Raw genomic sequence first — 70323 nt, forward strand, 5'->3', positions numbered from 1 at the left:
ATGATACAAATTAGTTGGCTATATTTATTTACCAATGGTTTATAACTACAATTATTTTAATAATGTTTCACTTGGTATCATATATAATGTTTGGATATAACAAGTACATATATGAAAACATTTGCATTACACAAAATATGTCCACTAACATAATAAAATTACAATAAATATTAATCATTCATCATCTGAACTATAATAACTTTCGTTATCGTTGCTATCATCACTTTCGGTCTCCCAATCCTCTTCCTCCTCCTCCTCCTCCGCCTCCTCTATAACTACATCATCGTCCTTTCTCGGGCCAACTGCAACATCATATCGCGGAAGATCACCGAGGTCAATTGTAATTGACTGAATCGGTATTTCGATTGAAACACTCCTTGTATTTGAAATGGCTCTTGTATAACATTAGTATCTCGAAGTGTTTCCGCATCATTTTCCATTGAAGATTCTAAACGTTGGTCAGCTACATTGTTGACGTTGTTGTCAGTTGGGTCTAGTTCTGTATAGCATACACGTTCCTGTGATCCATCTTTTGAACAACGTTCCAACCGCTTCCGGCTTTAGGGTCATCTAGATACACAATTTGTGTTGCCATGTTTGCCAAAATATAAGGGTCGTCATCATACCAAGTTCTGTTCATGTTCACAGATAGTAAGCCATGATCGATTTTAACACTTCCCGGCCTATTTGGGTTGGTGTCAAACCATCGACACTTAAACATGATCACTTGGTATCGATCTTTGTAAAGCAATTGCACGACAGTTGTGAGTTTGCCATAGAAATCAATGTCCGTACTTTCGCCTCCACCTAGGACATGGACACCGCTGTTTTGCGTACACAACTTGTCATCTCGTGCTTCGGCCAAAAATTTGACACCGTTGACATTACAACCCGAGAACAATTCAGCGCGAATCGGGCCAAACGCCAAGTTATATAACTCATCACTGTAAGTTGGGGAATTCGATGATTTCAACTTATTCACCTAATATTATACAAAACCATTCATATGTTAGTCTGACAAAATCTATTAACAAAATTTATATTTCTCAAATAACAAACACTGATAACTTACAGAATCCAAAAACCATTGTGGAAACAATTCACGGTGTTTTGGGCAACCAAATGTGATGGATGTTCTCGCTTCATCATCTCTTCATGCTCATATAAGTATCCCATGATCTCATCACAATTGTTCAGTACGAACCAATGCGCTACCTCCATGTCATTTCTAGAAAACGACTCTCCGCGTCCAGGATCTCCGAAGGGTCGTGCGCTTTGGGCAAAAGCAGAAAGTTTTCATTTCTCATACCTCCATCATGATTGCGCTGAGGACGATTGAAAACCGTCTCCACATCTTTTAAATACATTCCGCAGAAAGTAAGCGACTCATATTGAACCCAAGCCTCTACGATTGATCCTTCCATACTGTTGCGTACACTTTTTTTCAGCTCTCCGAGAAGCCTGCCAAAATAAAACGATATGATTGAAATTAGCAAGCATGTGATAATGATGCATACACAAATGATAATGATTATATACCTTTCTATTGGATAAATCCAGCGATAGTTGACAGGACCAGCAAGTAATGCCTCTTCTGGCAAGTGAACCATCACGTGCATCATACTTGTGAAGAAAGCTGGAGGAAATATCATCTCAAACTTGCATAGGACTTGGACAATGTCATGGCGCAACTGAAACATGTCCGTTTTTCTGCAAAGTTTTCGCCGTCAGTTGGGAAAAAATCTGGACAACAAAATGATTGGCTTCACTACATCTTCCGGCAATAGGTGTCGAATACCAACAGGAAGTAGGCGTTGCATAAACACATGGCAGTCATGGCTTTTAAGTCCAGTAAATTTACCCCCGTCAACATTCACACAACGTGCGATATTAGAAGCATACCAATCGGGAAACTTTACTGACGATACAAACTTTAGAAACTCTTTCTTGTCATTCGGTTTCATAGAAAAGAATGCAAGATCCCTTCTAGCTTTATCATTGTCCCTATTCATCCATAAACCCCTTCGTATGCCCATTCTTTCCAAATCAAGACGAGCTTTGATCGTGTCCTTTGTCTTCCCTCGATATCTAGAATCGTGCCCACCAATGTGTCGAATACATTTGTCTCAACATGCATCACATCTAGATTGTGCCTCAATTTTAGTTTCGACCAATATGGGAGCTCAAAAACATAGGTTTGTGCGTCCAGTTCATATGTGTAGAAGGTCCGATACGACTAACTTTTTTCCCGAAGAGCAAAATCAACGTTAAGCTGGTCCAATATCTCATCACCGGACCATTATCTGGTCTAAGGCGACGCCTTCAGTGTTCCGTCGAACTCTTTATCTTTTTCCCTCCACTCATGGTCCCATGGCAACCATCTCCGATGACCAAGGTAACAAACTTTTCCAGCATGCCAACTAGAAGTTACATCTTCCTTGCATACAGGACATGCCATATAACCTTTTGTGCTCCACCCAGAAACCATTGCATATCTGAAATCATTCACGATCCACATAATCGCTGCCCGCAAAGTGAACATCTTCCCGTTGATTTATCGTACGTGCGAACACCGTTTGTCCACAAATCCTTCACTCATCAACCAGCGGCCTTAAGTAAACATCGATTGACCTCCCAGGATCCTCGTTATCAAAACAGTCATCATCATGTATTCTTTTTTCATGCATTTCCAAGGCGGCAAATTATATGGGAATACGAAAATCGGCCAAGTGCTGTGTGTTGGTTTAGAACCCACCCCATACGGATTGAATCCGTCGTGGCAAGTCCCAATCTAACATTTCGGGGATCAGCAGCAAACTCGGGAACGTTCGATCGAACTCTTTCCATGCCTCCCCATCTGCAGGATGCCGCATCACATCATCGTCTACCCGTTTTCCTGATGCCATCTCATGTCTGTGGCGTATGCATCGACATATACAATCGCTGCAACCTAGGTTTCAGGGGCAAATAACGCATGACTTTTTGTGGGATCTTAGTCGTCCTATTCTGAGATGTCATCTTGAACCTCGACTCATTGCATATAGGACATGTATCCAACGATTCATGCTCTTTGTAGAATAACATGCAATTGTTTTTGCAAGCATGGATTTTTTCATAACCCAATCCAAGACCATTCAACACCTTCTGCGCCTGTTTATGATCTTTCGGCAAACAATTGTCCGTCGGAAGCATTCTCTTGAAAACCCCCAAAAAGTAATCGAAACACAGGTTCGACATACGATACTTTATTTTTCCGTGCATTAGCTCCACAATGGCCGTGAGAACGGAAAAGCTCTCGCACCGGGTATAACTCTTGGTTGGCATTTTTTAACAATTTCTCATATTGTTCAAACTCCGCACTGTCTATTGGTGTAGGCACATCATCTTGCTCTTCTTGATTCATGTTGGTCGATGCAAATGGAAAAACATCCTGTATAATATCCATGACTTCATCATTACCATCCACAATAGGTTGAACATTGTCTACTCTTGTGGCATTTGAAGACGAAGCATGCTCTAATTGTTCCCCGTGAAGGTTCCAAATGCTATATGTCTCAATCATTCCATTCCTTACTAAATGAAATCCAACATTTTCAATTGTCTCCCATAACGTGTTGTTGCACCTCCTACAAGGACAACGGATTCTAGTTGCACCCGGGTTGTGTCTACGTGCAAACTCAATAAAATCCTCGATTCCATCCAAGTATTCGTCTGCGCATCTGTTCGGGTTTTGTATCCACCTTCATCCATAATTCCTGAAACCAGAATCACAACACAACAATCACAACAACTTCATACGAAGTTATAATGTCACCTTATGCCTCCGGTAAGGGTCCTATCCCATTCGAATGCATACTCGCCACGTAACCTACGACTACATGAGATTAGATTTCGACGTGGATGAATTTCGCGACATCTCGCTCATGTTCTTGAGGTGGCCATAGGTATAAATACCTATGTACCACCCGAAGAACGTCCGAGATGACAACGAAAATATCCACAATCGAAACCTAATCCTGTAGCCATAGATTACGTGACAACACTATGCATTACCAAACTGTCCAAATAATGGGACAATTCAAGAATTAATTGGACCGCAGTCATGCATTACGCATCCATGCACGAAATCCAACTAATCTCGAACGGAAAACTAAGTGTTACTAAACATAAAAATAAAAGCACGAAGTTAATTTCAATTAACTTCGTACATCACAACAGATTGTACTACGTTACGCACAACATAATATAAATATAACTTCACAAGAACATTTTAAACATATATAAAACAAATAAAATACCTTCTCAATCGTTCTCCACCAATCGCTAATTCGAATATCCCTAACGAAAACAAATTAAAAAACCTTAGTACGAACTTAAATTAATACTTTTAAACTAATTCGAAAAATACTTACCCAATCAATGTATTGAAATCCCAGCAGCAGAGAGGTTGAGAGAGAGGCAGAGAATGCTTTGTTTTTGCATTCTGCCTCTGCAATGGCAGAATTCTAATATGAAGAAGAAGGACTTTGCGCGACGAACATACTTATTCGTCGCGCAAACTCCCATCAAATTATTCGTCGCGCAAACACATTTTTCGTGGCGCAAACACTGCCGACATCTAACTTTTTGCGCAACGCTGGTACTTTCCGTCGCGCAAACTTTCGTCGCGCAACATTGTCGCGCAAAAACAAAATTCCGTCGCGCAAAACAAGATATTCGTCGCGTAGAACGTTGAACTTTACGCGACAAAAATAATTACGTCGCGCAAAAAAATATCCCACCTAGGTCATTTTTGGCGCCAAAAAATAAAATATCTCTTGTTCTCTTACGTGACGAAACGTCTTTCCGTCCACGCTAAATCGGGATCGTCCTATTTGCGCGACGGAGTATGTGTTCGTCGCGCATTGTTCCTTCAATACGATATTTCTCGTCGCGCAAATGTTTCGCGCTAAAAAATTCCCCGCTTTTTAACTCTGTTTTCTTGCGACGAAAATTTCTTTTGTCGCGCATATACATTTTGCGTGACGAAAAAGTTTGGTGGCGCAAATTTTTAGTGGCTTGAGCGGCGAATATATGGTTTCGTCGCGCAAACAATACTTGCGCGACGAGTTGTTCTTAAATCGTCGCGCAATATTTCGTCGCGCAAATAGTGAAACGTAGTAGTGTTTGAATGCAGTTTTGAAAGGCCAAACGACTCCAGAATGCCAAAATCCATCGTACATCACAGCAAACCTGTGAGTTTGACTCGTGGCATCGTTCCCTTTCCGAAATGGTATTTTGCTCCCTAATCGGAGCTCGGACGACAATTCTGCAAATTCCCACCACGTCCCTTTTCTTGCTCAACCGCGATAAAATCTATCATATGTTCTACATCAGTCCTCTCCACCTCCGAAGAACTCGACCCCGAGTTATGATCTGGATAAAGAACCTCATCTTCACGGAACTCATATAAATCCGCAACATTAAAAATATTGGAAATTCCCATGGAATCCGGTAACTCAATAACATAGGCATTATCATTGATTCGTTTGAGCACTTTGTAAAGACCATATTTCTTCGGTTTAAGCTTGCTGTAAGTGCCAACTGGAAACCTCTCCTTCCTCAGAAATATCATCACAGAATCGCCTTCTTGAAACACTTTAACACGTCGATGCCTATCCGCAGCAGCTTTGTACTTAGCATTTGTTTGCTCAAGTTTCTGCTTGACCTCATCTCGAACGGCATTTGTTTGCTCAAGTTTTCGCTGCCATACTTGGTTTGCTGGCCTCTAGGCGTTTCACCAAATCTACAACATGGTTAGGTATAGCAAGATATAATGGAAAATGGAGACTTCCCAGTAGCGCTATGGACTGCACTGTTGTATGCAAACTCCACTTGCGGTAATGCATAATCCCATTGTTTCGGCTTCTCTCCACAGACGCTTCGCACCATATTGCCTAATGTCCGGTTTGTAACCTCAGTCTGCCATCGCTTTGGGGATGGGCAGGTGCTGCTACGATTCAAAGTAGTCCCAAACAGTCTCCACAAAGTGATCCAAAAATGACTCAAGAACTTGGTGTCACGATCAGATGTAATGGATGAAGGAACCCCATGCAAGCGAACAACCTCCCTAAAAACAGTTTGGCTATATTTGATGCATCGGCAGTCTTTTTGCAAGCTATGAAATGCGCCATTTTTGAGAACCGATCAACCACCACAAATACAGAGTCCTCCTCTTTGTGTTGGGGCAATCCGAGGACAAAATCCATAGCAAGATCCTGCCAAATATCGTTAGGAACTGGTAATGGCATATATAATCCAGTGTTTTGTACCTGCCCCTTCGAAGTTTGACAAATGTAGCACTTGCGCACAATAGTTCCAACATCACGTTTGAGCTGTGGCCAGTAAAATCTCTCCTCCAACAATGCAATTGTTTTGTCACGGCCTAGGTGGCCACTCAACCCTCCACCATGCAAGTCCCGAATGAGCTTCTCCCTCAAAGAAGAAACTGGAATACACAACTGGTTGCCTTTGAACACATAACCTTCATTGAGAAAGTAATCTGCCATTGGCTCTTGATTAGTGCACTTAATCCAAATTTCCCGAAATCATCGTCACCTGCATATAATTCCTTCGACATTCAAATCCACAACTTCTTGAGTCAGCATGACTAATAATGAAGCTCTCCTACTCAGCATCTGCCACACGATTGGTCTTGCGGAAGTATGCTTGATAACGAACGAAAATTTCTGCAAAAAAGTCATCCATCTAGCATGCATTTTATCAATATTTTTCTGGCTGTTAATATACTTCAACGCTTGATGATCTGTAAACAATACAAATTCCTTCTGGATAAGATAGTGCTCCCATTGCTTCAAAGCTCGAACAACCGCATAGAACTCTTGGTCATAAGTACTCCACTTTTGACGTGCATCGCTCAACTTTTCAGAAAAGAACGCAATTGGCCGCTTGTCTTGTGAGAGCACAGCTCCGACTCCCACACCGCTGGCATCACATTCAACTTCGAAAACTTTCTCAAAGTTTGGAAGAGCTAGAACCGGTGCGGTGCAAAGCTTTTCTTTTATTTCTGCAACGCTTCTCTCTTGCTCCTCTCCCCTGAACTGCCCTTCTTCAAACATTCATGTGATAGGTGCAGCAACGGTGCTAAAATGCTTCACAAATCTTCGTAAAAGGTGGCCAAGCCATGGAAGCTTCAACTTGAGCTGTCTTTGAGGTGGCCAGTCAAGGATTGCCTTGATCTTCTCGTCATCTACCTGGATACCATTCTCACCAACAACAAAACCCAAGAACAGTAGCTTATTTGTGCAGAAAGTACATTTTTTAAGGTTCACATACAGCTTATTTTCTCTCAACACATCTAAAACTTGTCTCAAATGCACAAGATGTTCTTCTTTGTGGTACTGTAAATTAAAATGTCATCGAAATAAACAACGACAAAAGAACCAATAAATGGTCGAAGAACCTGATTCATGAGTCGCATGAAAGTGCTAGGTGCATTTGACAATCCGAATGGCATCACCAACCATTCAAATAATCCGTCCTTGCTCTTGAACGCTGTTTTCCATTCATCTCCAGGTCATATGCGAATCTAGTGGTATCCGCTTCGCAAATCTATCTTGGAAAACACCCTTGAGCTGCCAAGAACGTCCAGCATATCTTCTAACCGTGGAATGGGAAACCTGTATTGATCGTTATCTTGTTGATTGCCCGGCTATCAACACACATTCGCCAAGTTTTATCTTTCTTTGGAACCAGCAAAACAGAACTGCGCAGGACTCAAACTCTCCCGGATAAATCCTTTCCGCAGTAATTCTTCAATCTGTTCTCTCAGGATGTCATTCTCCTTGGGGCTCATCCGATAATGGGGCAGATTCGGAAGGCTAGCTCCAGGCACCAAGTCAATTCGGTGCTGTATGTCCCGCATAGGAGGCAGCTCGTTTGGCAGATTTTCATAAAGTAGTTCCTGAAATTGATTCAAAATCTGCTGCACATCTTGTGGAATGTCACCTTCTCCTCCGCCAATTTTCAACAACCCCTTCAACACCAAGGGACAAAAACACTCCGCTTCTTTGACAGCCTCGTTCAACTCCCTCGCTGCGAATTAGGGTTAGGAAACTAGAACTCCTCGTCTTGGGCTCAAAAGATTGCTTTGCGGGCTGTGTGATTGCCATTGCAATTTTTCGGTTGTTCCAAGAGAACAGAATTACATTATCTCGTCCCTTGAAAGTTGCATCCACATCAAATTGCCAAGGTCGCCCTAACAAAATATGGCATGCATCCATGTCAATAACATCACATAATATTTCATCTCTGTAATGCTTACCAATTGACAGTGGCACTCGGCAAGTCTCAGCTACACGAACCGAAGGGCCTTTTTTAACCCAACCTAGTGAGTAAGGGCTGACATGAGGCTCCGTAGATAGCTGCAAATACTCCACCAATTTCTTTGACACGAAATTCTCGCAACTTCCATTGTCGATGATCACATCACACACCTTGTTTTTGATTGAGCAAAGGGAACGAAAAATACTATGACGCTGCCCTTCCTCCTTTGGTGCCAAAAGAAATCTCTGCAAAACCAAGGTAATCTTCTCCATTCCTTCCTCAACTGCAAATTCAGCCCCTGCATAATCATCTTTCCCGACTTCATCGCTTTTCCTCATCTTCATCGGCTTCTTCGATAAAGTTGGCTGCTTCCGCTCTGGACAAACATTAGAACGATGCCCTGGTTTTTGGCAACGGTAACATATGTCCGTCATGGGCTTAGCATACGGATTCGGGACTGGTTTCGGGGCTGCCCTCTGTTGTAATTCCGCTACCTTCGCTGAAATTTTTGTTTCGCCAATCTTTGGTTTTTCGATCCTCCAAGATTCTGCTGCTGTGCTTTTCCCTTATCTCCGAGCCACTAGAAGCACCAGCAGATATTCAGAGGCTTCCGTCGTGTTCTCGCGAAGTTGGGTTGGCGTTTCTCCTTCTCCAACAATTCAGCCTTCAATGCCATGTTAATCGCCTCCTGCAAAGTCCATATATTCTGCATACCAATTTTTTCCTGGATGGAAATCTTCAGCCCATTGTTGTACCTCGCGACCTTTTGGTTGTCGTCTCGGTGAAATGGTTTCGCTCGCCAAACGCATGAATTCTTCGGTATATTCAGAATCGAACGGGTGCCTTGCGCCTGCCTAGGTACATACGGTAGAGAATCTGCTCATAATCTGTGGGCAAGAATAGTTCCATCATAAGCGACTTCATCTTTCGCCATGTTCGAACCCGCTGCTTTCCTTGCCTCTGCCGTAAATTTTGCAATTGATCCCACCAAACAGCCGCTGTAGCTTTAAGACGGAAAGCTACCATCTTCACCATCTTATGCTCAGGAACCTCCATAATATCGAAAAACCTCTCCACTTCTACAAGCCAATCCAAGAAGTCTTCAATCTTCAGATTTCCCCAAAAGTTAGGAATTTCTGCTTTAATCCGATAGTCGCCAAAATTCTCATAATTACGATTACAATTACGAGGATTATTAGCCGGTGGTGGTGGTTCTTCAAGTTCTTCTTCTGACTCTGACTCACTATCCGGAATAAGTTGCCTCCTATTATCTCTTCTCTCGCCATCTCTACCTTCTCTTCGATTATCATCCCTGCCTTCTCTTCTTTCGTCATCCCTGCCTCCTCGCCTATGGTTGCCACCAAGAGCTTGCAACAACAATTCTCGCATCTCCCCAAATTGGGTGGTTAGGTTGTCGATCCGTTGGTTTTGAGCGTCCAGATCCGCTCGAGTAATTGGGGCTGGGACATCAGCTTCACGATCACCCATGATAAGACAAGAATACCAAGACGGGAGAGACCCGCTCTGATACCACTTGACGCAGCACAAGCAAATAAGGTTTCAAACGAAAACCTTGAGTAACAAGGAAACTGGAATCCACCAGAAATTAAGAGAAACTCTCTTTGATTAATTTGATTAAAATCTGAACTGCCAAAAAACGTTAGACGAACCCGTCTAAATACACAACTCTCAACCCTTCTAACTGCTAGGGGAGTTAGTACAATTAAAACTGAAAAACATAATTAATTCGGAGACTTAACTACGTAACTCCGAAACTGAAAAAAACAGAATTTATTTTGGGAATTAACTATGTAACTCCGAAACGGAAAAACTGAATTTATTTGGAATTAACTTCGAACTTTGAATGCAGTTTTGAAAGGCCAAACGACTCCAGAATGCCAAAATCCATCGTACATCACAGCAAAGCTGTGAGTTTGACTCGTGGCATCGTTCCCTTTCCGAAATGGTATTTTGCTCTCTAATCGGAGCTCGAACGACAATTCTGCAAATTCCCACCACGTCCCTTTTCTTGCTCAACCGCGATAAAATCTGCCATCTGTTCTACATCACTTCCAGACTAATAGTCTCAAGTTTTATGCCCCACACCTTGATAATGTGCGTTGTACTCAAACATTTCAGTCATTTTCCGCGTATGAGTTCCCACCACAATGACCAGCCTACACGATCACTCTATTACCACAATGACCAATAAACCACCACTTTTCTTCCCTCTACCTTATTTATTGAAATCTGTTAAGAGCCGTAGAGTCACAAAGAGATCATCACCATTCGAGTCTGTTCCACTTGCGGACCATTGAATTGTCGTTGTTGTCGTGTTGTCATCCTCCACTCTCCAACAGTCCAAACCAGAGTATTATTACTTATGCCGTGTGGGTCCCAAGAACCCACCTACACAATTTGAATTAATTAATGGTATTGACCAACGGTACTTGTTATAAACATAATATTATAAAAGTAAATCTTAACTCAACTTCTCAACAGACAAATCCATAGCTGCGGAACTTGCCTCAAATTTCAACTCAAGTCCAAATCCTTTGCAAAGAATCGAAACATGGCTTTGGTTGGAGAGGCTTTTCTCTCTGCTTCCGTGCAGGTGCTCTGCGAGAAGATTGGTTCTCGTGAGTTCAGGGACTTGTTCCGGGGAAAGAAACTGGACGAGTCGCTTGTAAAGAAACTGAAGATAACGCTGTTGAGCCTCAATTATGTGCTTAATGACGCGGAGGAGAAGCAGTTCACTAACGCTTACGTCAAAGAGTGGCTTGATGAGCTTCAAGATGCTGTCTTTGATGCGGATAACCTTCTGGATGAGATCAATGCTGAAGTTCTGCGATGCAAGGTGGAAGCTGAATATCGAACCGTCAAAACTCAGGTGTGGAACTTCTTCTCTACTTCTCTTAATCCTTTTTATCAAGGCATGAATGGTAGGATTCAAGAGTTGTTTGATAGATTAGAACACCTCGCAAAACAAAAGGATGTGCTTGGCCTGAGAGAAGGTGTTGTTGGGGGGAAGGTTTCTCAAAGAACTCCAACAACTTCCTTGGTGGATGAATCTTGTGTGTACGGTAGGGATGGAGATAAAGAAAAGCTGATGAACCTCTTGTTATCTGATGAAGCAAGCAACAAGGATGTATCTGTCATCACCATAGTGGGAATGGGTGGGGTTGGCAAGACAACCCTCGCTCAGCTCCTTTATAATGATGACAAAGTGAAAGAGCATTTTAATCTTAGAACTTGGGCTTATGTTTCGGAAGATTTCGATGTTACTAGGGTAACTAAAACTCTACTTGAGTCAGTCAGTTCAAAAGCTTACGATAATAAAGACCTGAGTTTTCTTCAAGTTGAGCTAGGACAACAAATAAAGGGCAAGAAATTTTTATTTGTGTTGGATGACCTTTGGAATGAGAACTATGGTGATTTGAGTGTCTTGCAACGTCCTTTTGCATTCGGGGCAAGTGGAAGTTGGGTCATTGTGACAACACGTAATGAAAGTGTGGCAGCTTGCATACGTACCATTCCGATTCACTTTTTGGAACAGCTGTCCGATGAGGATTGTTGGTTGTTACTTTCAAAACATGCCTTTGAAAATGGAAACTCGAGTGCGCGTCTGGACCTAGAAGAAGTTGGTAAGAAAATTGCTTCTAAGTGCAATGGTTTACCTTTAGCTGCAGAAACCCTTGGAGGCCTCTTGCGTTTCAACACAAATTATGAGGAATGGAATAGCATACTAAATAGCAATATTTGGGAGCTGCCTCCTGAAAAATGTAATACAATTCCAGCTCTAAGATTGAGTTACCATTATCTCCCAACTCATTTAAAACGATGTTTTGCTTATTGCTCAATTTTTCCAAAAGGTTATGAATTTCAAAAGGAAGATATTGTTCTACTGTGGGTGGCAGAAAGTTTAATTCCACGAGCTGAGAGTGAGAAAAGAATGGAAGAGCTCACTAAGAAATACTTTGATGACTTATTATCACGATCATTTTTTCAAAGATCAAGATATGAGAAATCAGAGTTCACAATGCATGATCTCATCAATGACTTAGCCATGTCTGTGGCTAGGGAATCCTGTTTGAGATGGGAAGGGGGTGAATCACATGAAGTTTTGAAAAGAGTTCGGCATTTGTCGTATGCTAGAGGGGAATTTGATTGTGCTGCGAAATTTGAACCATTATATGAGGTTAAGAATTTGCGAACCTTCGTACCTCTAAGTTCACACCTATATTCGCATAATGTAATTAATAAAAGGGTTTTACATGAGTTAGTGCCAAATTTAACATGTTTACGGGTGCTAAAATTGTCAGAATATGATAATATTGTTGAGTTACCCAATTCTATTGGTAACCTCATTCATCTGCGCTACTTGGATCTCTCTTATACTGCAATCAAAAGGTTGCCTGCCACAAGTTGCACTCTCTATAGTTTACAAACATTACTATTGGTAGGTTGTTGGTCTCTTTTTGAATTGCCTATAGATATGAGAAAATTGATTAACTTGAGGCATCTTGATTGTAGTGGAACTCAAATCAAAGAGATGCCGGTGCAAATGGGTAGACTAAAAAGTTTGAGAACATTGACTACTTTTGTTGTGGGGAAATTTACTGGGTCGACTATTGGCGAATTGGGGGAGTTGTCCCATCTTGGAGGAAAACTTTCAATTTTGAAGCTTAATAATGTGGTTGATGGTAGGGATGCCTTGCAAGCTAATTTGAAGAACAAAAAAGATCTCAAGGAGTTGGAGTTGGCATGGGGCTCCAAAGATGCCGATCATTCCGTGAAAGTGAGAGATGTACTTGAGAACCTCCAACCTTGCATGAATTTGGAGAAATTGACCGTCAAACTTTATGGCGGGACCAGCTTCCCAAACTGGTTGGGAGACTCTGCCTTCAATAAAATAAAAATTATGCGCCTCGAAAATTGTCATTATTGTTTTTCGTTGCCGCCGCTTGGACAGCTATCCGCTCTTAAGGAGCTCTTCATATGTGAGATGAAATTTCTTAGAACGTTAGGTCCTGAGTTGTATGGTCAGCCATTGCAGCCATTTCAATCGCTGGAGAGGTTGGAGTTTGAGGAGATGGCAGAGTGGGAAGAATGGGTATCAAGTGGAAGTGTTGGTCCAGACTTTCCTCGTCTCCAGAAGTTAATTCTAGAAAAGTGTCCGAAACTGAGAGGAAGCTTGCCTTGTGATCTACCTTGCTTGAAAAAGCTTCGCGTGAAAGGGTGTGGGGTTTTACAAGATCAAAGGGCCAGTGTTACTACTAGTACTAGTACTAGTCTCAACTACAATTGTCTTGAAGAATTGGAAATAGAAGATGGATGCCAAACAGGTCTGTTATCATTACTAGAGACAAAGCTCCTGTCCTACCTTCACATTCAACATTTTAATGACATACAGTGCTTGCCCAACATCAATCGTCTTGAAAGTTTGAGTCTCTCGAATTGTCCAACCCTATCGTCGTTCCCTGAAGATGGCCTACCCACTTCGTTGACTTCACTTGACATATACAGCTGTAGGAGATTAGAATTCCTACCTCATGAGATGTTGGCCAACCAATTAACATTGCTCAACTTTTTGCGGATAGAGAATAGCTGTGATTCAATGAGGTCCTTCCCCTTGGGCATTTTTCCCAAATTGACGACACTTATTTTTAGGAATTGTGAGAATCTGGAATCACTTTGCTTGATTGAAGACGAAGGAGCGGTTGAGAATCTCAGTCATCTCAATGAGTTAAATATCAAAGGCTGTCCAAATTTGGTGTGTTTTCCCCAGGGTGGATTGCCCACTCCCAACCTGATGTCACTTGAAGTTGAGATATGCGAGAAGTTGAAGTCATTACCTGAACGCATTCACACCTTCACAGCCCTTGAAAGATTGTGGATAAGGAATCTTCAAAATCTGGAGTCAATTGCAGAAGATGGGGGTTTGCCTCCCAACCTCCAACATTTTAGGATTGAGAATTGTGAGAGACTGAGGGCTTCATCTTCATCAGTGGGAGACTACTGTAATTGGGGTTTGCAAGCACTTGTCTCCCTTAAATACCTTAATATTAGTGGCAGGGGAAGTGATGAAATCTTGGAGACGTTGCTCAAGCAACAGCTGCTCCCTACCACTCTTCACACTCTCAGGATCTCTTCATTATCAACTCTGAAATCTTTGGATGGAAAGGGACTTGCACACCTTACTTTTCTTCGAAGTCTATCTATTACTGCGTGTAAAAGTTTGGAATTCCTACCAGGAGAGGCCCTTCAACACCTCACTTCTCTTCAAGAGCTATATATTTCCAGTTGTCCGATTCTCCAGTTCCTGCCAGAAGGTCTACCGCCATCTCTTTCTTTTCTGTACATCTCCAATTGTTCTGGCCTGGAGAAAAGGTATCAGAATAAAATGGGACAAGATCATTGGGACAACATATCTCACATTCCTTGCATCCGGATAAATGATGAAGTCATCATATGTTGATATGACCTCTCTCTCTCTCTCTCTCTCACATAGAAACAAACAAACTCAGGTTAGGTATGTACTTCAAATAACCGCTTTAACTGCTTTTCTTCTAATACAACACAAAAACTGAAATTCACTATCCAAATAAACCGAAATACACATTTTAAATAATTTTTATGTCAATTGCCCCAAATTTGCCATCAATTTTGCATCCAATTAACCTTTGCAGTTGCATCGAATGCTTCTTCCCAGATCATGCTCGCTCTCTGTTGTTCAGCACATTTTTATTTATTTAATTCATATTCATTTTGACTTATAACCATAGGCACACTCTGTTTAAATTTCGTTTATGTATTGTTAGGATGTTTAATCTCCGTACGTGTCAAATCGAAAGTCGCAATTAGATATTTTTGTGGAAGATCTGGAGGTGTACTTTCTAACACTTTTAAAAAAAAAATCTCAGAGAATCAATTTCGGAATAGTTCATGTATTTCATGGTGCAAATTTTATTTTTATTTTTCCGACAATCGAATATTTGAAGAGCTTTTGACGTTTGTAAGGCTGTTCTTCTATTTGTTGTACTTTCTAAGTATAAAAATCAGTACATACATACCAAATGGTTTTGTTCAACTGAAAAGATTGACATGGTAAATTTATTCAAGTAGAATAAAAACCTACATATGCCATCTTCTTTCATACAATTTTCTAAAAGTGTTCATTCATCCCATTCTTCTTCAAAAATTAATGGAGGAAGTTATACCAGTCGCATGGTTCAAAGGAGGCAACTTTCCTTTTCCCCATCTCCCTGGTCCAGCTGCTGCTCATTATCTAGTACTAGTAGCTTGTTCTATATGATTGTGTAGATATGCATATAATATCTTATCTGCAAATGATTTTTTTTTTCCATCCCACAAATCATTCCTTCAGCTACAAAGTTCTATTTGATGAGACTTGAAATGTTGGATGTGTACTTGCAGACTTGAGAAACTTTCCCATGTTTGGAGGTCAAAGCAACTTGTGTAGGCAACCATTGTATATGGATTTTTGTTTTTCTACAAACAAATTGCAGCAAATAAGGGGAAGGAAATGTTCTCAAGGTGGAGCTCTAGCAAGAGACCACCATTTGGACAATGCGGTAAACAGATCTCAATCTAACATAACAAGCATCACTGCCCATTCATGATTAGGTAATCTTTCATCATAAAAGTCCTTTCCCGACGTAATAACTTGAAAACGTCATTTATGAGTTTCCTCCCCTTCTGATGTTAGCCAACACACTCCAGCCTTCCTTGAGTAATACATACCACAAATTTGAGATACTGGGCAATAAACAAACAATTGGTCTGCACTCTCCCTAATTTATTTTGCTTCCCCATTGTTGTAATAGATAACATCCATGCCTTATCATCTGATTTACTCATTTGCCAGAGTGGGAGGAATGAAGACCAGAAGGCCGGTGTCCAGATTTTCCTCATCTCAAGGACCTGACTTTAGACAAGAGTCTGAAGCTAAGAGGAAGCTTGCCTTCTCATCTTACTTGCTTGAAAGACTGAGCTTGTCGTCCAGGTGTGGAGTTCTACATGATGAAAGGGCCAGTACTACTCGTAACATGGAATAATGTCTTGAAGAATTAGAAATATATGATGGATGACGAGGTCTGTTCTTGTTACTAGAGGCAAAGTTCCTGTTTGTGCTCCTATTTGATACGATGCCATTTCCAATTCAAAAAAATTTCAGGTATGTTAAGAAAGTATTACACAACTAGACGTTTACGCCTTCTCATCTGATTTACTCATTTGCCATAGTGGGGAGGAATGATGACCAGAAGGCCCGTGTCCAGGCTTTCCTCATCTCAAGGAGATGACTTTAGACAAGTGTCTGAAGCTAAGAGGAAGAACGACCCTATCATCTTCCAACAAACTCAAGAACACTGCATGCTATGATTTGTTGAAGTTGAAGATTTCGAGAGAATGAAAGCTGTAGCAGAAAACATAGGGCTGAGATCTCTCCAAGGTACTGCCCCACTCTCCCACAATCTCTGTTCCTTGTACTATGAAGCTTACAGGATTACTCATTTAATGACATCATCACATGATCTTGTAGGTGATTGTGGAGAGGTTTGCCAATTGACCTTAGTGAAATAGAAAAAGAAAAAGTTTGGTTTTTGATATTTGAATGTAGGCACCTTTATATTCTTAGCACTAGACCGTTCCTCCGAACCATCCCCACAAACAACCCCCAAAAAATGAAAAGACCAATCTCGTAGTTACCATAATATGCCATTCATCAGAAATTTGAGAATTCACAGGGTCCCTTGAACTCACTTCTCTTCAACAGATACATATTTATGGCTGTCTGAGTCTCCAATTCCTGCCACAAGACTTTCTTTTCTGAGCATCTCCAGTTGTTCTGCCCTGGAGTAAAGGTATGAGAATAATAGGGGAGAAGATTGGGCTAAGATATCTCACATTCCTTGCATCTTCATAGGCCAAGAAGTGATCATATGAGGATATGAGCTCGTTATCGAACAAAGTTTTTGCTTTTCGACATTTCACTCTCAAGTCAAAGTCAGGCGCATGCCATCAAGTAGGTCCCTTGTCATTATTCCATGTTTATCTTGTCTAATAATTGGATTATCATTTGTTAGATTTATTTCTATGAAGCTGCAATAATTAGATTTAATTAAAGCCAGTAGAATTAATTTCTCCTTTGGATTTAGGAGCATCTTGTTGAGCTGAGGTATGCACGGGAAGTGAAAGCACTCAAGTAAACATCCATATTAAAAAGCTATTAGAGAAAGCAGGCTTTTCAAAATTTGATCTGTAACAGAGTGGGAGAAATGAAATGAAGATAAGGCTTGTCTGTGTTCTTCTCTGCGCCTTTAACTTCTGAAGTACTCTTAAATTACTTGCTCAAAATGGAACAACAGCAATAGTTCATTAGCATTTTCTTTTTCTGTAAAAAAGAATCTTGCCTTGAATTGCAAATTTGATCTTATTGGTATTAAACTTGATAAATTCTGATAATTCTGTCACTTTGTTTCTCACTGGGGCTGGTGGTTTTGTCTGTCTAGTCTCAAATGCTGAGTTATTAGTCAGTCTGCACGATAACATGCCTTCTCATAAACAGTTCTCATTTGCAGGTTTCTTTCATGTCACTGCCTGAGGAGAGTTTACTGTTGTATATAGATTTTTGTTTTTCTACAAACAAATTGTGGCAAACAAAGGGGAAAGAAATCTTCTCCAGGTGGCGCTCTAGCAACAGACCAGCATTTGGACAATGTGGTGAAGACGTCATTTATGATTAGATAATCTTTCAAAATAAAATTCCTTTCTGTAGGTAATAACTTGTAAACGTCATTTATGAATTTAATTTGAGATGGATGAAAATGTATACACATACTTGTTGGTTGGAAATTAGTTTTCAGAAGCTACATGAGTTGGGGATCACTAGAGAAATTAGTTTGTTCATATTCTAAGATGAATCTAATGATCCAATTCTTAATGTCTTGAACTTAGGAGTATCTTATTGAGCTGAGATATGCATGAAAGTGGAAAGCAATCGAGTTGAAATCCTCATTGTATAGCTATTAGACTTGGCTTTTCAAAATCTGATGAGGGCCAAAAGTATGAGAAAACACGTGAAGGTGAAATTCTGTTGATCCTTTTCTGTGCCTTTCACTTCCAAACTACAGTTCCATTTCATTAGAATTGTTTTCTTTGTTGTATCGCTGGACTCTCTGCGCAAGATTCCCAATGGGAACTACCCCAACTTGACCCAATTTGGCACGCATTGTGTATTTTGAGATTTCAAGGTAACTGCTGCTAATGGAAGAAAACTAAAGTGTATTGGGTTCTCTTTTAAGGTAGAATGACCTTATCATCTTCCAACAAACTCAAGAAATGCATGCTCTGATGAGTTGAAGTTGAAGATTTTGAGAAAGAATGAAAGCTGTAGCAGAAAACATGGGGCTGAGATCTCTCCAAAGTATTGCTCCACTCTCTCACAATCTCTGTTCCTTGTATTATGAAGCTTACAAGATTACTCGTTGCTGACCATCATCACATGATCTTGCAGGTGATTGTGGGGAGGTTTGCCAATTGACCTTAGTGAAATCAAAAAAGAAAAGTAAGTTTGCTTTTTTACATTTGAAAGTTGGCACCTTTGTTATTCTTAGCACTGTTAAAATTTAAGGATGGACCCTTAGCCCACCACTAGCAACATCGAAATTGTTCCCAACTTAACCACCTATTTAGCAGGTATGGGGTTTGATACAAAAGGTCTCGATGTTATTAGGAGTAGAACCATTTATTCTATGAGACTTTCTATTTTATTAAGTTTCCGATGTGGGACTCGTGTATTCTTTAACAAGCACTAGACCGTTGTTCAGAACCATCCATCTTAATCTTTCTAATAATTTACAATTAAGGTCCCTAGGCAGTGGAAGGGGCACATGTTTTTAACTAAAGGGATACTTAACGACAGCAATAAACTTAACATCCTTATTATATGCTTTCTATTAGCTTTTGATCAGAGCTATCTTGTCCTGCAGATAGTTCATTTGTGTTTGCGGCCTTCATTTGATCTGACCACATGGAAAAGCTCTCTTTGTGTTGATGAAGAATTCTTCATCTCAAACAAGATAAGCTGATGTTACACCCTGGGGGGCACGTCTTCGTTAGGGTTTCTTGCAAGAAAACTTTATCGGATGATTATGAAGTTGTTGAAAGTTACTTTCTATGTAATGCCATATGCAGCCAAGTTGTTGAAAGATTATAGCTTTGTCTATGAATCCTTCAAGGACAGCCAGTTTGATACTGATTGTTGTTTCCAACAAAAGCATTGTCTCTACACATTATAGCTTATTCGTCGAATGTTACATATATTCAATGTTTCCATACATTTCAAGAATTTTGACAAGCAAACGGTCATTGAAGTTCAATATGAAATCTTCTGAGGTTGTCTATGCTATGGGATGAGCTGCTCATGTTATCATTATTTCCATGTTCTGTTTTTATAGATTGTTATGACCCTTCTCTTCCTTGTTCGCATGACAATCACAATAGTATGCCTCCACTTAAGCAAATTAGAAGACACTTTGGAGTTGGGATATTAAAAGTAGAATTCTACATGCACAACCGATCATAACATTCTCTTAAAAGAATTTAGCGTTAACAAGTAAATAAACACGCACTCACAGTTTATTTGCACTTAAAAATTAAAATTGTTGTGCATGGAACTAAATTGACACTGATTTTATTTTATACCTTATCTTTCTTATTTCCATGAGTGAATATGTTTTGCTTGCTAATGCTCAACAATTTTAAGACAAATGCTATATGATTATGCCTCAGTTTTAATTTGTCACCTTAATTTTTCAAAATCCATGATTTGTCTTTAACACCATTCAATTTTCCATATATTTTAAGGGTATTTTAGTCTTTACATTTTCTGGGTATTTTAAACATGGAAAATTCATTATAACACAAATTGTATATCTTTTAAACAATTAAAATTGGAAAGAAAAAAAAATCGCCTACCCCCATCCCTTGTGTGCCTCCGGCAACTCCAACCAACCTTGTCCACCTTGAAATCCATTCACCCTTCCCTCTTTATAGCCCCTTCCTCCATTCCCCCTTCCCTCTACCCCTTCCTCCTTCTCTCTCTGCTATGGCACACCTACCTTCTACACACAAATTCCCTCAGCCCACCCAGACCAAGTCCACAAATTCTTTTTTTTTCTTTTTTAAAAATTTTAGACATGCTCAATGCACATCATAAAAAAATTTATAGAGAGAGAGAGAGAGAGAGACGAGAGAGGGAGGAGATAGAGAGCGTGGAGAGAGGGAGGAGAGAGAGAAAAAAAACTATAAAATTAAATTATTATTTTTTTGTTTTTAATAATGGGGTGTTTTTGAGTTTTTAAAAATGGGCCTACCAAATGGGTTTTTGTGGCTTTAGATTTAAAATTTATTTTTCAATTTATAGAATTGGATCTAAATAAGATACCAAACAGATCCTAAACATGTCATAATTTTTTTTTTCAGAACAAAAATAGTTTTTTTTTTTTTTTTTTTTTGCTTACAAACTACGCTTGAATTAAAGGAAAAGAAAACAAAAGTTTAGGCCCTATTTGGTATCCTATTCAAAAATAAAAAATAAAAAATAAACTAAAAAATTGTGATTCTTTTTAAAAACATGAGTTTTCAAATAGTGATTTTAAGATCTAAAAACTTGTTTAGTATAGAACTCCAAACTATTTTTAAGATCTAAAAAAAATTGAAATTAAAATCAGAAAATCATAAACTAATTCCCAAAATGAAATTAACAAAAGAAAAAAAAATATGTGAGGCATAAACCCAATCAATTTTGGTGGTGTGCAAGAGAGAGAGAGAGAGAGAGAGAGAGAGAAAGGACAGAGGGAGGAGAGAGAGAAAGCGGGTGATAGAGAGGGAGGAGAGAGGACAAAGAGAACACAACAAATCTAGAGAGGGAGGAGAGAGAGAAAAAAAATTCTAGAACCTTTTTTTTAAATTTTATTTGGGTTAATGACCTAAATGATCCCCCAACTATCGCTCGATTATCATTTTGGTCCATCAACTAAAATTTTCAACTCAAACGTCCATAAACTTTTTATATTGTACCAAAATCATCCTTCCATCAAAGTCTGTGTATTATTCCGTTAAATCGATGGACAAAACCGTATTTTTAGGTGAGTATCCTCTTCTAAAACGACTTGGCCACTGTAGTATCGCATTCCCTCCCATTTCTGTTAGAAGCTCCACCAAAACCCCCAAATTAGAACCCTAGGTTTGCAATGTCAGAGATTTCAACGTCAGAGATGTCAACGACATCAAATGGGACGAGCCAGTACTGCGCCTGTGGGATGAAGATAATTCGTCGGACTTCGTTGACAGATTTGAGCCCGGGAAGAAGGTTTGATGCTTGTGATAAAAATTGGGTAAGTTATTATTTGGGTTGCAAAAGTTGTTCTTTTCCATTTGTAATTGGTTGATGAGGTCTGAAATTGGGTAAGATTTGATTTTCCAGAATAACAGAATAGGTATGCATTATTTCGAGTGGGTGGATAATGAAACTTGTCCAAGAGGAAAACAAGTGGTCCCTGGTTTGCTTAGAAGACTTAGAGCAATGGAGGAGGAAGGTAGAGCAAAGGAAGAACAATTGAGAGCTGTGGAAGCAAAAAAGAAAGAACTGCAGCAGAAATTGAAAGAAATGGTTCAGGAAAAAAAGGTTTTGGAATGGGGTCATGGGCAAAGACAGTTGATAATGTGGGTTTCCTTGATTTTTTTTCTTGGGGTTTGTTTATAACATTTCTGATGAGTGGGAAGTTGTAATTGTTATGGGGTTTGTTCCATTTGAATGTAATGGTTCTGAAATGTGCATTAGTATTTTGAAATGTGCATTAGTGTCCCTTGAATGTGCATTAGTGTTCTGAAATGTTCTTGAATTTAGGTTATTTGAATATCTGGGAGATGCCATTCCATTGAGTACAAGAAAGTAAAAGCCATTCCATTGTTGACCACACATGCAATTTACAAAATGAACATCCATATAAACATTCAAATTCCAATCACAGAGTTTGAGCCGATGAAACTAAAGACCAGTTAGACCAATTACAGAATTCCAATTACAAAATGCACCTGCCTAGCAAAGTACATAAGCCAAAACAGACAACCAATTACACAGTTTGAGCTGTTCTAGCTCAAAACCAATTACACAAACTACACAAAATCCTCCTGCCCAAAAAAATACCTAACCTAAAATAGCCAAGAAATTACAGAGTTTTAGCCCTTCAAACTCAAAACCAATTACACAGTCAAAAGTCAGAATCAGTCCCTTTTGTCACAAAATCCCTCTGGCCAGAAAATTACATATCCCAAAATACACAAAATAGGACAACCTTAGTAAGAATTTCCCCTATATTGAGGCCATGTTATTATCATGGGAAATGTTGTCCAAAGCTGGTCCTCCTTGTCCCCTTCCTCTTGCCACCTAAACAATGTAATAATGTCAGGTGTATAACAGTTGAAAAATTGGCAATTAGTGAAATGAGTAAGAAATGAACCAAATGACAAAAACCTACAGTTGATCGTGAAGATGGTAAGCCTCTTCCTAAGCCTCTTCCTCCACTTATGCCTCTTCCTAAGCCTCTTCCTCTAATTGCACTTAGCTTTGAAGATGGTAAACCTCTTCCTAAACCAATATGTGAAGATGGTAAGACTCCTTGTCCATTACCTCTTGTCACTTGGAAAAGTTACTGATCTTTATTGTTTTCCAATGACATAAGCAATAAAAAATTGAAAAAAAAGAGAAAATAAATCTTACACTTTCTTGTGAATTTGGGTAAACAGGGCCTTGAGCAACATTGCCTTTTCCTCTACTTATGCATCTGCCTCCTTCTCTATTACCTCTTGCCATCTAAAATAAATAAATGATTTCAGCTTCCTAATGACTTTTGCAATTTAAAACCACAAGAACAACCAAAGCTTACACTTTGTAGAGAATTAGGGTCAGCAGTAGCTTGAGCAACATTTCCTCTTCCTCTACTTATGCCTCTCCCTCTGCTTATGTCTCTCCCTCTTACTGTGTTAGAAGAAAAACCTTGCTCCATTTGGGTTGAAGATGCATGAACCTGTAAATGTATAACAAAATTATTAATGTAAGTACGCCATAACATAGAACTAAACAAGGTGTCTCACAGTCATACCTGTTGGTTTTCATTGTTTTGTCTGTCACATGTTGCTCTATTATGGCCTTTTTGACCGCATCCACAACATCTTATTTCAATGGAAACCCTTCTAAGCTTGGCTAGTGAGGCAAGATAATTTGGAGGCATAGGGTTTGGTGGGATGGGGGCTGGTATTTCAACCTCACCAAGCTCCTTCGTCCTAACTCTTTTAGGCCTACCTGGTTGTTGCTTATAAAGTGGAGGTTTAATTGGAGGAAGGCCACATTTACTCAATTGGTCCATTGAAGGGATTGGGTGAATCACTTATTCATAAGCCTTCATATAAGTCTCCAGCTTATAACAACCATCCACATAAGCAATTGGGTTTTCACATCTATTGCTGAGATTGCATGGGGACATGGTATTCCACATAAATTCCACCTCCTACAAGAGCATGTCTTTGCTCTAAGGTCTACAACAAATTCTCCACCATAAATGTGGCTCACTTGATACAATTTCTCACCAACCAATCTAGGAATGCATTGTGATGAACCTAGCTTGTTCTTCTCAATTATCTTGAAGATCCTAGGCCCAACAGGGTATCTCCAATTCTGACATGCAGACCTCCTACTAGCCATCCTAAGCATCACATACACCCTTATCCTCTCCAAGAAACTCAAAATTATCTTATCCCTTGCATCTAGTATGGCTGCATTGAAACTTTCACATAGATTATTCAACAAAAGATCACATTTAAAATGTGATCCGAAGTGAGATTTGCACAAATTTTTTGCAGGTATCTACTTCAACCACTTCCATGCTTCCTCATCCTCATTTTTCATCTTCTCCATTTCTGCCTCCCACCAAGGCACAGTTGTAGCTCTTGCTGCAGCCCATAATATATGTTTCAGAGAAAGATCAATATGTGATGCCCTAAAGTTACTGTACAAGTGTCTCACACACATTCTGTGCTCTACAGATTGAAGTACTCTCTCAATGGCAGGTAGAAGTCCCTTTTGTTTGTCAATAATCACTACCCAAGCTTGTCCATTTGTAATCCCTAAATCTTCAATAAGAAGATTGAAAAACCAAATCCAAGAGTTTTTACTCTCAATATCAACCACTGCATAAGCTACTGGGAAATAACCATTGTTCCCATCCACCTCAACAGCCATCAAGATCTGTCCAGGATAAGGCCCTTTCAAATGGCAACCATCAACACCAATAACAGGTCTGCAACCTTATAAAAATCTCTTCTTACAGGCAGCCAAGCACACATATATCCTTTGAAACACTGTCTCACCATTCATAATCTGAGTTTTAATCTTCACTGTACTACCCTTGTTTGCAGTTTTTAATTCTTCTGCATAATCCCACAATCTAGCATATTGTTCTTTGAAAGTACCTTCATTTAAATCTCTGGCTAGCTTCTTTGCCCTACAAACTTGAAGTTTGGTGACATTAATTTTGTAATCTTCCAACACATCTTGTTGAAATGATTTCATATCAAAGTCTGAGTTGCGCCTCAGCTTGTTTGCATATCTATCATAAAGCCATTTTGATGTAGTATGCCTAAGCTTGTCCACTCTTCCACACTGATGTTCTAGGCTCAAAGTTTTTATAGCAAATGTCCCTTCCTCTCTATTAATCTTTGATCCATATACCTGGAAAGAACACCCTTTCACACATTTAGCCTGAACTCGTCTGTTGTCGTTTTTTTTCAATTTCACTTTCTTACCCTCTATAATTGCAAGCTCCTTAATAGCCTCTATCATAAGTTTTTTGTTTGCAAACTTCATTCCCAATCTAAACTCGGGATTTTTCAAGTCCACATCTCTTTTATACTGCTTAAACTTTGGCAGTTTTATCTTTTTTCTACCATTACCCTTAGAAACAGTCTCACTTCCACTGTCAAATTCTGACGTGTCAGCACCATCCGATGACACTTCTCCTGGAGCACCATGACTAGTCCCCTCATCTGCTACATTCTCTCCAACAGTTGGCCTATCCTCTGCCTCATTTTCACTGAACTCATAATCACTGTCTTTAATTTTTGAATCTACATCTTCATCTTCATTTGGCAATTCTACCCCTTCATTATCAATAGTGAAATGTGCCCCTATATCTTCATTTGGTAATTCTGCCCATGCTCCTGTTTTTTCAACAGATTGCCAAATATCTTGAAGATAGGTGTTACAAAGAGCTATGACTGGAGCACATCAAATTCATCAATATTGTTGCAGAGGCTTACAACAAGTTGCTTTGCCTGTGTAAAGAGCAGATGTAAGTCTTAGCTGTTTCCCTTTTCTTTTCTTACCATTTAATTTGTTATAGAAGTCTATTAGTGATTTTTAGTGGAGAAAAAGATCTGTTTAAGCTTAATCTCTTGGACGAAACTACTGTTGTTTAGGTATGGCTTTTGTATGATTGGCGGGGAAATTCCAAATTCAAGTCACAATTCCACTTTTAGGTGGAAGTTGTGTGCTATTTTATTTTGGCAACGAACCATTTATATTTCTTATGCATTGAACTTGTGCTATTTTAGGAGATGCTTTGGTATTGTATATATGCTATTTTAGTAGAAAGTTCGGTTTATTATTGTTTGTTTTGTGTCCTTCAAATTTTCTTCTCTGTCTCTCTTCCTTTTCTTTTCACTGCAGTGTCTTTAAAGTTGTTAAAAAGAAGGAATTAATTTTTGCATAAAATTCTTGTGTTGTATTGCATATGTTTTGCATCTTTCAGGGCATATTTTGCAGTCATCTGCTGAGTGTGGTTACTCACTCTGGACAACCCTAAGCAAGATCCTTTGCGCATACTTGGATGCCAAACCCTAACGAGGTTCATCTATAGTCAGGTGATTCACAAGTTACCTTCTCTTGAAAAAAGCTATTGGCATACACTGAGCAGAATGAGAGTTATTTGATCTGCCTAATTAGTGTTTAATATCACAAATCTTTAGGCAGACAATGAATTCCGATTTATAATGGTTGATGCTACTTGTGGCACATCTTATTCTATTAATGGATGAGTCAGATGTGGACGATTTGTTCTACTTTCTATACAAAGTAAATTCTTTGATTACTTTATTTTTTTCAACACTTGTCTTGGTTATTGACCCAATCTTTGAACAGACAGATGGCACTTACACGCATACCATTGAGAGTTTGGTTCATAGAGTATGTAAGCTTGCTCGTGAAAGTGGTGAAGATCATCAAAGGCGCTGCTTGAGAGCATCGAGCTTGCAGTGCCTTTCTGCCATGGTAGTTTTATGATTTGAATGCTTGAAACTCTTAAGAACTGTTTTATTTTTCACTTGAAACTCTTAAGGACTCTTAAGGACTGTTGATTTAACTGGTTAAATTATTCATAGTTAATTCTGAAGTATTATATCTGCATCTCTCTCTCTCTCTCTCTCTCTCTCTCTCTCTCTCTCTCTGCTTTTCTCTTCTGCCGAATAATCGGATCACTGATTTATGATGTCATTCCTTTTTTAGTGGCGAAGCTGCTTATGGAATGTTGAAAGACATGGCTAAGAATACAAAGAAGTGGGAAGGAAGAAAGATCCTCTTCATACAAAGAGGTGATACATATTTTTGTTATATGGAGGCCATATTTTCTGCCTTCTTTTGTAGCTTTTTATGCTTTGTATGTACACCTTCATTTTTAGGAGTGTGATTTTTATGTTTTCATGCTTCTTGACATTTAATCCTTTGATGGATTCTGTTTTTCATCCTTTCATTTTCCTCACCATGGTCACTTCTTAGACATCAAACATTAATTCTATTTGTCTTCGCACTTTAATGTTAACAATGTTATATTATGTTTTATATTTTTTGGCAGTGTGTAGCTTCCCAGCCATAAATAAGATGTTCTTCCCCAATGGTAATTTAGCCTTTTATCTCTCTATTAAACAGCTTGATGTTCTTCCCCAATGGTAATTTGCCCTTTTATATCTTCTATACATTTTTTATGACCATTTTATTTTTTATGATAGTTGAACCAAAAAGATCCATTCTTTTTGGTTGTCATTGAGGATCTTTTGCAATTGGGTTCAACTCTTTTTCATCTTGGGACAACATTAATTTCAGTTGTAGAAAAATTACATAGTAGTTATGAGAAGAAAAAAAAACATGTAGTTAAGACTATTGTATATTAAACAACATAATTATTTTGGTGTAATGGAATGAAATTTGAGTTCAATTTACTTGTGAAACTTTGGGGATCTTGAATGTATTATTTTGCTATATTATACAAGAAAAGAATATAATGGGGAATGGTAGTAATCGAGTTGAATTTAATTGAATTGAATGTTGGTCAGATTATATGTGAGACGTACACTGTCACAATTTTCATAAATATATGAGGAACAACTCCCCACAATTTTCATAAATATGTGAGGAACAACTCCCCACTGACGCTTGTGAAATGTCACCAATGCAGCTTGTCACCGATAGATACAATAAGTGACGAAAGATGTCTTGTGCAAAGGTACTATATGTGACAAAACATTCATCACATATAGAACCTATATGTGACGAATCGTAAATTAGTCACGTCAAACAATCTGTGAAGGGGTATAGGTGACGAACCTTGTGACGCCGAAAATGCGTCACATATTGTCAACTGTGACGAATTTACATGTTTAAGTGACGGCTACTCGTCTTCACAAAAGACCTGTTTTCTTGTAGTGATTCTAGAGTGCACATTCCATTGTTAGCTGCAAAATTGAAACAACAATATGTTATTCTAAAGTCATAGTTTTGTTGTTAATGCCAACGACAACAAGGGCAACAATTACTGAGTTTGGTGTGAACCGGACAACCAAGGGACCACAACCATTTTTAAAAAAAAACACCATATTCAACATACAGGAACCACAACCAAGGGACCACAGACATAAAGCTTACACTCTACAGTCAATGTAGCAAAAGCCAAATCCAATCCACATCCACATACAAGAAAACGATTCCTTTACCCTTACTTTAAACATAAAACAACCAAAAAGCCGAACACAAACACAGAAAAAAGAATCTTTATAAAGAAATCACAGTTCCAGACAAGGACAACTCATCCATTTCATCCATTTCCAAACAAAAACAACATAAAATGCATTATACAAGCCCTTACCGTATTTGGGAGTCTTTCCACCCGAACGGAATTTGTACTCCATTATCAGAAACTAGTGAATTTCCCAAAATCTCCAAAATCCCCAAAATCAAACCCTAACCCAAACTCCCAAATTCGAACTCCAAAACTAACATTGAAATTACACACTAACTTCACCAATTCAGAGACTCGCACACTACTACAGCATCGACCAATTCAGCAACTCGCATTAGAATCCCTTCCACTCAATGGTTATTGCGGGAAATGAGAGGGCTTTCTCAAAAAGTGGACGTATTTTGGAGGGATTTTGGTTTTGAGCGATAGGGTTTTTCAAAAAGTCACATATACCCTTCAAAACTCAATCACGTGGTCATCGCGTGATCGAAAGTGACAGAATCTATTACGAAAGGACGATTTTGGTACAATATAAAAAGTTTAAGGACGTTTGAATTGAAAATTTTAGTTGACGAACCAAAATGATAATCGAGCGATAGTTGGGGGATCATTTAGGTCATTAACCCATTTTATTTTTATAAATAATAGGGGTGTTTGTGAATTTTTTTTGGGTTTGGATTTTTAAAAATGGGCATACCAAACAGATTTTTGGGACAAATCCGTTTTTGAGTTTAAAAAATTTGATCCAAATAGGATAGGCCCTTACTGACTAAGCAAAGATAGATACTCAAAGCGACACGTGCACGTATACAAAAAGACTCCGAGCAGCGAAAGAGATAAATTCCCATCCGTCCTACAAGTGTTCTCCGGCGAAATTGAAATCGAAATCATCTTCTTCTTCCTCCTTGCGTCTGTTTATGCAACTCAACCTCTTCGTCTTCTTACCTTTCCTTGCATTCTCATCCTTCGCAGAAGAATCAAATCCCTCCCAACTCCAAAACATGGCCACTCTCGGCGGAGTCCACGAATCCCATGCCTCCCAGAACAGCCTCGAAACCGAACACCTCGCTTGCTTCGCTCCATCTGACGATCGAGGATCAAGTGGTTGCTGGAACTCTGCTCCATCTGACGATCGAGGCCATCGATGCCGGAAAGAAGAAGCTTTACGAAGCCAAAGTCTGCGTGAAGCCATGGATGGGCTTTAAGGAAGTGCAGGAGTTCAAGCACGCTGGTGAGTGCGAGAAATTGATTTGCTGATATTCTAAGATCAACCTAACATTCCAATTCTTAATTTCCTCATCCTTGAATTTAGCAGTATTTTGTGTTGGGCTGAGATATGCATGAACATAGAATGCACTCAAGTAGCTATTAGAACTGGCTTTTCAGAATCTGACGCGGAACAGAAGTATGAGAAAACACATGAAGGTAAACCTCTGTTTATCCTTTTAACTTCAAAGCTGGACTCTGTCTTAAAGACAGCCATGGATTGTGACCTTAAACCTGTTAAAGTTTGTCTAGAAATTCAATTTCCTCGTCCTGCATTGAAAGATTATAGTTTTAGGGACTAACTGTCCAGAATTGAATTCATTTCCAGAACAAATATTTGCCCTCAATTCTACATTCATTTTAAATCTATGTGATCCGAACTTGCTCATGTGAGTCTGCATGAAAGTATAAATCATTGTTACATCTTTGTAAACAAAAATATAAAAGATATGTTCAGTCAAATTTCATTCAGTACTAAGGAGTACCAGTATCTGTCAACAACATGTACCTCCAGATTGATGAAAACAATTGTTTAAATAAAAATCTCCTTAAGTATCATTCCAGATTTGGATGTTTTTCTCATCCTACTGTTTCATGGGAGCAATGTATATCTGGGAGGGAGGGATTTTGTAATTTGTGAATCCATGCTGAGGAATGTTCTTATTAAATTGATTCATTACAAATTGTCAGATCCTTGCTGAGGAATTAGTTTCTTCTTATCTGTTAGGTTGTGAATCATACTCCATTTTATGATTTCATTGGAAGTACTGCACTATTACTTTAATTCTTGTTTTTTTTTTTATAACATTAGTAGCCCTCCTCCTGTATTACAATTTGGTACAAACTGTGCCAAAGAACTGTATTTTCTAGCCACGAGATGGATTCGGGCCGCCCTACGAATTAACTGTTAATAACATAACTGAATGTTGGTTGTGGCTTAAATGGAAAACAAGAAGCATCTGCATGCTTAAATTGGATATGAAACAATATTTATCCAAGAAGAGAAGAAATTGTGATGTTATTTCAGTTATTTCTTTCTTCACTTTATTTATTTGTTTGTCCTTAGAGGTGTATTTCATTGACCAAAAAACTGCATGATTATTATTATTATTTTTCAATTTATGCCATATATATATATATATATATATATATCTTTGTAAGTCTAATGTTTAAATGTTACTATATTACAGATAAAGCTCCAGAGAGCAGCTGAGGATAATCCAAAACCAAACAACTGTGTTTTTCAGCATCCTTCTAGTTCACAGCTCCTTTTTGTACAAAGGGACAGCTGAAATAATGAGGAAGCAGGAAAGCCTGTGTTGTGGATAAAATGTTTTGTTTCTGTCATATGTTTTTGCATTCCGCCGCAGTCACTTACAGGATGACTTCTCCTGTCAACGTTTTCCCCAACCCGGGTTTGATGAGGGAATCCTTTTTCCGTTCATTAGCTATGACAGTAGAGGATGTTACAGAGAGAGTTTTATGGCTCGTGTTATTTCCTCTGTTTTTAAAAATAGCCCAGGTACGGTTCTAAAATAGTCTTTGAAGCACTGGGGCTATCATTGTAGCGGAGCCCTGTGGTTTTCCCCGTCTTGAATTTGTAACTTCATCTTTTCCTTTTGAAGCAAAAGGAAGCAAAAGGAAGTTCATCTTGTAATCTTAATTAGCTTAGAGCAGATATAAATTAGCTTAATCATCTCATTTCTAATTGTATGCATTCAGAAGATTAAGAATTAGCTTAAGATTACGAGATGAACTTCCTTTTGCTTCAAAAAGAAAGTTTTAGCTGCATTCTTGGGACAATCCACGAGGGAGAGCAGATATATGAGGTGATTAATGTCAGTGATACTGGAATACCACCTGGCACCTGCCAGGTATCAAGACATGTAGTATTATAACCTATTAAACTGAAAATGATCGGGCTTAGGAGCATCAACAATCATGCTTTTTATTTTATAGTTAAATTTAACTAAACATATTATAAAGTTATTTTAACCATACTCCTTGCTTTAAGGAGTTATAAATGATTTTAATATTTTTTATTTCAATTTTTGAATAAAGTGTAGACATAAAAGCAATAATAAAAAGTAGTTGGTATTAAATATAAACAAAAGGAAGAACTTGAAACCATGACCATATAAAAATTAGTTGGTATTAAATATAAACAAAAGGACAATCCACGAGGGAGAGCAGATATATGAGGAGATTAATGTACTAGAGAAATTATACAGTTGTATTGAAATATCACGTGTCACTTGTCAGGTATTAAGACACGTGGCATTATACCTATTAAACTGAAATCTAACGTTTGCTTCATAACAAAACGTTAACTGGGTCTAGTTTAGTGGAAAAATGTCTTGACTTCTAAACTAATAGTCTCAAGTTTCATACCCCGTACCTTGATAGTTTTGTGTTGTATTCAAACATTTCAGTCATTTTTGACGTATGAGTTCCCACTACAATGACCAGCCTAGTCAATCACTCCATTAACACAATGACCAACCTACTCAAATCACTTTTGATAAAGTTCATAAAAATAAAAGCTTTATTTACCAAAAATCTTCTAACAGATGGTAACTTTTCTTTTTATAATTCATGCTCCTCAATAATGGACGACAGCTTTATGAATTATGATGAGCCTGACCGTGTGGGTTCCCCCATGTTACAAAAGCATTTGTTTTTTTGTTCATTGAGGATAGGGGTGGGCATTATTACCGAAAACCCGACCGAACCGCCCAAACCGGACCGCCAAAGGTGGTTTGGTTCGGTTTTTACATGAAAACTTGAAGAATCGGTAAAAAAACCGGCCGAACCAGCCATGAACCGGGTTGGACCGGTTTTAATTGGCTACAACCCGCCGAAAACCAAACCGGACCGAGTATTTTAATTATATTATTAAAAAAAAAATACGCGTGTCAACGATGATTCGTCGAGATGAAGGCATTTCCTACGCTACGTTACACCGGATCGAACGGAAACCTAAAACTTTGCTTCGATTTTTTTCTCCATTTCGGCTCTTCTCCTCTCAGACTCACTCTCGCCGTTGCCTCTCTCAATCAATCTCGGCTCTGCCTCTCTCAATCACTCTATGCTCTGTCTCTTCTCTTCCTTCTCACCCGCTTTCTCTCTCTCTCTCTCTCTCTCTCGCCGATTTTTCTCACCCAATCTCTCACCACTCAGTCTCTCACCACTCTCTCTCTCTCACCCGCTTTGACTCTCGTCTCCCTCAACCAGTTCGCTATCTCTCTCTCTCTCTCTCACCACTCTCGCTCTCTGTCAGCGGCTCTATCTCCGTCTCTCTCGCTCTCTCTCAGTGGTATTAATGTGTAAACCCTAATTAAAATGTTAGGGATTTGACAATTTTTGTTAATTCTATTTATCTAATCTGACATTGTTGTGATTTTTGGTGGACAGAAATGATTTTGGAATCATAGGAAGGAAACGATTGGCTTGGTGGACAGAATTGATTTTGGGATCATAGGAAGGAAACGATTGGCTTGCTCTAGGTAATTTCTCTGATCTAACTCTGTTGTTGTTTGATTTAATTCTGGTGTTGTTGTGATTTCTAGTAATATCTAGGATCATAGAATTGATTTTGGGACATAAGTGATTTTTTGTTGCTATTTGATTTATTTGTTATTTTCTGTTTTTGTTCAATTTATTTTTGGTGTTGTTATGATTTCTAGTAATATCTAGGATCATAGAATTGATTTTGGGACAGAAGTGATTTTTTGTTGCTATTTGATTTATTTGTTATTTTCAGTTGTTGTTTTATTTGTTTTTTGTGATTTCATTTTGCATTTTGGAAAATTGCATCATTGAATAATAATGTGATATTTGTATTTTGGTTGCTGCTTTGGCAGATATGCAATATTGATTACATGCTTATTGTTTTTGGTTATTAAAGCACCAAATATTTGTATTTTGTAGGGTATTATTAATTTAATGGAAGCAGAATCTGAAACCCCTGTTTCAACTAACCCACCACCACCATTAGCCCTTCCACCATTAGCCCCTCCACAATTAGACCCTTCACAATCAGCCCCTCCAAAATCAGCCCTTCCAAAATCAGCCCCTAGCACTTTAGGAAAACGAAAGCCTTGTAAGAAAGCTTCGGGGGTTTGAGATCATTTCACAAAGATAAAGTGTGAGGATGAAACTAGTGAGGCTAGATGCATATGTAAGTATTGTAAAAAGGACTATGCATGTGATGGTAAAAGGAATGGTACATCCACTTTGTGGCACCATTTGAGAAGTCAATGTAAGAGTTCTCCATTGAGACATGAGAAAAGACAAAAAGTCCTTTCATTTGAGGGCCAAGCGAAAGGGGGTAACCTAGTAGCACATGCATTTAGTAAAGAGAGATGTAGAATTGCATGTGTTAAGATGATTATTCGGGATGAGCTTCCGTTTAGTCATGTGGAAGGTATTGGGTTTCGTGAATTTATGAAGGAGGCACAACCTAGATTTGATTTGCCATCTCGTACAACAATTGCTAGAGATGTGTGGGATCTCTATCAAGAGGAGAAAGCTAAAATCAAGAGTGTCTTAACACATAATGCACAAAGAGTCTCTCTTACCACCGACACTTGGACGTCCATTCAAAATATCAATTACATGGTTCTCACCGCCCACTTCATTGATGATGATTGGGTCTTGCATAAGAGAATCCTTAATTTTTGTGTCATTCCTAATCATAAGGGGGATACAATTGGTAGGCTTGTGGAGGCATGTTTGAATGGATGGGGAATAGACAAAGTCTTCACCATATCGGTTGATAATGCTTCATCTAATGATGGATGTATTAGCTACATGAAGAAGAGGTTAGAAAAGTGGAATTCACTCATAGGTGATGGTAGTTTGTTGCATGTGAGGTGTTGTGCACATATTACAAACTTGATTGTAACCGATGGAATAAAAGAAATTCATCAATCTATTGAGAGTATTCGCAATTGTGCTAAGTACATTAGGGGGTCATCCCAACGGTTAGAGAAGTTTAGGGCTTGTTTGGAGATGGAGAAGGTTGATACTAGAACCATGGTTCCTTTAGATGTGTGCACAAGATGGAATTCAACTTACATGATGTTGGAGAGTGCTTTGAAGCTCCAAAAAGGTTTTGAGAGGATGGAGGAGGATGACCCAAATTTTTTGGGGTACTTTGAGGAGTATGAAGTTCATGGTAAGGAAAAGAAGAAAAGAGTTGGGCCTCCAACTTCTTTGGATTGGGATAATACAAAGGTATTTGTCAAATTTTTGAAGAAGTTTTATGATGCTACTTTGAGGTTTAGTGCATCAAAAACCGTGTCTTCTAATGCCCCACTCCATGAGATATGTTCTTTTTTGGAGGAGATAGACACAATGATGAATGTTGATGATGTTGTTATGTGCAAAATAGCAACAATGATGAAGAAAAAGTTTGATAAATATTGGGGAAATGTGAATAACATCAACAAGTTATTCTTTGTGGCGGTTATTCTAGATCCTCGATACAAGATGGAGTATGTGGAATTTTGCTTGGGTGACTTGGTGTCCGATGAAAATGGGGTTAATGACATGTCATTGGAGATCAAGACACTTTTACACAACTTGTATGATTACTATAGAAAGCAAAATCCAACTGCTGCCCAAGTATTTCGTGGTAATGTAGAGAGTGAAGGATCATTGCATGTGAACAATGATGCTACTAAATCATCAAGGTTACAAAAGTTCTTGAAGTCAAGGAGAGATAAGGATGTTGTTGAGATAAGAAATGAGATTGATAAATACCTTTTGGAACCTCCCGTGAATCTTACCGATGATGAGTTCAAATTGCTTGATTGGTGGAAGGAGAATGCTACAAAATTTCCAATACTTTCCAATGTTGCAAAAGATGTATTTACTGTCCAAGCATCAACTGTGGCTTCGGAATGTTCTTTTAGCACGGGAAAGAGAGTTGTAGATCCCTTTAGGAGTTCATTAACTCCAAAAACCGTGGAGGCATTGATTTGTTGTAGTGATTGGTTAAGGGCGGAGGAGTTTAGCTACTACAAAGAACCCGCATTGGATGAGTTAGATTTCTACCAAGCTTTGGAAAAAATGGAAAAAGGTTTTCTTTCTTTTCTACATTAATCATAATTTGTAGTTTCTTTGTGTTATTAATTCATATGTTTACTAACTATTTTTTCTTTCTTTGTGCAGAGGTGCAAATTTGATTTGAATATGAAACAACTCATGGAATTGTATGTGTATATGTAATGGACATTTATTTGTTTTTATTTGGATTTTCGTTAGAACTTTGCAAATTGTGATTGAGATTACTCTCACAATTTGCTATGGACTGTATAATATTAATTTTTGTATTTGGACGTGTGGTGGATGATGATTTGCTATGGTTTTAAGGTTTTTTGAAGTATTTGAATGATGAAAATTTTAGATATGCAGAGTTGGAGATTCTGGAAAAACTGTACAGGAACTATCAAAACTGGAAAAACTGGAATTGTTGTACAGGAACTGTCAAAACTAGAAAAACTGGAATTGTTGAAAAATCTGACCAAAAAACTTAATGGGCTAGAAAACTGGAATATAAAAAATAAAAAAAAGCCCTAAAACTGTTGCTTTTGTTGGGCCTCGGCAAATACCCGAACCGAACCAACCCGGCCCGACACATTCGGGTTTCGACCAAACTCGAAAATGGGCCTAAAAAAGAGGTCCACGGTTTTGCATTTGGGCCTGCCGACAAGGCCCGGTTCGGCGTGCAGTTTGGGCCCATAATCGGTCCGACCCGACCCGTGTGCAGCCCTAATTGAGGATGTCTAACAAAAGTCCAAAAGTTTTAGGCAGTAATAATTTCACTCGACGACTCCCAACTCCAAGTAAATAAACATCAACCCAAATTTTTTTTTTTAGTCGAAATTTCAGGGATTAGAGGGAATGCCAAAAGAAAATCGAAGTCATTGATATGCTATAAATGAGGAAATATTAATTAAAAATAAGGGACTTAATGACATGCTTGAAAATTATCCAGTTGACTTATTTGAAGTCTAGTGGCAAATACTGTAAATATGTAGGAATATTATGATGTTTTATATCTTTAATTAGAATTTGAGTTTATATATAGATTTCAAAATTAATAAATTGATGTCAAAAATGGACTTTCAGGGTATATCAAAAATTAAGCCTAAAAGCTTTATTTACCAAAAATCTTAGGACACAATAATGGACGACGGCTTTATGATGAGTCTAACCGTGTGGGTTCCCCACGATACAAACGCACTTGTCTTTTTGCAATAATATATTCTCACGCGAAGACTCCAGAGTCAATGATACTGAGAGCAACATAAATCTCAACTTCTCACCAGCCTAATCCTTCGCTGCAAAACTTGCTTCAAATCTGAACTCAAGTCCAAATCCTTGCAAAGAATCGAAACATGGCTTTGGTTGGAGAGGCTATTCTCTCTGCCTCCGTGCAGGTGCTGTTTGACAAGATTGGTTCCAGCGAGTTCGTGGACTTGTTCCGGAGAAAGAAACTGGACGAGTCGCTTGTGAAGAAACTGGAGATAACGTTGTTGAGCCTTAATACGGTGCTTAATGACGCGGAGGAGAAGCAATTCCTGAACAGCTACGTGAAAGAGTGGCTTGATAAGCTTCAAGATGCTGTCTTTGATGCGGATGACCTTCTGGATGAGATCAATGCTGAAGTTCTGCGATGCAAGGTGGAAGCTGAATATCGAACCGTCAAAACTCAGGTGTGGAACTTCCTCTCTACTTCTCTTAATCCTTTTTATCAAGGCATGAATGGTAGGATTCAAGAGTTGTTTGATAGATTAGAACACCTCGCAAAACAAAAGGATGTGCTTGGCCTGAGAGAAGGTGTTGTTGGGGGGAAGGTTTCTCAAAGAACTCCAACAACTTCCTTGGTGGATGAATCTTGCGTGTACGGTAGGGATGGAGATAAAGAAAAGCTGATGAACCTCTTGTTATCTGATGAAGCAAGCAACAAGGACGTATCTGTCATCACCGTAGTGGGAATGGGCGGGGTTGGCAAGACAACCCTCGCTCAGCTCCTTTATAATGATGACAAAGTGAAAGAGCATTTTAATCTTAGAACTTGGGCTTATGTTTCGGAAGATTTCGATGTTACTAGGGTAACTAAAACCCTACTTGAGTCAGTCAGTTCAAAAGCTTACGATAATAAAGACCTGAGTTTTCTTCAAGTTGAGCTAGGACAACAAATAAAGGGCAAGAAATTTTTATTTGTGTTGGATGACCTTTGGAATGAGAACTATGGTGATTTGAGTGTCTTGCAACGTCCTTTTGCATCCGGGGCAAGTGGAAGTTGGGTCATCGTGACAACACGTAATGAAAGTGTTGCAGCCCGCATACGCACTGTTCCGATTCACTTTTTGAAACAGCTGTCCGATGAGGATTGCTGGTTGTTACTTTCAAAACATGCCTTTGAAAATGGAAACTCGAGTGCACGTCTGGACCTGGAAGAAGTTGGTAAGAAAATTGCTACTAAGTGCAATGGTTTACCTTTAGCTGCGGAAACACTTGGAGGCCTCTTGCGTTTCAACACAAATTATGAGGAATGGAATAGCATACTAAACAGCAATATTTGGGAGCTGCCTCCTGAAAAATGTAATACAATTCCAGCTCTAAGATTGAGTTACCATTATCTCCCAACTCATTTAAAACGATGTTTTGCTTATTGCTCAATTTTTCCGAAGGGCTATGAATTCCGAAAGGAAGATATTGTTCTACTTTGGGTGGCAGAAAGTTTAATTCCACAAGCTGAGAGTGAGAAAAGAATGGAAGGGCTCACTAAGAAATACTTTGATGACTTATTATCACGATCATTTTTTCAAAAATCAAGATATATGAAATCAAAGTTCACAATGCATGATCTCATCAATGACTTAGCTATGTCTGTGGCTAGGGAATCCTGTTTGAGATGGGAAGGAGGCGAATCACATGAAGTTTTGAAAAGAGTTCGGCATTTGTCGTATGCTAGAGGGCAATTTGATTGTGCTGCGAAATTTGAGCCATTATATGAGGTTAAGAATTTGCGAACCTTCCTACCTCTAAGATTACAATATCCGTGTTATGTAAGTAAAAGGGTTTTACACGAGTTATTGCCAAATTTAACATGTTTACGGGTGCTAACATTGTCAGAATATGATAATATTGTTGAGTTACCCAATTCTATTGGTAACCTCATTCATTTGCGTTACTTGAATCTCTCTAATACTGGAATCAAAAGGTTACCTTCTATAGTTTGCACTCTTTATAGTCTACAAACTTTACTATTGGCAAGTTGTTGGTCTCTTTTTGAATTGCCTGCAGACATGAGAAAATTGATTAATTTGAGGCATCTTGATTGTAGTGGAACTCAAATTGAAGAGATGCCGGTGCAAATGGGTAGACTAAAAAGTTTGAGAACATTGACTACTTTTGTTGTGGGGAAATCTACTGGGTCGACTATTGGCGAATTGGGGGAGTTGTCCCATCTTGGAGGAAAGCTTTCAATTTTGAAGCTTAATAATGTGGTTGATGGTAGGGATGCCTTGCAAGCTAATTTGAAGAACAAACAAGATCTCAAGGAGTTAGAGTTGGCATGGGGCTCCAAAGATGCCGATCATTCCGAAAAGGTGAAAGATGTAATTGACAAGCTCCAACCTTGCATGAATTTGGAGAAATTGACCGTCACACTTTATGGCGGGACCAGCTTCCCAAACTGGTTGGGAGACTCTGCCTTCAATAAAATAAAAGTTATGCGCCTTGTAGGCTGTCATTATTGCTTCGAGTTGCCACCGCTTGGACAGCTACCTGCTCTTAAGGAGCTCTTCATATGTGAGATGAAATTTCTTAGGACGTTAGGTCCTGAGTTGTATGGTCAGCCATTTCAGCCATTTCAATCGCTGGAGAGGCTGGAGTTTGAGGAGATGGCAGAGTGGGAGGAGTGGGTACCAAGTGGAAGTGGAGGTCCAGACTTTCCTCGTCTCCAGGAGCTGATTCTAAAAAAGTGTCCAAAGCTAAGAGGAAGCTTGCCTTGTGATCTGCCTTGCTTGAAGAACCTTATCGTGAAGGGGTGTGGGGTTTTACATGATCAAAGGGCCACTGCTACTACTAGTACTAGTACTAGTCTCAACTACAATTCTCTTGAAAGATTGAAAATAGAAGATGGATGCCAAACAGGTCTGTTATCATTACTAGAGACAAAGCTCCTATCCCGACTTTACATTCTAGATTTTAATGACATACAGTGCTTGCCCAACATCAATCGTCTTCAAAGATTGACTCTCTGGAATTGTCCAACGCTGACGTCGTTCCCTGAAGATGGCCTACCCACTTCGTTGACATCACTTGAAATATTCAATTGTAGGAGATTAGAATTCCTACCTCAAGAGATGTTGGCCAAATTAACATCACTCGACTATTTGGAGATACGTAATAGCTGTGATTCAATGAGGTCCTTCCCTTTGGGCATTTTTCCCAAATTGACGACACTTACTATTGTGAATTGTGAGAATCTGGAATTGCTTTGCTTGATTGAAGAAGAAGGAGCGGTCGAGAATCTCAGTCATCTCAATCATTTATGTATCTCAGGCTGTCCAAATCTGGTGTGTTTTCCCCAAGGGAGGATTGCCCACCCCAAAACTGACTTCGCTGCAAGTTAATAGATGCGACAAGTTGAAGTCATTACCTGAACGCATTCACACCCTCTCGGCCCTTCGATATTTGGAAATAAGGGATCTTCCAAATCTGGAGTCAATTGCAGAGGATGGGGGTTTGCCTTCCAACCTCCGATATTTTACAATTGAGAATTGTGAGAGACTGAGGGCTTCATCTTCATCAGTGGGAGACTACTGTAACTGGGGTCTGCAAGCACTTGTCTCCCTTGAAGAATTTAGAATTGGTGGCAGGGGAAGTGATGAAATCTTGGAGACGTTGCTCAAGCAACAGCTGCTCCCTACCACTCTTCACGCTCTCAGCATATATTCATTAACAACTCTGAAATCTTTGGATGGAAAGGGACTTGCACACCTTACTTTTCTTCGAAGTCTATCTATTACTGAGTGTAAAAGTTTGGAATTCCTGCCAGGAGAGGCCCTTCAACACCTCACTTCTCTTCAAAAACTCTATATTAATGACTGTCCGAGTCTCCAATTCCTGCCAGAAGAGGGTCTACCGCCATCTCTTTCTTTTCTGAGAATCAACAATTGTTCTGCCCTGGAGAAAAGGTATCAGAATAAGACGGGACAAGATCATTGGGCCAGCATATCTCACATTCCTTGCATCCGGATAAATGATGAAGTCATCATATGATGATACCACCTCTCTCTCTCTCACATAGAGACAAACAAACTCTGGTCAGGTATGTACTTCAAATAACCGCTTTAACTGCTTTTCTTCTAATTTAATACATAAACTGAAATTCACTATCCAAATAAACCGAAATACACATTTTAACAATTTTTATGTCAATTGCCCCAAATTTGCCATCAATTTTGCATCCAATTAACCTTTGCAGTTGCATCGAATGCTTCTTCCCAGATCATGCTCGCTCTCTACTGTTCAGCACATTTTTTTTTATTTAATTCATATTCATTTGTTCAGCCCACTCTGTTTAAATTTCGTTCATGTATTGTTAGGATGTTTAATCTCTGTTTTGAGATTGTGTTAACTTGTCCCCTGTTTTGTAATGTTTTTTTTTTCCTTCTAATGAAAGTACGTGTCAAATCGAAAGTCGCAATTAGATCTTTTTGTGGAAGATCTGGAGGTGTACTTTCTAGCACTTTAAAAAAAAAAAAAAATCTTACATACTGCCATGTACATACATACCAAATGGTTTTGTTCAACTGAAAAGATTGACATGGTAAATTTATTCAAGTAGTATAAAAACCTACATATGCCATCTTCCTTCATACAATTTTTGAAAAGTGTTCATTCATCCCATTCTTCTTCAAAAATTATACTAGTCGCATGGTTCAAAGGAGGCAACTTTCCTTTTCCCCATCTCCCTGGTCCAGCTGCTGCTTCATTATCTAGTACTAGTAGCTTGTTCTATATGATTGTGTAGATATGCATATAATATCTTATCTGCAAATGATATTTTTTTTCCATCCCACAAATCATTCCTTCAGCTACAAAGTTCTATTTGATGAGACTTGAAATGTTGGATGTGTACTTGCAGACTTGAGAAACTTTCCCATGTTTGGAGGTCAAAGCAACTTGTGTAGGCAACCATGCCCGAGGAGAGTTTACCATTGTATATGGATGTTTGTATTTCTACAAACAAATTGCGGCAAAGAAGGGGAAGGAAATGTTCTCAAGGTGGAGCTCTAGCAAGAGACCAGCATTTGGACAATGCGGTAAACAGATCTCAATCTAACATAACAAGCATCACTGCCCATTCATGATTAGGTAATCTTTCATCATAAAAGTCCTTTCCCAACGTAATAACTTATGAAAACGTCATTTATGAGTTTCCTTCCCCTTCTGATGTTAGCCAACTCACTCCAGCCTTCCTGAATAATACATACCACAAATTTGAGATACTGGGCAATAAACAAACAATTTGTCTGCACTCTCCCTGATTTATTTTGCTTCCCCGTTGTTGTAATAGATAACATCCATGCCTTCTCATCTGATTTACTCATTTGCCAGAGTGGGAGGAATGAAGACCAGAAGGCCGGTGTCCAGATTTTCCTCATCTCAAGGACCCGACTTTAGACAAGAGTCTGAAGCTAAGAGGAAGCTTGCCTTCTCATCTTACTTGCTTGAAAGACTTAGCTTGTCGTCCGGGTGTGGTGTGGGGTTCTACATGATGAAAGGGCCAGTACTACTTGTAACATGGAATTAGAAATATATGATGGATGCCCAGGTCTGTTCTCGTTACTAGAGACAAAGTTCCTGTTTGTGCTCCTATTTGATACGACGCCATTTCCAATTCAAAAACTTTTCAGGTATGTTAAGAAAGTATTGCACAACTAGATATTTATGATTCAAATTCAAAACAAAGCACAAATTGGATTCATATAAATGTACCTAATTGCCATGCCATTGTTTATAACATTTGATAATTGAATATGCATCTTTCAGTGTCGTCCCCTTTAAGTTTTTAGTGTATCAGTTAGTCTCTTTCATCTCTATTTTCTTGTACATACTTGTTGGTTGGAAATTAGTTTTCAGAAGCTACATGAGTTGGGGTTAACTAGAGAAATTAGTTTGTTCATATTCTATGATGAATCTAATGATCCAATTCTTAATGTCTTGAACTTAGGAGTATCTTGTTGAGCTGAGATATGCATGAAAATGGAAAGCAATCGAGTTGAAATCCTCACTGGCTTTTCAAAATCTGATGAGGAACAAAAGTATGAGAAAACACATGAAGGTAAAATTCTGTTGGTCCTTTTCTGTGCCTTTCACATCCGAAAGGTTTGCTTGCTGCAATTAATCGAACTACAGTTCCATTTCATTAGAATTTTTTTTTCTTTGTTGTATCTCTAGACTCTCTGCGTAAGATTCCCAATGGAAGCCCTCCTTCTTTCACTTGTTAATTCTTAGGGAATAACAATTTTACACTCTATTTAAATTTACAACGGAAGAAAACTAAAGCGCATTGCATGCTCTTTTATGGTAGAATGACCTTATCATCTTCCAACAAACTCGAGAAATGCATGCTTTGATGTGTTGAAGTTGAAGATTTCGAGAAAGAATGAAAGCTGTAGCAGAAAACATAGGGCTGAGATCTCTCCAAGGTATTGCTCCACTCTCTCACAATCTCTGTTCCTTGTATTACGAAGCTTACAGGATTACTCATTACTGACCATCATCACATGATCTTGCAGATGATTTTGGGGAGGTTTGCCAATTGACCTTAGTGAAATCGAAAAAGAAAAGTAAGTTTGCTTTTTTATATTTGAAAGTTGGCACCTTTGTTTATATTCTTTGCATTAGACCGTTGCTCGGAACCATCCATCTTATTCTTTTTGATAATTTACAAGGTCCCTTGACGGCAGTGGAAGGGGCACATGTTTTTTAGTAAACGGATACTTAACGACAGCAATAAACTTAACATCCTTATTATATGCTTTCTATTAGCTCTTTGATCAGAGCTATCTTGTCCTGCAGATAGTTCATTTGTGTTTGGAGGGGCAGCCTTCATCTGATCTGACCACATGGAAAAGCTCTCTGTGTTGATGAAGAATTCTTCATCTCAAACAAGATAAACTGATGTTAAACACTGGGGGCACGTCTTTGTTTGGTTTTCTTGCAAGAAAAACAACGTTAAACTGATGATAAACTGATGTTAAAGCTCGTATTGTTGAAGTTCAATTTCCTCTTGTCCCGCATTGAAAGATTATAGCTTTGTCTATGAATTCTTCAAGGACAGCCAGTTTGATACTGATTGTTGTTTCCAACAAAAGCTTTGTCTCTACATGTAACACCCCGACCCCGTTTATTTTCCTATTTAATTTAATTAAGGGAAAATATTAAATTACTCCTGGGTTAAGGGTGATTTTGGTCACTTTCTTATCCGGGAAGATTTTGGGACCGTGAGTGGTGTGGTTGCGTAGGTGGTACTGAGACGAAACCGTAGACAAAGCGGTAGGCTGAATCGGAGATTTAACGCTTTGGCGATCAAAACTTGTTCGGTGGCGAGCAGTAAATTTTCGAAGGTTTAGTAAAAATCAGATTTTTACTATTTTCACCTCACTCTCTCTCTCTCCTCCCTACACTCTCTCTCTCTCCGTTTCTCTCTCCGATTCTCTCTTTCTCTCTCTTGAATCTCACGATTAAACGGAAGAGCGCACTCCGCTCGACTCACCTTGAAGCTCCGATCATAACCCACCCCATTTCCGCGGAAAACCCGATTCCAAACGGGTTCGATTTTTTCACCCGATTTTCATCACAAGCGGCGATTCGCCGCTTTTCCGTCGAGTGTGGTATGTTTCAATCCTTTCGATGCTCTAGCTGATTTTGGGGTAGGTTTGGATCGAATTTGAAGTTTGGGTGAATTTGAAACCTAGGTTTTGGCCGGATTTCAATTTGAAATTCCGCCACTTGCCGTCCGATTTGGATGTTGCCGTAGTTGAAAAAGTTGCTCCTTTCTTCGAGTAGTATCTAGGATTGGAAGGGTGAGCGTTGGTTTGGAGATTTTCCGTCACCGAAATCTCTCTACACACGCGCCTTTGCGGCGTGTGGTGGCGCGTGGGCAAGGTGGGTGAAGTTGTTTTTCGTCTGTTGAGATCCTTAGGCTGTCACACGAGCGTAGGATTAGCGGATCTCAATTTGGATATCGTTTGACTATCGAGCGGATTTACGCATATTGTGCGTTATCCGGGTTCGATAAGTTCGACCGTTGGATCGTTTCCAAATTGAAGTATGTTGATGTAGGTACTCTTAGAAACCTATAGGAATTCGCGGATCGTGAATTGGAGCCCGGATGTTCCGATTCAATAATGTGAAGTTTAGGAAAACGCGATCACCGTGCGATTGGGAAGCGAATTCCAATCAGAACGGACCTTAGGATGTTCCTTTGGACGTGGCGCACCGGAACTTGGGGATTTAAGTAATTCCTTTCGTGAATTTCCGTTTGGAAATACGTCGTTAATCAAGGATTTGTATCTTGGAATAGGTACTTGGTTGATCACTCAGAGTGACCCTCACCCGGGCAGCTTGGGATTACTTGTGAGTGGACTTTGTTTTAAGCATATGCATGGTTTTTAATTATGAAAGTTTTGTGCATATACTTTAAATGATGGTGACTTTGATTTAATAAGCCTTTGGTTGATGGATTTGAATATGTTTATATATCTTGGCTATATATTTTGAGTATAGACTTATATATTTGAGTATGATGATTATGTTGATATGGATTTTGGGATGGCTATCTATATTGTCTATGTATAGAGTATGAGAGGTTGTTGTGGTGAGATTGTGGAAAGATAGGAGTTTGATGGATGGTTGTGAGATGTATGAGTATGGTAGGTGAGTACCATTCCCTAGTTACTAGGCTTCCCACACACGTCGTTGGCAGGGTGGGGTGGGAAGGCCATGAGATTGGGTCTCACACATGGCGTTGCGATGCGGTGTGAGACACTTTCCATACGTGTCGCTTGGCGATGGGGGAGAGTATGTATATTGCTTGAGTATCATCACACACGCGTTGGCGATGCGGTGGGGTGATGATATTGTCTGGCAGGACTTGATATGAGATTTGTGAGCTACACGTGTCGCTTGGCGCGGCGTGTGAGCTATGGAGTTCCGTCCCGGTTGGACTACTCATCCCGACGCGGGTTAGTGTTCGAAATCCTGCGTAACAATCCCCTTGGATTGTCTCCCGGTACATTAGTATGGAGAGGAGTATATATATATACTATACTAGAGTCCTAGATATATATATATATATATATTTATATGTGGGTATGTACGGGTTGTTGAGAGTTGCATATATTTTGGGGAATGAGTTGTGAGCTTGAGATGTGGAGATGTTTTGGACTTTGGGATTTTTGTGCTTGAGTTTTGGTTTCTGAATTGTGAAACTGCATGCTAGAGCATTATTTTTACATGGTGGGGTTACTATGTTGTTTTAAAGTGAAACTTTATTTACATCCACTCACATCTTTCTGCTTTGCCTGCATGAGTTGCTCCTGAAGGCATTCGAGCAAGTCACGAGCTCCGAACTTGTCGTCTGTTAATAGGGTCTGTATAAATTCTTTCTACTCCCCTGTTTGTTGTAAACAAATTCTGTAGACGCCTCTGTATTGCCCATGTTAGGCTACTACTTGAGGCCGGATGCCATTTTGTGTTGAATTGTAGTATGTTAAAAGCATGCTTTATGGTTGGATTGTATATTGATGTAAATTATTGCGGGTTGTTTATTGTTGGTTTGAGCATTTTACTGGAGACTCGCCAAAATTTTGGTAGAATGTCTTGGGTTTTAGTAAGTGGGCATCGTATGATGTCGGCACAAGACGAGATCCGCCTTTGAGGAAAATTCCGGCGGGTCCTGTCACTACACATTATAGCTTATTCGTCGAATGTTACATATATTCAATGTTTCCATACATTTCAAGAATTTTGACAAGCAAATGGTCATTCATTGAAGTTCAATATGAAATCTTCTGAGGTTGTCTATGCTATGGGATAAGCTGCTCATGTTACCATTATTTCCGTGTTCTGTTTTTATAGATTGTTATGACCCTTCTGTTCCTTGTTCCCATGACAATCACAATGTTATGCCTCCACTTAAGCAAATTAGAAGACACTTTGGAGTTGGGATATTAAAAGTAGAATGCTACATGCACAACTGATCATAACATCTCTTAAAAATTTTGAGCGCTAACAAGTAAATAAACATGCACTTAAAAATTAAAGTAGTTGTGCATGGAAATATATTGACACTGACTTTATTTTATACCTTCTCTTTCTTATTTCCGTGAGTGAATGTATGTTTTGCTTGCTAACGCTCAACAATTTTAAGACAAATGCTAATCATACCTCGGTTCAATTTGTAGAAATGTCAGCTGAACTTATACCTCAGTTTCAATTTGTCACCTTAAAGAAAAATTTAAGAGAAATGTCACTTTAATTTTTCAAAATTCATGATTTGTTGTCTGACTTTAACATTATCCAATTTTCCATATATTTTAAGGGTATTTTAATCTTTCTATTTTCAAGGGTATTCCAAACATGGAAAGTTCATTATAAAAAAAATTGTATATCTTTTAAACAATTAAAATTGAAAAAAATAAATAAATCACCTTCCTCGATCCTTGTGTGTCACCGACTGCTCCAACCAACTTTGCCCACCTTGAAATCCATTCCCCTTCTCTCTTCACAGACCCTTCCTCCATTTCCTCTTTCCTCTACCCCTTCCTCCTCTCTCTACTATGGCACACCTAGCTTCCACACACAAATTCCCTTAGCCCACCCAAATTGAGTCCACCTTCTTTTTTCTAATTAAAAAAAAAATTAGACATCCTCAATGAACACCATAAAAAAGTTTAGACATGCTCAGAGAGAGAGTGGAAGGAGAATGATAGAAATGGGAGAGGGAGGCGAGAGATGGGGAGACGGGTAGGGATGGCAATAATACCCGTCGTGTCGGGTCCCCGGCCCTAATGGGGAGTTTTGGGGGAAATCGGGGGTACGGGATCCCAATTTGCAAAATCCATTGGGGATGGGCGGGGATGGGATTGTTATCCCCATCCTCGAACCCGGCCCGATAAGTAATATATTTATTTATAATCAATATATATATATATATATTAATATAATATAATAAACAAAGTTACCCTAGAGACTTAGATGGATTTATTGTGCTTACTAAAAAGTTTCTAAAGATTTGGATAGAAATTGTGTCCTCCTTCTTTGCCTTGTTGAGTTATTATTTTAACAAGAAATATCTTGTGGTGGTTGTTTTTAAAATTTCACAATAATGTGATTGTGCTTTATAAAATTATTTTAACAAGAAATATCTTATTAAAAACCGGGGATTGGGGCGGGTATATGAGGTACTTCCCCGATGGGGACGAGGACGGGATTCCCGAAAAGCCTAAACTGGGATTGGGCGGGGATGGGGACAGGGATGGTGAGCGGGGACGGGGTTGATATTGTCATACTCGGCCCCTAACCGGCCTATTGCCATCTCTAGAGGGAGAGAGAGAGAGAAAAAAACTATAAATTATATATGATTTTTTGTTTTTAATAATGGGGTGTTTTTGAGTTTTTAAAAATGAGCCTACTAAATTGTTTTTTATGACTTTGGACTTAAAATTTGTTTCTCAATTTATAGAATTGAATCTAAATAAGATACCAAATAGACCCTAAACATGTCATAAGTTTTTTTTGTTCTGAACAAAAAGAGTATTTTTTTTTCTAAGTTGGTTTGGGATTTTATTTTTGTTTTTGTTTGCTTACAGACAACGCTTGAATTAAAGAAAAAGAAAAGAGTAAATAGAAAAAGGAAAAGAAAAGCATACCGACTAAGCAAAGAAAGATACTCAAAGCGACACGTGTATGACACGTATACAAAAAGACTCCGACCAGCGAAAGAGATAAATTCCAATCTGTCTTACAAAGTGTCAGAAACCCAAACACAAAACAAAAGCAGATGAAATTGAAATCGAAATCTTCTTCTTCTTCTTCTTCTTCTTGTATCTGTTTATGCAACTCATCTTCTTCGTCCTCTTACCTTTCCTCGCATTCTCATCCTTCGCAGAAGAATCAAATCCCTCCCATTTCCAAAACATGGCCACTCTCGGCGGAGTCCACGAATCCCACGCCTCCCAGAACAGCCTCGAAACCGAAGACCTCGCTCGCTTCGCCGTCCAAGATCACAACAACAAGGAGGTCTTTACTCTTTTTTGCCTTTTAATTTCTACAATATTATGCTGGAATTTCAATTAATTGAAAATTGTGCAGAATGCTCTGCTTGAGTTTGTGAGGGTGGTGAAGGCGAAGGAGCAGGTGGTTGCTGGCACTCTGCACCATCTGACGATCGAGGCAATCGATGCCGGAAAGAAGAAGCTTTACGAAGCCAAAGTCTGGGTGAAGCCATGGATGGGTTTTAAGGAAGTGCAGGAGTTCAAGCACGCCGGTGACTGTAATGAAACGCCGTCGTTTACCCCTTCCGATCTTGGTGTTAAGGAAGGTGGGCATGGTCCCGGGTGGCAATCTGTGCCGCCACACGATCCTCAGGTTCAGGATGCTGCAAATCATGCTGTTAAGAGCCTCCAGCAAAGGTCTAATTCTCTGTTTCCTTATGAGCTTCAAGAAGTTGTTCACGCTAAGGCTGAGGTTTGTGCCCTTCCCATTTCTTGTGCTCTTTCACTTCTTATTGGGTTTTTGGGGCAGTGTTTGGTTGTGCTGAATTGGGTGTTAAAAATCAATTTAAAATGCATTTTGGAGAATTGGGGTTCGGTGGGTTAAATTTGGTTGTTTTCAATTGGGTGGCAAGGAGAATTGGGTATTGGAGGATAGGTAATATTTGATTGAATTGAATTGGTATTGGGGTAGTCTTTAGATGGTTCAGAAGATTGAAATGCATTTTGTTGTTTTTAAATGTGCATTTGAACTCAAATTGTTCTGTATAGTGCACAGGAATCTTCTAATTTCTTCTTTTCTTCATTTGTTTCTGTTCTGAGATCAATGGGTTTGTACTGATTTGCATATGTTTGAACTGTCTGTGTGAGAGCAGGTGATAGAAGAACATGCCAAGTTTAACATGCTTCTGAAGTTGAAGAGGGGAGACAAAGAAGAGAAGTTTAAAGTTGAAGTGCATAAGAACAATGAAGGCACCTTCAAACTGAACCAGATGGAGGCAGATCACTCCTAGTTAAGATATAGCAAGTTTGTAGCAAAGCAAATGTTCTGGAACTAACTGAGTGTACAATTGCTTTGGTTGCTGTTTGTATAACTTTTTATGACCTGATGCCAACACTTTGGTGTGTGGTTGTGTTTTCGAACTGTATGTGTATGTATAATAATGCTATTGCTACTTATCTTTTCTTTCAATTCCCCTCACTCCTGGAATGGCTTCGATTTGCCCATCGCATTCTCGTCCCTACCAACCATAACAAAGTTCTCTATCCCTATTCCTGCCTCAGACCGCGGAGGGATTCTTACTCCCTTGCCTAGGTAACCTTTCGACTGCTGTCGACCATTTCGACACTAGATTTTTTTTGGTTTTTTTCGTCAGAACCCACAGCCAAGCCATGTTCCTAGCTACAACCGCAGCTTCCGCCTACTGTTGTCAATGTCAGTATGAGAGTTGGACGAAGACAGAAACTAAAAAATTAGTTGGAATTGCGGTTAAAAATCCTTTTATTGTTTATAAAAATTATTATTTTTAACATAAATTTTTTATATATTACTTTTGAGACATACGGCTCCCACTATACTTCTATACGGAGAATAGAAGGATAAAGCAATAGAATAAAAGTTGGAACGAAGATAATTGAGTTCTAGAGCAAAGAAATCGAAAAGAAAATTCTATAATCGGTAATTTCTGAATAAAATTGAGAAAAAGACTACGAGTATTGCAAGGATACATGCCATCTGAACCTTGTCAACTAGTAAACCTAAGTGACTTAAGGTTGGATGCTAATCAACTCTCTGGAAAATTAAACCAGAACAGGAAATTCAAAGAAAACCTAGTAAAAGAATAGACTAACGGGCCCAAGTACTCTTGGAGAGCCTTGTAGATGCTCCTGCATCAGAACAGCAACTAGCAGATGTCACCTCAGAACTCTCCACAACGTCATCAGCAAACACAGGGATATGTTCCTTGGTTATATCAGATAAAATGATGAGCACATGCTGCTCAACCTTAACAACCATACCAGTTGCACCTTCCAGAGTACCAGATACAACTTTGACATGATTCCCAGGTTCAAAGTATTTGCAAAGCTCCTTTTCGTTTAAGGCAAGAGTTTTTGGAAGCTGTTTCATTTCGGGCCTGATATGAACAATCTCTTCCTCAACTTTCTCAACCCATCCTTTCAAATTTTTAAGATCTCCCTTGACAACAATAACTGTATCACCCTTCATAAAGGGTCCCTTCTTTCTGTCTGAAAATAAAGTTGACAAACGGGCACCGTTCTCCCCGGGTTTCCGGAATTTTTCAAGTTCATCCAAAGTGGGACGTATGCTTTGAGAGCTAATTGATTTCATCGATACTGCCTTGTACAGGAAACCATCTTTAAACAGCATGCCATCAATACTCTCAAAGTAATCACCAGTCACCGGATCTCGTCTACGCTCTACATGAATATGCAGTTGTCTTACTTCATCAATATTCATAAAGCGTGGAGGAGGAACAAATGCCTTCTTTTTCACAACTTGTCTGCCCTCCAGTTTATTCGCAATAGCTTGTAAATCAATCCTTGGAATTAACTTTACCCTGACTCTCTGCCGCACATCATCGACACCCACAACCTTGGCAAGGTCTCCTTTATAGGTCCCCATCTTCATTCTGACCCATGTACCCCTAGAAACATCAATTGCCTTGCTTTCAACTGAAAGAACGTCAGTCATTTCTCCGATCGGAACACGGTTTAACTTATGTAGGGCAAGTATATTGCCCAGACCTTTGCAAGCCTCCCTCACATGGGCTTCGTTGTCGGCTTCAATGTATATAAAGTTTTTGAGGTGGCAACAGCAGACTTGATGTTCAGTTTAGGTTTATCAATATACTTTTGCATTAAGCAAACAACTGCCTCTCGCTCAGGACCGATCGCGCATTTCACCATCCACAACTTCGGGTCCCTAACACAAGGTAAAAGAGCTTGCTGATTCACCATCACATCAGTTGTCTCCTCCTCGTCGTATTCTGCATGACTCGATGATGACCTTGCATACCGCGCTTGAATTCTTCTCTCAAGCGCTTCAACATCTTCTTCTTGCGGCTGCAATGGACGATGACGATGCATCCTTCTACCACCATGTTCTTCTTCAGGGAGATCAGTTCCAGTATCAACAATGAAGTCGTCCTGGCCCTCATCTTCCTCTTCCTCCTCCTCATCGTTATCGACCTCGGCCTCGATATCAAGAAACTTTGACCCAATAGGCCTCTTATTCCTCCGCTTACGACTCACACCACCATCATAAGCCTCATCATCGTCTATGAAATCCGATCTCCTCCGCTTCTGTCTGGATCTTTGTCCTCCCTGCTCCTCCTCATGTTCCTCTTCTTCATCCCCATCTAGAACTCGGTCTGGTTCGTAGTCATCTTCATCTCTGTGACAAGCCATGGCTGTCTGTGTGCTGATGGGATCAAATTTGGGGTTCTAGGGCTTTTGTTGGGTAGAAAGAGCGTAGTGGTGCTTTTCATGACATAAATCTCCTATTGAATTGACAAAATTGGACTAGGAAACTGCTTTCCTCCTTGCCCAAGGAAGGGGGCATTCCTATCTCCTCTAAGCCACAGATTTACAAATATTATGTAAAAATAATTTATAAAAAGTACCCAAAAAAATAATATTGACACACATGTCACACAACAGGAAAGTAGGAGTTCTTATTTCCACGAAAGAAGGCAAGTATTTTAAATAAAACTAGGAGTACGTTATCGAAATCCCACCTAAACTATATGCTGCGCTATTCTCGCAATTTTGCTACAACAAAAAAGTCTTCCCAAAACTTTACGGACTAAGCTATTTCGTATTTTCGAAAAAAAAAAAAAAAAAAAAAAAAGCTATTTCGCATAAAAAATAAAATTCAAAGAAAAAAAACATTCTTACAGACTAAGCAAGGAGAATCGTACACGTGTCCCAAATCCAATGGGCGAAATACCGACGTTTCCGTGCACACAGTATGTCGAAGAGTCAACAGAATTGAAATCGAAATTTTCATCTTCCTTCCTCCTGTGTGTATTAATAGCCATACAACTCTCTACCTCAAATCCAAAAGCCTCAGCTCGCAAAAACCAATTCTCACCCAAAAATGGCAGCAGTTGGCACAGTACGCGAATCTCAAGGTTCCGAGAACAGCGTCGAAACCGAAAGCCTGGCTCGTTTCGCCGTCGAAGAATACAACAAGAAGGAGGTAAACAAAAAGCCCTTTTTCTATTTGCGTGAAACAAAGATTGTGGTTGGGTTTTTGGTTAATTGATTGATTGAATAACTAATTGTGCAGAATGCTCTGCTTGAGTTTGTGAGGGTGGTGAATGAGAAGGTGCAGGTGGTTTCGGGCACTCTGCACTATCTGACGATTGAGGTCACCGACGCGGGGAAGAAGAAGCTCTTTGAAGCCAAGGTCTGGGTGAAGCCTTGGGCCAACTTCAAGGAAGTGCAGGAGTTCAAGCCTGTTGCTGACTCTTAGTTTCTCTTGAGAGGTTTGTGGGCTTTCATTTAGTTTTTTATTTATTTATTGCTTTTTTCTAATTACCTGGTCATTTGTTTGGAGAATTACCTTGTGTCAATACGTGTGGAAGTATATAAAATTGTAGATTTGCATTTCTTGTTAATGTAAATTTCTTAACTGAGCTTAAGAGTTTAAGATTTTGGAAATTCAATTGTAAGCAATTTACACAAAAAATTCACTCATTGTAGACGACTTGGATCCTCTCCTTGGCATTGGTTTTCCTGCTTCCTTGTTTTCTAATGAAAGAGAACCCAAAGATTAAAAATATGCATGCTACTTTATGAAATTCTGGGTTGTTTTTTAGCCTTCATTTCATGTCCTTTTTCCTCACTCCTCTATCTGAAGAACAGGCCTGTTTCCTTCCATTTTTCTCTTCCACTCCTTGGAAGAAAATAGATGATTCATGTGTGTTTTCAGAATTGTTCTTACCACGCCATTGAGCTTTGCAAATAAATTTGGTCTTAAAAATTGTTAAATCAAGCTCAAATGAAGTACATTAAGTCCTTTTAGCCAAGCTTTGCAAGAACATCGTTCAGTCTGGTGGGTACAGTCTAGGTATCTCTGCTTGTTGGGTGCTCTTGATCTTTCCTGGCCCTGGGTAATCCAACTGCTCTAAAAAAGTAATCACTGAAGTTATATTCTCAATGGAAAACATAAATTTTTGTTTAGTAAAAGTATGATAAAGAAATCAACAAGGTAATGGTAGTTATGAACTCATATTGCTAATGTCTAGGAGTATCTTTCAGTTCCTTGAGTGGCTCCTTTTCTTCTTGGGATGCAACCATAAGTGATTGAATATACTTCTTTTCTTTCTTGAGTGTTTCCCACTTACACAATTTGGAGCCACACTTGTTAGGTTCTTTTTAGTAGTGCGTGAAGATGATAAAGAAAAAAATTTGTTATGCATTTTTCTTCTTTTCATAGTTGGGTAGGATAGGAAGGAGACTGTTCATCTTCTCCCTGTTCAGAGAGAAGGATAGGAATAGGTCAGTATAGTAACAAAACCATTTAAAAATTTATGGTCTAACTTGTCATATTTTTAACCTTTGGATATGTTTGGTCTATATTAGAAACGATTGGTAATTCGTACTTATTTCTATGTGTTTAAACTGTGAGAGCAGGTGATCGAAGATAATGGAAGTGTAACATGCTTCTTAAGGTGGGGGAGGCAAAGAAGATAAGTTTAAAGTTTAAGTACAAGAATAATGAAGGTAAAGTCTGAATCAGATGGAGCTACACCACTGTTAATATATGAGTCTGTAGCATGCCAATCTTCTACAAATTTGGGTGTATACATGCTTCCGTTGTAGTATTTATCTTGTGTCCTAATTAATACCAACCCTAATCACTCGGTATTGTTGTGTACTTATTTTTCCAATTTGAATGCAATGTGTTATAATTCTATTCCCTAATCTTTGTCCCAATATCTCCCCACTCTCTCGACATGTAATTTGCTGGAATTGTTAAGGCCTTTCTGATATCATTCGACTTTCCCCGTGTACGGACTCCGATCTTTTAAGCTATGAAGTTTAGGACATACAAGTACTAGACTTAGTAACAAGTGGCCATTATTTTGATATTATTCCAGTTCTTAGTCTTGTTTTTTTTTAATAAACCTCAACACTTCCACAAGTAGTGAGACTGAGAATGAGTGTAACTGTCCGTCATCTTTTTACCAAAACTCAAGAATCTGTTTGAAACGTCATCATTTTCATTCTGTTTACTAGCAATCCTACACATGCACAAATATTACTGGAGAAATAAGAGAAGAAAGATGAAAAAGTAGTGAGAGAAAACATTGGTGAATTTATTTTATTTCTATTTTTTGAAAAACTAATTTATAATTACTGTGGTACCCCTAATATATTAGGCTTTTCATTATTTGTGAATGTAAATAGGAACACAATTGGAACAGTACTAGTATGGGTCAACTTCATTTAGTAACATTATTTGATTTGATTTGATATTTGTTACCACACTAAAGCAACCCTAGTTACATTATTTCCGGTTGAAGCGCTAGAGGTAAAAGGGATTAGAAGGCGTGGTTAAATTCCCCTTCCTTTCAAGGCTTGAAGGACAGCTTTCATGGAAAGACGATCTACTGGGCACCACCAGATGCCCCAAACCGTAACGACAAGAAGTTTCTTAGCAATTTGATCACCATTTCCTTGATCACGAGTGCATTTGCCTTCCCCCTGTTCCTTGATCCATTTTGTGAAGTCAAACATGGACGGTATTCTCCTCTGTGACCTGAACGTTTTTCCTGCCTCCAACCATTTCAAGTAACAGCATTCCAAAACTGTGAATATCTAACTTGTATGATACGTTACCCAAGTTCATGGAGAACAAATTAGGTGGAATGTAAACAATGGTCCCACCCTGGCAGACTAGCAGTTGTCATGGAAACTGCAGTTTGATCCTCGAATCAGAATTTTTTTAAATTTTAATTTGTAGAAGTTGTCTTTCAACAAAACATTATGAGGTTTGATATAAAAAATAAAGGTTCGTTGGTCACATCCGTGCCTCAATTCCTTTGGCTATGATGAGAGTAATAAGGTACCTTGTCCCAACTTGTGTTCTTATTGGTAATAAGAGTACCTTGTGGGCTTGAGAGCTCTGTTATTTTCCAAACATTTGTTCAATTATGGCTCGAGTTTCTGTTCTGTCAAAAGTATATACATGACAGAGTGCAACAAATGCAGGCACAGGTGAAAATAGACCAAGGACTAGAGTTGCTTAAATTTTGCCCCAACTCCCCTGTAAAAGATCTGAACACCAGCACTTTTTCCTGTCCACAGTAAATCATTATGTAGTGCTGGGAGAAAGTTCTCATATTTTTGGCTATCTATTCATTTTCTTTTCTTCTTCTTTTCCTTTTCTCGAAAATTCAAAATTTATTATTGCTGAAGTTCAGCTATTGCAGAGAATGTGGTGATGCTTAAATAGTTTGGTACATGATTATTTGAAAACCTTGATAGAAACACTCACTCGTTTCCGATTCTCCATTATTCAGATTTTTCTATATTATTCAAGATAAAGAAATTTTGTGGGCAGGAATTTATTTGTCAACATGGAATTTTTTTTAATGTGTTGTTAACTCATTTTCCTCAGGGTAGAGTTGATTTGTCAACACGGCAATGAGATTTTATTTGTCATAACTTGTGGAATAATGTTGCCAGTGGAAAAAAACGAGTCATAGGAGGATAAGGTTTAGACCAATTCTGCTGCTTTCAAAAAGATGTAAAGAAAAACTGGTTGGTGGAAGACCACATGATATCTTATTTTAGATAACATGTTGGGAGTATGATTAGATGTTCAAGGTGCAGAGAAAAGTTGAGTATTTCCTCAGAGATGACAATTTCTTTCTTCATCCTGTTGTTCATGGTAGGCTTCAAAGTTAATATTGGAGCGTGCCAAAATGAGTGCTCAGAATTACGCTGTGGAGACTCCAGTCCACCTATCAAATTCCCTTTTCGACTCAAAGACAAGCAGCCTGATCACTGTGGCTACCCCGGATTTGATTTATCCTGCAATGGAAGCAACAATACGGTGCTTGACCTGCCAATTTCAGTGAAGTTCACCGTCACTCATATCAACTACAAATCTCAGGTAATTCAAGTGGTTGATCCAGATGGTTGTTTTCCCAGGCAGCTTCATAAACTTAATCTGTCTGCCTCTGCCTTCCAATTCAAAGACGAAGGGCTCTACTATACTTTATTCAATTGTTCACCAGCACATAGAAAATTATATGATCTAATCCCTTGCCTTAGTGAGACTAGCCACCAAATATTGGCTATATCTTCAGATTCTTCCATTGACGAAGCTCCCATTTCTTCTTGTACCAAACTGTATAACCTTCCAAGTGTTCCATATGGTATATTATTCGAGTCAGAGCATGTTCGTTTGGAATGGTTCAAACCAGAATGTAAACATTGTGAGAGGAAAGGTGGAAAATGTAAATTGAAGAACAACAATGACACTGAATCAGAAACGGAGTGCTTCAAAGTGGGCAAACAAGGTATAGTCTTTCATCCATATCACTATACTAGTCAGGCATCATCCCTTTGCTCCCCATCAAGAATTTATGCAATTAAATATCTTATGTTGCATTAGCTACCATGAATTAGATAGGAAATGCAAAAAAATAAAGAAAGAAGAACGAAATTTCTGGCATATAGACTGTAATGCATCATATAACATAAAGATAACCAAGAATATGATTTTTCTGCAAAATAAAATACAATAATGATTGAACGATTTTGGGGACATGAGAATCTAATGGCATTAAAATCTTTTACAGGTGCCTCAACAAAGCTAGTGGTTATAGGTAAGCCATGCAGCCCTTTGTCCTTTTCTTTTCTTTTTTTTTTTTTTTTCCTAAATCCCTTTTTCTGTATAAAGATAGAGGTTCTTGACCGAATATACAATCTGTAGGTGTGATCGTGGGTTCATTTTTATTTGTGGTGGCACTCGTTTCTCTCCATCGGTTGTACACTTTTGACAGAAAACAAACCATGATTGAAGAATTTTTGGAAAATTACAGAGCTCTCAAGCCCACAAGGTACTCTTATGCTGATATAAAGAGGATCACCAATACGTTTAGAGACAAGCTGGGACAGGGGACCTTTGGAACAGTGTACAAAGGAAAGCTTTCCAATGAGATCTTTGTAGCTGTAAAGATCCTCAACAATTCCAAAGGAAATGGGGAAGAGTTTATCAATGAAGTGGGAACATTGGGTCGAATCCACTACGTCAACGTGGTTCAATTGGTTGGCTATTGTGCTGATGGATTTAGACGAGCTTTGGTTTATGAATTTGCACCAAACGGTTCACTGCAGAATTTTATAACATCAGCAGACAGCAACAACCATTTCCTTGGTTGGGAGAAGCTGCAATATATTGCTCTCAGCGTAGCCAAAGGAATTGAGTACCTTCACAACGGATGTGACCAACGAATCCTTCATTTTGATATCAAACCTCACAATGTTCTTTTGGATGAAAACTTCAATCCAAAAATCTCTGATTTTGGTCTTTCCAAGTTGTGCGCCAACGATCAAAGTGCAGTTTCCTTGACAACTGCTAGGGGCACCATGGGTTTCATCGCACCTGAAGTCTTCTCTAGGAACTTCGGTAACGTGTCCTACAAGTCAGATGTGTACAGTTTTGGAATGTTGTTACTTGAAATGGTTGGAGGCAGGAAAAATGTTCAGGTCACAGAGGCGAACAGCAGCCAAGTTTATTTCCCCGAATGGATCTATAATCTTCTAGATCAAGGAGAAGACATCCGCATCCACGTTGAGCAAGAGACTGATGCTAAAATCGCAAAGAAAATCGCAATTGTGGGGCTATGGTGCATCCAGTGGTACCCGGTAGATCGTCCTTCCATGAAAGCTGTAGTTCAAATGTTGGAAGGAGAAGACAATGTAAAAATGCCCCCTAATCCTTTCTCATCGACTGCTTCAACAAGAGACAGGGTTACAATACCTGCAAAACGCCCCCACCAAGAGTTACCTGTAATATCCGAATTAGATTGACGAAGTTAAAATGATTAGTCAGAAGTGCAATTGTTTTTGTAACTTGTGACTAATATCAAATAAACTAGAGCGTCGGGGAATAAACTGATGAGAAAGTAGTGTTAGATAATGAAAAGCATATGGAATTCCCCAAAGATGTATTGGTTGCCATTGAATAATTCGCCTACGAAAAGCAACACAAAAGAAACCTGATTTCCTAGAAACTGTCTTGCATACTTTTATGTATACTCTTATTCAAGTTTCCACCTTCAAGCACAAAAATCTTTTAAATTATAGATATTTAGTTTAGCCCATAAATATGCAACAACAAAAATTACCAAGAGGGTCCGAGCATTAATGACTAGCAAGTCGTTAGTTGCCAATTCAACACCATTTTGTTCAGCGTCTGCTGACCTTATTCTCTCAACTCAACCCACCCCACCCGCCATTCCATTTTGTTTGCTGGATTAGATAATGATAATCAAATCATGGATTTCTAAGTAAAGCTTTTTTTTGTTTTTTGTTTTTTTTTTTTTTTTTGTTTTTTTTGTGTGTGGGGGGGGAATGGGTGTGAATTTGTTATGTTTACACAACATGTAGGTTCTGAGCATGAGCAGGTTGGGCGGTGCAGCTGCTGTTTCTCCTCTTGTTGCTGATATGTCCTCTGAGGTAAATTAAAATGAAGAAACCCTTTTTATCATAGCAAGGACTGGACCCAAAGAAAAACCCATGTACATTACACATAATGCTTTCCACATAAAGAAAAAAGGGAATGGAAAATTTTCTTGCGGAAAATCTGTTTAGGTGGTGGTGTTGATGATGAAAAAGAAGAACCAATCCACCATTCACATTTCCCTGATTTCACCTACCCAAAGGAAGGAAAGTACCCAGTACTCAGCCGGCCAACTGAAAAACTCAAAGCCCCAACTTTCCATCAGAGAGAGAGAGAGAGAGAGAGAGAGAGAGAGCTTTGTATTGTATCCTTTCCCTTACACACTAAAGGGGGTGTATTCAATTGAGATTTTAATAGATTATACTTACATGATTTTAATTTAATAGATTTCAACCTGATTTGTAATTACATGATTTTTCTTATGATTTTAATAGATTGTAATTACAAGATTTTACTTATGATTTTAATTCATGTAGGACTTGCTTGTATTCTCCAAAGTAGATTTCACCGAAGTGTGGATTGGATTCGGGTTAGCCATCTTTCATCCATTAGTTAAACGATGCCAAGCCTTTAAAGAAGCAGAAAGTTGAAGTTACACCAATCTTAGCTCAAGTTATCATTACTATTTGTCATGTATGGCTATCTTCAAATCATCCTGTTCTAGAGCTAAAACCATAGCAGTCCCAAACTTCAAACATAACTATCATTAAACTAGAACCATACATCTATTAAGTTTTGGATAGAGAACTTGGTATGGAATTGAGAATTGACATAGGAAACAAGCCACAAGAAAGAAAAATCTTGAATTAATTGAATTTATAAATTTTACAACAGATAAGTTAATTAAATCAATTCAAATAAGAAATTGGGCAGCTGAAAACAAGTCAAAATGGTCCAGCTATGACATGATACTAGTATAGAACACTTGTCACTCAAATTAATTCCACAAATTGACTAAAGAAAGACAAATAAATCAAAGGAAATAAATGAGTTGAAAATCTATTGAGAAAAAGCATGCATATTGCACAATATGAACAACTATTGAAAGCAACGTATCTGAAATTATTGTTTAGATGTCTGAAGGTAAGCCATATGAGTCTCCTTTTTTAATGGGCAAAGAGATTATCCATAAGATGAAAGCGAACAAACAGTATAGACATGAAGCCAAAAGAAAGGCGGGAAGCACCTCATGCAACCAAACAGCCAGGAGAAAAAGAAAACAAGATAGACTAGAGAAAGCAAAGAAAACAAAGACAGCTATCTGAATCTATCCACTAAATACAGAAGGATCAAATCTAGTTAAACCAAGCTCTTGTAAAGATATGAGTACCTTGTTTATCTTCATTTGTTCATCTTCCCCAAAAACAAAAAACGTGAGAATCATGCATAGGATAGGAGGGTGGGATTTTTTTTATGGGGTTTGATATTAATATCACCCACTCAAAAGTCTCATACAATATACTATTTAACAAAATACCACAAAATTGGTAAGTTTTTTAATACCACCGTACTTTTTCTTATCTTTTGAAAGTCCTAATTGAATACCACAATACTTGGATTGATTATTTAAAAATCTTATTTGAATACCACGAGATTTTTATTGATTACTTAAAAATCCTAATTGGATACCATTGGACTTTTAAGCTTCAAAACAATCTATTAAATCTCATGCAGGACCGTAATTTCAAACCGGCGGCGGATCCGTCTTTGCCGAAACATCTCACGATGCGGGCCCACTTACTAAAACCCAAGACACTCTACCAAAATTTTGGCAGAGTCTCCCTAAAATGCTCAAACCAACAATAAACAACCTGCAATAATTTACATCAATACACAACCCAGCCAGCATGCTTTTACAAACTACAATCCAACATAAAATGGCCTCCGGCCTCAAGTAGTAGCCTAACATGGGCAATAACAGAGCGTCTACAGAATTTTTTACAACGAACAGGGAGTAGAAAGAATTTATACAGACCCTATTAACAGACGACAAGTTCGAGCTCGTGACTTGCTCGAATGCCTTCAGGAGCAACTTCTGCAGGCGCAAAGCAGAAAGATGTGAGTGGACAGAAATAAAGTTTCACTTTAAATCAACATAGTAACCCCACCATGTAAAAATAATGCTCTAGCATGCAGTTTCACAATTCAGAAACCAAAACTCAAACACAAAAATCCCAAAGTCCAAAACATCTCCACATCTCAAGCTCACAACTCATTTCCCAAAATATATGCAACTCTCAACACCCGTAAATACCCATATATAAATATATATATATATATAGCTAAGACTCTAATATACAATATACTCCTCTCCAAACTAATGTACCGGGGAGACAATCCAACCGGGGGATTGTTAGCTGACGCAGGATTTCCGAACACTAACCGCGTCCGGAGATGAGTAGTCCAACCGGGACGGAACTCCATAGCTCACACGCCGGCACCGCCAACGACACGTGTAGCTCACAAATCTCATAACAAGTCCTCTGGCAGACGGTATCATCACCCCACCGCGCGCCAACGGCGTGTGTGATGATACTCAAGCAATATACATACTCTCCCCATACGCCGGCCTGCCAGACACGTATGGAAAGTGTCTCACACACCGGCACTACCAACGCCATGTGTGAGACCCGTAATCTCATGGCCTTCCCACCCCACCGGCACTGCCAACGACGTGTGTGGGAAGCCTAGTAACTAGGGAATGGTACTCACCTACCATACTCATACATCTCACAACCATCCATCAAACTCCTATCTTTCCACAATCTCACCACAACAACCTCTCATACTCTATACATAGACAATATAGATAGCCATCCCAAAATCCATATCAACATAATCATCATACTCAAATATATATGTTCATATTCAAAATATATATATCCAAGATATATAAACATATTCAAATCATCTACCAAAGACTTATTAAATCAAAGTCACCATCATTTAAAGTATATGCACAAAACTTTCATAATTAAAACCATGCATATGCTTAAAACAAAGTCCACTCACAAGTAATCCCAAGCTGCCCGGCCCGTGAGTCCGCTTTCTTCTGCGAGTGATCAACCGAAGTACCTATTCCAAGATACAAATCCTTGATTAACATCACGTACTTCCAAAACGGAAATTCACGAAAGGAAATACTTAAATCCCCAAGTTCCCGGTGCGCTCACGTCCAAAGGAACATCCTAGGGTCTGTTACTGATTGGAATTCGCTTCCCAATCGCACGGTGATCAATTTCCTAAACTTCACATTATTGAATTGGAACATCCGGGCTCCAATTCACGATCCGCGATATTCCTACAGGTTTCTAAGAGTTCCTAGATCAACATACTTCAATTTGGAAACGATCCAGCGGTCAGAACTTATCGAACCCGGATAACGCACAATATGCGAAATCCGTTCGATAGTCAAACGATATCCAAATTGAGATCCGCGAAATCCTACGCACTCGTGACAACCTAAGGATCTCAACAGGACAAAAACAACTTCACCCACCTTGCCCACGCGCCGCCACCGCGCGCGGCAGCGCGCGGGTGTGTAGAGAAGTTTCCGGCGACGGAAAATCTCACACCAACGCTCACCCTTCTAATCCTAGATACTACTCGAAGAATGGAGCAACTTTTTCAACTACGGCAACGTCCAATTCGGACGGCAAGTGGCCGGAATTTCAAATTGAAATCCGGCCAAAACCTAGATTTCCAATTCGAGAATTAACCTGCAAATCTATCAAAACCTATCCCACAGCCAGCTAGAACACACAAAAAGGATGAGAAACCTCACCTTACCGTCGGAAATGGTGGTGGAGGTGAGATCGGCGGCGGAAGTTCCATCGATTCGCCACGATTCGCATTTTCCGCGAGTCCCGAGGGTTTCAGTGTCTTGGCGGGAAGAGAGAGAGAGGCTGCGGTTGAGCAGGGACAGTCTCGTCGGACGGGGTGGTCGGAGGTGGCGGTGTGGTGGTTTCCGATCGGTGAGCGATGTGGGAAGGAAAAATCGCAAGGAGAAGAAGAAGACGCGGGAGGAGAGAGAAAGTGAGGGTAAATGTGAAAAATCAGATTTTACCCCAAACTTACTTGAAATAATTACAGTTCGCCACCGAACAAGTTTTGATCGCCAAAGCCGTTAAATCTCCGATTCAGCCTACACTTTGTCTACAGTTTCGTCTCACACCTACGCAACCACACCACTCACGGTCCCAAAATCTTCCCGGCTAAGAAAGTGACCAAAATCACTTTTAACCCAGGAGTAATTTAATATTTTCCCTTAATTAAATTAAATAGGAAAATAAACGGAGTCGGGGTGTTACATCTCAATTGAATACACTGCTAAAAAAACCCCAAAAATAATAGTTTAACTTTATGTGTGAAACTAATGCCTTTTGGGTTTTATTTAGACCTTTTTTTACTCTTTTTTTCTTTATCTTTCATACAGCGGGCCCTTTAAAAAAAAAAAAAAAAATTAAACTAACCTATTTACCACCTAAGTTTGAATATTTTTATTATAATTTTTGTTCAATATGAGGTAAGTGTTAAACAAAAAAAGCCACATTTTTCATTTTTGCCCAAGACCTCCAAAATTAATGGGCCAACCCTGACTTAAAAGATGTGTATGACAAATGGAGATTTTAGATATAAGTTTCGAGTTTTTCAGATTTTCTTTGAGTGAAAGTTTTTGATAGTTGTAATTGATGGTAGAAAATAGGGAGATTAGGTTTTATTTTTTGAGAAACGTATAAGTTTTATCTTTTGCATGCAAATGGGTCAATGGCCTTTAATTCTGTCTACACATCCGAAAGGATATCTCCAAATGAAATTGAACCACTACTTCTGCAGTATTCTACAAGTTAGAAAATCAATTCTGCCAACTGGCACGCAATGCTCCTGTGGCAGCTTTTCACAGTATTACTATTATATAAAGTCCACATATCACAAGCAATACTCAACGTTTGGAAGCTCTCTCTCTATGGCTGCAGGAAGAGTAGCTTCTCCATCACAATTATTCATAGCCCTCCTCTTAGTTCTTAGCTTATGCTGTTTGAGTTGCAATGCTAAGGATGATTATCGTCAACAGTGTGAACCTTCATGGTGCGGCAAACATAACATAAGCCACCCTTTCCGACTAAAAGATGATCCAGAGAAGTGCGGTGACTCAAGGTATGAGCTGTCTTGTGAGAACAACCTTACAGTATTATACTTGCATCCTGGAAAATACTATGTGCAGGCAATCAATTATAATAACTACACCATCCGAGTTGTGGATGCCAATCTTCACAAGGGTAACTGCTCTTCAGTTCCCTATTATTCATTGTCAGCGTCTAACTTCAGTTACGAGGATGAGGATCCGTATAGGATTTCTCAACCTAGAGGTAAGGGGCATTGGTGGGACACAGATTATGTGAAACTGTCAAAGCCTATAATATTCCTGACCTGTGAAGGCCCGGTGAATTCGCCTCTCTATGTGGATACTGCTCCTTGCGTTGGTGCAATGAGTAGTTCCAATTCCAATGGGCATTCATATGTTAGTGTTGGAGGATTAAATGCGTCAGACTTGATTGAGTTTTGTCGCATAGAGCTTATGTTAATGACATCGTCGCAGCTTACAAAGAACAATTCCTACATAGACATCCACAATGAGATGATCTATGGCTTTGAACTTACATGGATGCAGAGTTACCGTAGAGGTCAAAGCTGGTTTAGTTGCTACGTCGACAGTGATACCAACAAAGTTAATTGCTCTCATGAATGCTATGATTTATACTGTGGTAAGTATGTCAAAGATTTCTTCATTTGTTTTCTTCTGGTAACATAACTGTAGGCACATGTTCTGTTTTTTAACATGTCAAGATTCTAAAGTTCAAACTTGATGAAAACTTTTGACTTTGATGATGCAGGCTTCATCAAATATCTACACGGTGAGGACTCTCAATCCTATATTGTTTTCAATTTCTTCCAGTCTAAGCTGCATTTGTTATTATTAATAATTAATTCGCTCTGTTTCTTGCAGAATTCAGTTTCTTCCTTGTGTACCTTGGTGAGTTTCATCTCAATTTATTTTTTCTTCTCAATTATTATCCTCAGCAAATAAAAATTACTCTTTCCAGGAAAGAAAATTCATGCAGTGTTAAACAATTGGTCTCTAGTATTCGATTACATATACATTCTGGTTGTAGCAGCAACACATATTTCCATGATTCATTTCGACACTTCCTTACAGGACTAGCACTTGGAGCTAGGGCTGTGCTTGGGGCTGCGTGTCTGATTGCGCTTTTAATTTATAAATTCAAGAGGCGGCACTTATCAATGTATGGAAATATTGAAGAATTCTTACAAAGTCACAACAACCTCATGCCAATAAGGTACTCCTACTCAAATATCAGGAAAATGACCAAGGGATTTAAGGACAAATTGGGTGAAGGAGGTTATGGTTCTGTATACAAAGGGAAGCTCCGAAGCGGCCGCCTTGTAGCAATTAAGATGCTGGGTAAGTCCAAAACAAATGGGCAAGATTTTATCAATGAAGTTGCTACAATTGGAAGGATTCATCATGTAAATGTGGTGCAACTAATTGGCTATTGTGTTGAGGGATCGAAGCGTGCTCTTGTATACGAGTTCATGTCAAATGGGTCTCTAGATAAACACATATTTTCTAAAGAAGGACCATCAACCTTAAAGTACAAGAAAGCATTTGAAATTTCACTTGGAGTTGCTCGTGGTATTGACTATCTTCATCAAGGATGTGAGATGCAAATTTTTCATTTTGATATCAAGCCTCACAATATTCTTCTTAATGAGACTTTTGTTCCAAAGGTTTCTGACTTTGGGCTTGCAAGATTATGTCCATTAGATGAGAGCAGTTTAACTTTGACTGCAGCAAGAGGAACCATCGGATACATAGCTCCAGAGTTGTTTTACAAAAATATAGGAGGAGTGTCAAACAAAGCTGACATCTACAGTTTCGGAATGCTGTTGATGGAAATAGCAGGAAAAAGAAAGAATCTAAATGCAGTTGCAGCTCATTCAAGCCAAATATACTTTCCTTCATGGGTTTATGACCAATTCAGTGAAGGAAAGGACATAGAGATAGAAGATGCCACTGAGGAGGAAATGAAAATAACAAAGAAGATGCTTATAGTGGCATTATGGTGTATACAAATGAAGCCTAGCGAGCGTCCTACTTCGATGAGCAAAGTAGTACAGATGCTTGAAGGAGAAACTGAAGCCCTTCAAATGCCCCCAAAGCCTTTCCTGTATCCACAAGACAAACCAGTGGTGGATGATGAAGACAATCCAGAAACAACATGGCCATCGTCAACACAATCTAATGACGACTCTAAAGACTCAATAAGCTTAATTCAAAATGCTGACAATTAGCCTGTGTATACGTATAGTATGCCCGAGGAAAGGCTTCATGGCCAACATTTCAACTCTGCAGGGGCAGCAATGGTTGTTTCGTTTTTGATAGAACGAATCCTTCTTGTAATATATTTCTGTCACGATTTGTAAACTTGTTTTCAACAGTTTTTGGTCCTTCCTCCTTTAAATTGAAGTGTAACGTGTCCCACTCTTCAGTATGCACTTGCTGTTGATGGAATTTTTATTTTCTGAACGTTTTAATGATTTAAAACTAGTCAAGCTTCACCTACCAACAACCAAACATTACATACAGATAATCAACATTCTGAGAAATTTCTGCAAAACAAATATACAATGATTTAATGATTTTGTGGACATGAGAAACTGATGGCATTCAAGTTTCCAGCTTCAACGAAATCCCATTGCTTGATGACCATTGACCGCGGTGTCCTCACGTCTTAGTCATGTACTGTTACTGTTGGGGAAATTACAATTAAGAAAATAACATAATTACATTACTTTCTCAGCCAAGAAGCATATAGACTTTGGGTTGACGCGTGGATATCTTGCTTAATTTAAGGAGATCTAAGCCCACGGTGCAGCAATATATCTCAACAACCCAAGTGAAACGTTGAAAGACTCACACGTATTCGCACAAAAGGATGAGTCTACACCACAAAATTACCTTTCTTTGATAAGATATTTTGTGAATAAGTATTACTGCTCACACATAATAATTCATGTGTTGAAATGTGGAGAAATTTTGGTATGTTTTGGGTACGTCACGTGGTTGGTATACCATCCAATACACATAGGACATGTGTAAATATTTTATTTTATTTATCCTATGTGTATTGGACAATATTTCCACATGTTTCATATATATTGGATGATACACCAACCACGTGGCGTACTCGGAACATACAAGAATTACTACTTTATTAGCTAGACCATTACCGCGTTGTGTTAATCCAAACTTTCTTGAGTGTATTATGAATATATTGATATTGATTGATATTGATACTGATATTGATAATATCAATATTGAAGTGGACATTATTATTGTCCATAAAAAATAGGTAGATTATTATAAAAAATATAATAGGTAAAAAACTGTCAATATCAATATTGACAGTTTAATATTGATATTGATATATTGATGAAGAGTTTATTAATATTGAATATCAATATTAATAAACTCTTCATCAATATTGATATTGATATCTTAGTGAATTTACCTAAGTTTTGTTAAAAAGATCTTTTTAACATCTTTTTTTTCCTTTTGGGTAAAAAATAGGCAAATTAATATTGATATCAACTCAGTTTATTAAGCTTTAGGTAAATCGACTCCATATTAATAATCTACCTCAAATTATTAAAAGATTGTTGTAAATGCATGAGTTGGTAAGACCTCTTATTTATAGGCTTACAGTGATAAGAAGACATTAACAACTCTTAAATTACAAGCCCATAATTATGGTATTCAATATTAATAAACTCTTCATCAATATTGATATTGATATTATATTCAATATATTAATATTTATATCAATATTAATAAACTCTTCATCAATATTGATATTGATATCCATATTAAGCTTAGTGAATTTACCTAAGTTTTGTTAAAAAGATCTTTTTAACATCTTTTTTTTTCCTTTTTGGTAAAAAAACAGGTAAACTAATATTGATATCAACTCAGTTTATTAAGCTTTAGGTAAATCGACTCCATATTAATAATCTACCTTAGATTATTAAAGGATTGTTGTAAATGCATGAATTGGTGGATGACTACCATACCTATTAGCATTCACCCTTTCTAATTTTATGTAACATATACACTAAATACCATAATTATGGGCTTGTAATTTAAGAGTTGTTAATGTCTTATTATCACTGTAAGCCTATAAACAAAAGGTCTTACCAAGATGAGATAGACAAGTTGATTGAACAATTTCTATTGTCTTTCTTTACTCTTCATTTCTCTCTACAAATTCTCTTAGTTATATAACACGTTATCAGCACGAACCTCTAACTATTTGAGGTTTTGTTTTTCTATCTTAGAAATAGAATAGCTTCCTGAAATTACCTGTAGGATGACTAAAAATTCCTAGACAGGGGTGAATAGGCCAATTTAAAATTATAATAACTTCGGTAGCATGATTGATATGGCTTATCAATCTTGGAACATGCTGAACATAAAATAAAGGAACACACAGAAAATTATTTTACGTGGTAAAACCCCACCTCTGGGAAAAGCTACGGGACTCCTCAGTCCAACATAAATCCACTATAAAACTATGATTACAAGAAGTACTCATACACTTATTCTAGACACATTCTAGATAATGTTTACCGACTTCTTCGTAACTCAACTTCTTTCACGGAATGATCTTCGACACTCCTTATGTGGAACGCAATCACTGATCATGATTGCTTCAAGCTCGCAGGAGGAAAACCGCCACCACGGTCTTGGTGCCATCAACTGTATGAGTCACTAAACAATGCAAATGAACGCAATATGAATGATTAAAGTGTTTGATAAATCACCAAGTAAACATGAAATACTTGATGATTTATCTCAAATATATGCACAATAGCTTAGTAGGAATTTTAGATGCTCAGATAAAAAATGGTAGTTATGAACTCATATTGCTAATGTCTAGGAGTATCTTTCAGTTCCTTGAGTGTGACGCAGCACAAGCAACAAAGGTTTCAAACGAAAACCTTGAGTAACAAGAAATCCGGATTCCACCAGAAATTGAGAGTAATTCTCTTGGGATAATTTTATTCAAATCTGAGTTACCAAAAAACGTTCACCAAACCTGTCTAAATACACAACTCTCAACCCTTGAGCTGCTAGGGGAGTTATTACATTAAAACTGAAAAGTAGAATTTATTCCAGAAATTAACTACGAAACTTTGAATGCAGTTTTGGAATGCCAAACGACCTCAAGATGCCAAAATCCATCATACGTCACAGAATAGCTATGAGTTTGACTTGTGGCATCGTTCCCTTTCCAAAATCGTATTTTGCGTCCTAATCGGAGCTCGGACGACAAATCTGCAAATTCCCGCCACGTCCCTTTTCTAGCTCAACCGCGATAAAATCCGCCATTTGTTCTGCATCAGAGTGGCTCCTTTTCTTCTTGGGATGCAACCATAAGTGATCGAATATACTTCTTTTCTTTCT

General features: G+C 38.7%; 6 protein-coding genes, 2 long non-coding RNA genes and 3 pseudogenes across 11 annotated transcripts in view; 9 read left to right on the plus strand and 2 right to left on the minus strand.

The window, feature by feature from the left end:
- Nucleotides 1–7735: 7735 nt before the first annotated feature.
- Nucleotides 7736–8759, minus strand: LOC148916756 (uncharacterized). The gene is made up of 2 exons (XM_089052277.1): nt 8208–8759; nt 7736–8035 (listed from the first exon to the last, which is right to left on the minus strand). The coding sequence occupies exons 1-2, from the start codon at nt 8757–8759 to the stop codon at nt 7736–7738; spliced, it is 852 nt and encodes a 283-aa protein (XP_088908403.1).
- A 2041-nt stretch (nt 8760–10800) lies between these two features.
- Nucleotides 10801–14656, plus strand: LOC148916757 (putative disease resistance RPP13-like protein 1 pseudogene; annotated as a pseudogene). The gene is made up of 2 exons (XR_016127236.1): nt 10801–13947; nt 14615–14656. The product of XR_016127236.1 is annotated as a putative disease resistance RPP13-like protein 1 pseudogene (transcript).
- On the plus strand, nt 13883–14803 carry LOC103343409 (putative disease resistance protein At3g14460). The gene has a single exon (XM_089052278.1). It carries the CDS (start codon nt 13883–13885, stop codon nt 14801–14803), a length of 921 nt encoding a protein of 306 aa, XP_088908404.1.
- A 1175-nt stretch (nt 14804–15978) lies between these two features.
- On the plus strand, nt 15979–18174 carry LOC103344144 (uncharacterized). Its single transcript, XR_016127241.1, has 5 exons — nt 15979–16126; nt 16214–16522; nt 16591–16798; nt 16889–17371; nt 17505–18174. It is a non-coding gene; the product is annotated as an uncharacterized LOC103344144 (long non-coding RNA).
- Nucleotides 18175–26256: 8082 nt separating this feature from the next.
- Nucleotides 26257–27682, plus strand: LOC148916758 (uncharacterized). Its single transcript, XR_016127242.1, has 5 exons — nt 26257–26328; nt 26610–26734; nt 26969–27054; nt 27315–27356; nt 27469–27682. It is a non-coding gene; the product is annotated as an uncharacterized LOC148916758 (long non-coding RNA).
- A 9361-nt stretch (nt 27683–37043) lies between these two features.
- LOC103343645 (putative disease resistance RPP13-like protein 1 pseudogene) lies at nt 37044–44148 on the plus strand (annotated as a pseudogene). Its single transcript, XR_016127235.1, has 7 exons — nt 37044–41094; nt 41914–42143; nt 42387–42685; nt 43003–43113; nt 43363–43480; nt 43571–43621; nt 43854–44148. The product of XR_016127235.1 is annotated as a putative disease resistance RPP13-like protein 1 pseudogene (transcript).
- A 4658-nt stretch (nt 44149–48806) lies between these two features.
- Nucleotides 48807–50243, plus strand: LOC103343646 (cysteine proteinase inhibitor 12-like). The gene is made up of 3 exons (XM_089053006.1): nt 48807–49079; nt 49152–49526; nt 49927–50243. The coding sequence occupies exons 1-3, from the start codon at nt 48894–48896 to the stop codon at nt 50062–50064; spliced, it is 699 nt and encodes a 232-aa protein (XP_088909132.1). The 5' UTR covers nt 48807–48893; the 3' UTR covers nt 50065–50243.
- A 170-nt stretch (nt 50244–50413) lies between these two features.
- LOC103343649 (putative transcription elongation factor SPT5 homolog 1 pseudogene) lies at nt 50414–52579 on the minus strand (annotated as a pseudogene).
- Nucleotides 52580–53052: 473 nt separating this feature from the next.
- Nucleotides 53053–70323, plus strand: part of LOC103343799 (cysteine proteinase inhibitor 6-like) — a 23124-nt gene continuing 5853 nt past the window's right edge. Inside the window, exons 1-3 of one of the 2 annotated variants that reach the window (XM_008247436.3) lie at nt 53053–53273; nt 53364–53562; nt 54713–55003. In XM_008247436.3, the coding sequence (XP_008245658.2) occupies nt 53172–53273; nt 53364–53549 (288 nt within the window). In that variant the 5' untranslated portion in view covers nt 53053–53171 and the 3' untranslated portion in view covers nt 53550–53562; nt 54713–55003. Of the gene's footprint in view, nt 53274–53363; nt 53563–54712; nt 55004–70323 lie in introns of those variants that run through there. The other variant, XM_089053007.1, reaches the window with a different exon arrangement.
- On the plus strand, nt 56861–59328 carry LOC107881978 (rust resistance kinase Lr10-like). The gene is made up of 3 exons (XM_089053003.1): nt 56861–57609; nt 57892–57918; nt 58026–59328. Exons 1-3 carry the CDS (start codon nt 56895–56897, stop codon nt 59123–59125), a joined length of 1842 nt encoding a protein of 613 aa, XP_088909129.1. The 5' UTR covers nt 56861–56894; the 3' UTR covers nt 59126–59328.
- Nucleotides 64740–67321, plus strand: LOC103343650 (LEAF RUST 10 DISEASE-RESISTANCE LOCUS RECEPTOR-LIKE PROTEIN KINASE-like 2.1). Its single transcript, XM_089053000.1, has 4 exons — nt 64740–65542; nt 65672–65692; nt 65785–65811; nt 65995–67321. The coding sequence occupies exons 1-4, from the start codon at nt 64744–64746 to the stop codon at nt 67149–67151; spliced, it is 2004 nt and encodes a 667-aa protein (XP_088909126.1). The 5' UTR covers nt 64740–64743; the 3' UTR covers nt 67152–67321.

Source organism: Prunus mume, linkage group LG5, assembly GCF_029339155.1.
Source record: "Prunus mume cultivar Tortuosa linkage group LG5, ASM2933915v1, whole genome shotgun sequence".
Taxonomy (NCBI): domain Eukaryota; kingdom Viridiplantae; phylum Streptophyta; class Magnoliopsida; order Rosales; family Rosaceae; genus Prunus; species Prunus mume.

What these genes read in the sequence shown, in the direction of transcription:
- LOC103343646 (XM_089053006.1), top strand. Translation starts at nt 48,894, where the DNA reads ATGCAACTCATCTTCTTCGTCCTCTTACCTTTCCTCGCATTCTCATCC. An exon ending in AAGATCACAACAACAAGGAG is followed by an intron (nt 49,080 to 49,151) that starts GTCTTTACTCTT and finishes AAAATTGTGCAG; the next exon opens with AATGCTCTGCTTGAGTTTGT. An exon ending in TTGTTCACGCTAAGGCTGAG is followed by an intron (nt 49,527 to 49,926) that starts GTTTGTGCCCTT and finishes GTGTGAGAGCAG; the next exon opens with GTGATAGAAGAACATGCCAA.
- LOC107881978 (XM_089053003.1), top strand. Translation starts at nt 56,895, where the DNA reads ATGATTAGATGTTCAAGGTGCAGAGAAAAGTTGAGTATTTCCTCAGAG. An exon ending in CTTCAAAGTGGGCAAACAAG is followed by an intron (nt 57,610 to 57,891) that starts GTATAGTCTTTC and finishes AATCTTTTACAG; the next exon opens with GTGCCTCAACAAAGCTAGTG. An exon ending in AACAAAGCTAGTGGTTATAG is followed by an intron (nt 57,919 to 58,025) that starts GTAAGCCATGCA and finishes TACAATCTGTAG; the next exon opens with GTGTGATCGTGGGTTCATTT.
- LOC148916756 (XM_089052277.1), bottom strand. Translation starts at nt 8,759, where the DNA reads ATGACGGACATATGTTACCGTTGCCAAAAACCAGGGCATCGTTCTAAT. An exon ending in CTTTCAAGGGACGAGATAAT is followed by an intron (nt 8,036 to 8,207) that starts GTAATTCTGTTC and finishes TTGGTGTTGAAG; the next exon opens with GGGTTGTTGAAAATTGGCGG.
- LOC103343409 (XM_089052278.1), top strand. Translation starts at nt 13,883, where the DNA reads ATGTTGGCCAACCAATTAACATTGCTCAACTTTTTGCGGATAGAGAAT.
- LOC103343650 (XM_089053000.1), top strand. Translation starts at nt 64,744, where the DNA reads ATGGCTGCAGGAAGAGTAGCTTCTCCATCACAATTATTCATAGCCCTC. An exon ending in CTTCATCAAATATCTACACG is followed by an intron (nt 65,693 to 65,784) that starts GTGAGGACTCTC and finishes TGTTTCTTGCAG; the next exon opens with AATTCAGTTTCTTCCTTGTG. An exon ending in TTTCTTCCTTGTGTACCTTG is followed by an intron (nt 65,812 to 65,994) that starts GTGAGTTTCATC and finishes ACTTCCTTACAG; the next exon opens with GACTAGCACTTGGAGCTAGG.